Raw genomic sequence first — 72,089 nt, forward strand, 5'->3', positions numbered from 1 at the left:
CAGGGTCAGAATTCCATTTTTTTTACCGCCTGCCTGTTGGCGGGTTGCCCGCCGCTTTAACACCGACCGCCAGGGTCGGAATGACCCCCTATATGTCTAAGGTGTTTGATCTGTAGTGGGACCAATTGAACCTGCATCACCCCCTCAGCTACCTGTGATGGGTTACTGTCAGGTAAACAACACTCTTTTGGCTATAAATTTAATGAAGTGGACTATCTTTGTGGGAAAGTCGCCACCAAGGAAAAAGATCATTGCTTGTCGGCAAGTTCTGATGCCATATTGAATGAACAGTGGTCATAGCCAATATCTGCATTCTGGTAAGAGACTGGGACAGGTACAAAAAAGGCGCAATAATGTTTCTAGATGAAGCCAGCAATGCTTGCACATGTCATGGGGAGCAGAAGTCACCCATATGGGAAGTTGATCTAATGAGACGGATAAGCCAAAGCATAATTCCATTAGCTTTAATTTAAAGTAACATTCATAGCTTTCTGCCAAATAGCACTGATACTGTAACTGTTATAGGAGTTAATCACCATCCAGATGTGGCTTCTTTTCCTGGTTTTTAGGTCTCAGCCTACCAGACACTGTAGCTGTCTGGTCTGCTAAACACATCTTGGGGACTTTCAGAAAGTTGACCTAGGAGTGCATACCGTTTGTTGATTACCATTGGCTTTTTGGTTTGTAACTCATTCTTTCTGGCTTTCCATTTGCTCACTTTATTTGCTTTAGGCTCTCCAGGTTCAGTTCATCCCTCCCATTGCCTAAACCCTGTTCACGGTATTCTTCCACAAACTCGCTTTCTGCTAACAGGCCTTCAAATCTTGTTCTTATCTCGTCACATTTTCTGTGCATTCAAAGACCGAGGTCAAATGTCAGATGCTGTCTTCCAAGGGTGCTTGTTTACTTTTCTTTTTCTGATTGCAAAGTGAGAGGATTTATGTGACAGTCTTGGTGGATACTTAGGATAGGAAATAGTTTTTTTTCTAGCATACAACAACATATGTAAGTATTTCAGAATATGCTCAACTTCACTCTATGCCACTGCACTCTACACCACTCTACTCTTAATCACCAAATTCTACGCCAATGCACTCTACACAACTGCACTCTATGTCACTACACTCTACACCACACGGTACTCTACACTGCATTACTGTACTCTACCTCTCTGCTCTTTACACCACTCTACACCACTGAACTCTGATAATCTACTCTGTAACACTGCACTCTCTGCTACTAAACTCTAAAACCCTGCACTCTGCATGACTTCACTCTATACTACTAAAATGTAAGCCACTGCATTCTATGGCACTATAATCTACTCTGCACACCTCTATGCTACTGCACTCTATAACACTCAACTCTACTCTGCATCACTGCCCTCTGCATCAGTCAACACTACGCCACTTCACTCTGTCGCTCTAGTCTACATCACTACAAACCATGCCACTGCACTCTACATCACTCCACCCTGTGCCTCTCCATTCTGCGCCACTACTTTCTGCACCACTGCAATCTACTATACACCACTCTAATTTAAGCCACTGTATTCTAAGATGCTGCATTGTAAGCCACTGAATTCAATACCACTGCACTCAGTGTAACTGCTCTCTATGCCACTATACTCTGCAACACTTGACTCCAATGCACTCTACGCCAGTCCACTGTACTCTATGCCACTCCAGTGTATACCACTCTACGTGACTCCACACCATGCCACTCCAATACACAACACTCTCTGCTACTCTACAAAACTACAACACTCTACGTTATTCCACTCAATGACACTCCACACCACTCTCTTCTATGCCACTAACTTTTAGTCATGCTAAACAGCAGCCAAGCTGGTGAAAAATATGACTAAAACACATTTACAAAGCCAATAGTCCTTGCCTAGGCGAGACCTACTGGCTTTACCTATGCTTGTTTCCCTTGTCTCCCTAGAAAGATAGACCCTTCACTTGCTTATGCAAGGTTGATTTAAAACTGTTATAGGGTAAATATAACTCCCATAAGATGTTGTCAAAAATCAATGCTGCTCTCCAGGCATTCTGATGTACACTCATCTGCATCTCATTCCAAATGTATGCCTTTAATGCACCAGCTTCCGCATTTCTCAGCGAAAACGAGCATTTAATCAGCGAGGCTTTCAGTCCAGCCATTGGTCAGTAAGGTCAAACTTCAGCCGAACTTTGGTCTGTGATGCGTTGTTGGGAAGATGAATTAAGAGCAGTTCTTAATTTGTGTTGGTGGTTTGCGGGGCTGGGTACTGGCACTTATTTTTGAGGGCCGGCACTTATTTTTCTACCTCAAGCATTTACTATGAGCAAAAGACAAATATGGGTAAGTTGGAGGAATAGAAAAATGAAAAAGCGTCACAAAGGCAGAAAGCTTATATGTGCAAGAGTGAGCTGAAGGGGCAGGGAGTAGCTGTAAATGAATTAAAGAGGCCCGATATGGCTTCAGGATTACGCTACCTCAGTATTCCGTGCTCACACATTCAATTGCAGCAGCCGTGTGTTTCAGCCGAGAGCTTTGGGCACCGGCACATTTTTATTTACAAATTAAGCACTGAGTCTAAGAGGCAGAACACTTTGCTCTGGGAAACTTTTAGGAAAGGCCCTAATTTGTCTTGAGACAAACCTGTGTGTGTTCGCATGCCTGTCTGTGTATCTGTCTTTCTACTCCCTGTCTTTGTATCTGTGCGCTACTAAAGCCTATTTTTGTCTATTTGTGTATGTGCGTAACTGTATGTGTGTTCATCTTCCCTTATGTCAGTGTTGTCCGTGTGTATGTTCCTCTGCGTCTCCCTGTTTTTTGTGTATAGCTCTTCTGCATGCCTGAATGTCTGTAGGTCGGCTTTGCCATCTGTGTGTCCGTATATGTATGCAACAATGTGTATCCATGTTTATATGGTCTTTTGTGCAACTGTAAGTCAGACTGGAGACCACTTTTCTGTTGGTCTTTGTGTGTGAGAGTATGTGGTAGACTCGTATATATGTGCCTTACTGTCTGTGTGTCTTCATGTTTGCGCATTCGTCTGGATGTTTCCATTTGCCTTTCCTGTGTCTCTCTGTGTGTCCGGCGAACGTGTCTCTGCGTGTGTTCGTTGTGAAGGTGTCATAATGCAATAAAGTGTGCAAAGAAGTCCTCAGAGCATGAAGTCTGAAGGCCCTTGTGTGACATATTTTGTAATTCTGGAGAGGTGGCTAGAACACCTCTGTGATTAGTTTATTGATTATTACACCGGTGTCTGAAGGAATATAGCTTGAAAATAGTGACTTGTGGCACGGAATGCGGGTGCTGTAGGAATACTAGACAGAATGTGGGTGGGAAGGAACTTGTTAGTGGTAGACAGATCGGGTCTGACACCAAACCCAGCTTACATTTCCGCAAGCCATGGAGGTGTGGACATGGCACATTTGCCTGAGACAGTCGTGGAAAGTGTGGGACACTCTTGTTTGATCGACATTGTGAGCGCAGACTTGAAATGAAATAATTATTTTAAGTAATCATACTGATTCACTAACATGAGAAATGCTTCAACTGAAAAAAAAAATGTTAACATGGTAAGTGTGCTTGTTTAAGTGGCTGCCATCAGAGTGAAAGGCCTGCACATATTTTTTAAAATGTGTTAACTTTGTGATGAAAATAAAATATATTCTGTCTCTTTAAGAACATGTGCTTTGAAAAATAATGCTAGAATAAATGCGAGTAATTCTTGAGTTTTCTGCGGTGCCTTTTGGTAGAACAAGGCCAGAGCTGATGTTGAATGTCTGTCACTGTTCCTAGAATGTTACCTTAGTAGAATGATTTCATGCCCACTGTATAACACATTCTTTGTTTGAATCTCAAAGTTGTGTAAAACTTTTATTAATGAAATGTATTTCTTTCAACACTTGTTCTCTGCTGTGTCTCAAGTAAGCAAGGTCATCATGTATCTGTCTGCCAAGCTAAGCTAAAGTGTCAAACGTTTCCATAGAATTACAAGCTTTGTTTGTTTGAATTATGAGTTTGAGGGGAAAGAGCTGAATTGAAAGTTTTAATATTTCTTCCTGACTATCCTCCTAGCTAGCGCATTCTGGAATGTGTTGAACAAAAGACCTTCACAAAACCAGTGCAGAGAAGACTACAGGAAATAATAATTAATATCTTTTGTGCTTATGCAAAAAGGAAGAGACAGAATAATACAAAATATTTACATTAATAGTGGAATATATTCGGATGTGCTGATGTTTTGTGATTGGATGATTTGTGCACATATGCCGTTTTCAGGCAATCACAGAAGTTGAGCAAGTTTCATTTAATGTTTGTGAATCAGACATTGGTGTATATTATTTTCCCTGGTTTCCAGTGGCTTCACTTCTCATTCTTATGATCTGTTACTTTGACATTTCCTGTTTTGCCAGTCAGTCCACTGACATTCTGGTACTTTATTATTTTGAATTATTTTTCTAGGCTCCATGCAAACATGCTGGTGCTTATTTTAGCACTTAGTACTTAGAGCCTATAGTGCTATGCTGTCTGCCTTAAATAACTAATTTGATGGTTCAGATAATTTAGAGTCCACATTTCTGAATTGTCACCCCCTTTCACTGCCCCTGTCCTGATACTGAGGTCCCCCTGATGAGGCTGTTACCGGATTGCTGTTTACCTTAAGGAGACGTAAATGTATGAATTTTGTGTATTTGTATTTGTCTTTTCAATTTGCAGGTTACCAGATGCTACTGTTTAAAAGTCTGCTGATATTTTCGATATTCCCATAGCTAAATGTTTTATAAATTTATGTTACAAAAACTTTTGCATTATGCCCAACATGCTAATGGTAATTTGAGGTTAGTGAGGTGTTTTCTCTATGCTTATGATTTGACATTGTTTTTTTACTGAATCAAGTGTATACTGTCTCTTACACAGATACTCGTGTTATTGATTATTTGTGTTCTAACTATTGAGTGTATTATTTTATTTTCTCTGTTTAAACTAAGATTTTTCAGAGCAATTCGCCAGCCTGTGATGCTACTTTATTTGTACCATTTTGTGTTGAGAATAATCTTTGTGACTTTAGCATTGTTAATAGAGGGAAATACATATGTTAATTGAGACTAAATGGTGTGGTTATTCATGGCCAAAGTGGTCATGGTGCGTCATATATTGATTCTTTGGTGAATATTATTATTGTTTAATGTTGTTGTATTATGTGTCAATAATCAATGTGATAATCAATATAATCCATACAAGTCGAACGGTTCATCGACCTTAAGGCAGTGTCCAATCACTCATTATTATTAAATAATAAGATGAGACAAGGATCTGCACTGCAACAGTTTTTGGTAGCAGGGGGATGGTTATGTCTTTATGGATGATTATTGATTATTATTGATTTTTGATTGAGATTTATTGATTTTTCCAAACTGATGAAAATTATGGAGAAGATGTGTCCCTAAACACCCAAGCTGACTGTCCCTGGGCCTTGGAGTCTGCCTATGTTGATGGGGAATGTCCTCAGTGTTCTGTTGTTAGGTTGGATGAAGTAGATTATGCGCTAGTACAGCTTTAGCTAATTTTGTTGGAGGTGATTGAGTTGTTTGTGCGATTTTAGGGGAGTTGTTGTACTCCAAATGTTGTTGAAGAAGGGGTTTGTGTACTCCAAAGTGTGAGAGTAGAGGAGTTAGTGAACTTCACATGTGTGTGGTGCTTGGTGCTCAAAAATTGTCCACGTGGTTGTTGGTATACGGTCCCTGAGGTAGGTCTTAGACTCCGAAGTATATTAAAAGTGTATTGAGACACTTGTTATTTTGTTGTAATTTGTCTATGTAGTAGGCAAATCGGGTGTGATTGGCAAGTCAGTTTGTGAGTCAAGTTGAGTGTATAGGACCTTACACTCAAGGTCTTTTTTGACTGAGATTTGGTGAGTCCTGTGCATGCCAGGACAGTATCCATTGATCAGTTGAGAGTAAAATTTGCAGGTCACATTTTGGTTGCGGATCTGGGGAACTGAGAAAGAAGAATAGCTGCTAGAGTGCAAAGCCATCAGTGAAAATCTGTAAGGTTCCTGAAGCAATTGTATAACACTTCCTGTAGTAAATAGACAAATTAGTTTTTTTAGGTTTTGCTGAAGTGCTTACAAATAATATTGCATTAGTTTTGAATGATTTTGAGTTTATGAGGACAAGCCGCAAGACTTTGTCAGCCGCTGTGTGTAAGTGTTACATCATTTTGTGCTACATTGTGCTAGGTTGGTTAGTGAGGTGGACAACTGTGAAGTGCAATTGGTTGAGAAGTGAGACAAAGAGGATTGAGGGATTAAAAGTCCCTACCTGATTATTGATTTTTGACATAAATTTGTGAAAATTAAGTTTTTCAAAGCTTTAGAAAGTGCTCTTAGAGGAGATGAATATATTCCAGCTAGGGTAGGAGACATCTGTCCACCAGAAGGTATTCCAGCATATATTTTAATTGAAGAGGAAGGTATTGGAGCATGCCTTTGGTTAAAAAATTGGTGCAAAATCATAAGAAAAGAAGGGAGCTTAGCGTTTCCTGAAAATGGGACATTTAATGTGAGAATTTTAGAAAATTTGAGACAAGTGATATATGGTCTAAAATCTCCGCCAAGACCAGCTCAGTTTGAGGCACTAGCAATCTGGGATCTAGAAGCCAGACAACAAAAAGCATTGACATTTAGAGAAAAATGAGAAGAGCAGAGAAGTCACTAGCAGAAGCTAGGTGGTACAATGACCAGAGTCAGTGGAGACTTGATACCTTACATGATATTGGCTTATTTTCTGCAATGTCTAAAGATAGTGAAGAAGATGCAAAGAACATTTTGAAGAAATCTAAAAAGAGTTTTTGTTCATCAGATGAAGAGCAGACATCAAAAGAACCTGAAATGTCTTTGATTAATAATGAGGAATCAGATGATGATGAGTATATTTTACAGATATTGAGAATGGTCCAAATACTAGTTTGAATCCTTCTGCACCAACACAGGTTAACAAGACACAGAGTTCAATACAGAGTAGTCTTAACATGATTGAGAGTTCTACACAGGTTAATCCTAGCATGACACAAAGCTCAGTGCAGACTAGTCCTTTAGTACAAATACCAATGCAGAATAGTCTAAATCAGTCACCAGAGTCTGTACAGTTGCCACAACCTGGTGTTCCTAGGATTTATCCAAATGTTCCAATTGTGGAGGCAACAACAAATCGTATAGTGCCAACAGGACAGGTGTATCAGAAACCAGTGTTGATTCAGTCAGAACCAACCCCGTTTTTACTATGTCAAATGCAGAACATAGGTGTAATGCAGTCTCAGAATGTAAATGCCAGAATAAGTCCAGATGCAGTGTCTGTACCTGTCACCTTTGGTCTACCCATACCGTTGTATGCCCAGGGTAACAATGGTACAAATGGACCGGGAATTCTGAATCAAAATTTAGTGGGTGGAAGAATCAGTGATAGTACCAAAATAGGTTACACCTGTGACACAGATTGTTGATGGAATGAGGTCATTGATAGACTTGAATCCTTTCAGAGGTTCTCTTAATAATTCTCCGAATATTGGAGCAGGGTCACCTATTGGTGCTTCGAAGTCGATGACACCTTAACCCCTGATTCTAACTGTAGAACAGCTACATAGTATTCAACCTAATAAAATCTTATTACAAGGGTTGAAAGCTCAACAATTTACCCAGGGGTTAGAAAAGTGGACTACCTCACAAGATGTTTCTAGTGGAGGATATTATATCAACTACACTAGGCTTTCATTGGAAGTGAGTGAACTTGTTGAGGAAACCATGGGTGTAAATAGGTTAGAGACCTACACTGAAGATGAATTGAGATACTTGTGCCCGATGATTACAAAAGAAGCAGGTGAGATACATCAACAGTTAGCTGATGTAGCAGACAAACATAGGATAGATTTATCAAAAATGGAACATTTGAAAAGAAGTTATAGGTTGGATTTTGAGGCAACAGAATTTGAACACGTGAGATCTGCAGGAATGAAAACACACCTTAGAAAGTTGCTTCAAGGTATCCAGATATGGAGAGCATTAAACAAATGGGAAGGCAGATGGGTGAAGAAAAGAGACAAGCTGAAAAGGGTCCTGATAATTCTTCTACAGAAGCATTGCAGGATAGAGAAGCAGTAAAATATTTACCAATGAGAGAAATTCCAGGAGGGAATTTTGTACATGTCCCTTGGAGCAGAAGTGACATTTTGTGATTTACAAATGATTACCCCAGGTTGAGGGAGAAACCAGTGAAATGGTATCAGCAAACAGGTTTGTGAAACTTGCAAAATGTCTGTGGGAAGATTTGAACACTCTTTTAAATATAGTTGTTCCAGCAGATTTATGGATTGAGTGCAAGAGGAGTGTAGATTGGCTAACAAGTGAACCACCAAGAGACCCAGCAACAGGTGCACCATCAACTGAAGTATTGAAATATTACTATAAAATCATTGCATTCCACCTAAAACATTGATTGGCAAAGAATAGATAGGACTGCAAAGGAAGCGAAAGAATCAATTCATGCATACTATGAGAGATTATTAAAAGCATTTAAACATTACAGTGGTACAGAAACAATTGAGCCAAAAGACATGATTCATTTTGGGTTCACATTTGTTGAGGGACTCAGACCAGAGATTAGTCAGATGATTAAGAGTAATTTGATTTGCTGGCAAGCTAAACCGATTGATGAGGTGCTGCAATATACGAAATACTGTAGTGATGAGATTGAGTTGAAATTGAAAAAGTTGAAGGAGAAAGCGATGGTGATGCAGATTAAGGCTGCACAGGTAGGGATTCAGGGAGGTTTCCAGCCTCAGCAGCAACAGGGAAATGGCATGTGTCAGAATGGAGGCAGAAGTAGAGGTTGTTTTGGAATGGGAAGTGTTAATCGGGGTTTGCATTTGAATGCAGTAATGATTCAAGGAGAGCAGCAACGAAAGAGAATGTTACCTTGTCATGCTTGCTGGGGAATGGACATTGGAAACGGAAGTGTCCTATGGTAAATCAGGAGGTATGATTCAGCAAGCAAATTATGTCAATTAATTTCAAAATGTGAAAGGACCAAGAATGAGAGGTCAAATTCAAAATTTACAGAATAGTGTAAACCCAATGCAAGATTTTCAACCCATGTAGCCCATCCAAAATGTACAGCCTGTACAAATGCAAATGCCCCAAATACAGCAGATGCAGCCGCAGGTACAGATGGTGCCTGCATAACAAATACAAATGCCTAGGCAACAGATTCAAATACCTCAAGCACCTATGGATCAGCAACAGGTGATGCTTTCTCAGATGGTCACAGGTCCAAGTGTGAATCAGAGTAACATTCCAGTACACAGTACACCAATTTCCATTACATAGTGAGGATGGAATAAATAAATGGATGTCTGAGAGTTCAGATGAAGATGAATGTGTAATGGCAGCTTCTTTAGAAGAGAATCAGAAAGGTCCTTATGTTAAAGGAAAGGTGAATGGTCACAGAGTTTCATTCTTGGTTGACACTGGAGCTACACGCTCAACAGTGAGATCTGTAGAAGTTCTAGATTTGCCCTTGTCAAGGAAAACAGTTCAGATTGTGGGGATTGCTAATCAATATTTGACAAACCCAATTACAGAACCAGTTAGTTTTGGTTAAAATTGGCAATTGTAAAGGTTTGCATAAATTTGTGGTTTGTGATTGAAGTCCTGTGTTTTTAATGGAAAGGAATCTATTGTGCAACATGAGATGTTGCATTACCTGTTCAGATGAGGGAATTGAAATTCAAACAAACAGTGATGACGAAGAAGACCCAACACTTACTGTTAACAATAAGTCAGTGTCTGAAGAGCTTTCTTTGATCAGTTTTGATGAGCCAGTGAAGGAGGAAGCTCCTCTGATTAGTTTCTTTCCAGTATTTGCAGTGAAAGATCTTCCTGCTGATTTACAGAAAAGTGTTAAGACTGAAGTTTGGGCTCTTTCAGGAAAAGATATTGGGTTGATAAAAGGAGTAGAGCCAGTTAGAGTTGTAGTGAAGCTCAATGTAGTTTTTCCTCAGACTCCACAATATCCAATGGCAAAAGATGCAATTGAGGGAGTGAGTCCATTGATAGGAGAGTTTGTGGAGAAAGGGATTCTGAAAGAAGTGTTGAGCAGCCCATGTAATCCACCAATAATGGGACTGCGCAAGCCTTGTGAGAAAATTCAACTTGTGCAAGATTTGAGAAAAATAAATGACATAGTGGTTAAGTGTTGCCCAGTTGTGCTAAATCCAGCTGTGATTATGTTTCAGATTCCACGTGATGCTGAATGGTTCACAGTGGTAGGCTTATGTCAAACATTATTTTCTGTCCCTTTTCATAAGGACAGCAGATATCTCTTTTGTTTCAAATTCTTGAATAAAGTCTACTGCTGGTATAGAATTCCACAAGGGTTCTCAGAGTCACCATCCATTTTCAATCAAGCCTCACTCAGAGCGAGAGTATAGTAATGGGTCACGCCCTTACTATAATGGTTTCCCATTCAATTGAGATTTTGCTAACCAGGTCTAAGACACCGTATCTGACCAGCTCAATGCTGATCAGATATGAAACAACAATCTTGGGATCTCCAAATGTAAACATTAAGAGATGTACAGTGCTTAACCCAGCAACTTTACTTCCAAATGGGGAAGCAAACATTGGTAAATTGGATGATACTGAACATGAGTGTCTGGAAATTACAGAATCCAGAGCAAGATATTAGAGATACTTGTCTGGAAGAAAATGACCAAATTATCTTTGTTGGTGGGTACTGCCTGAGAGCTTCCAAATGAGGAAGCAAACAGTGGTAAATTGGATGATACTGAACATGATTGTCTGGAAATTACAGAGTTATGCACAAATCCCAGAACAGATATTAGAGATACTCTTCTGGAAGAAAATGACCAAATTATCTTTGTTGGTGGTTCCTGCCTGAGAGATAATGTGGACACATTAAGAGCAGTATATGCAATAGGTACTCTCATTGGCATACTGGAAGCTTCATGGCTTCAAGGAGTGTTTTCTGCACAAGTAGCAGAACTAGTGGCTCTTACTAGAGCATGCCACATTTCAACTCAATTGAAAGTGACTATTTACACAGACAGTCATTATGGATTCAGCATTGTGCATGACTTTGGCCAATTGTGGTCACAGAGAGGTTTTCTAACTTCTTCTGGCTCACCAGTAAGAAATGGTGAAAGAATTTATGATTTGTTAAAAGCAATTCAAAGGCCTGAAAAGATTGCGGTGTGAAATGCAGTGCACATCAGAGATCACAACATTACCTGTCATTGGGAAATGCATATGCGGATCAAGTTGCAAACTTCTATGCATTGAACAGCATATCCTTCAAAGGAGAATGGGAATTGTTACCTGAAGATGATTAAATCTATGCAAATTATGGGATGCGGGTCATTGATAATTTGGAAGAATTAAAAACTCTTCAAGACAATGTTGAGAAAGATGAACGTAGAGATTGGGTTAAGATGAAGTGTGCTCAAAAGAGATGATGACATTTGGATATCAGGAGAAGGAAAGGTAGTGTTGCCAAATAGCTTACTGACTCAGATGGCCAAATACTATCATGGACAAGCTCATGTGGGGAGAGAGGCCATGGTTAGGTTATTTAAACAGTATTGGTTCAATCCAAAATTTAGACAGGTTGTCGGAGCAGTTTGCCACAGATGTGTTATCTGCTAGCAGATGAATGTGGGCAAAGGAACAGTTGTCAGCATGGGACATATAGACATGGCTGGAGGACCATTTAGCAGAATGCAGATGGATTTCATTGAGATGCCTGCATGTGGTGGTTTAAAATATGTGTTAGTGATTGTGTGCATTTTCAGTCATTGGATTGAGGCTTACCCTACAAGAAGAAAGGAGAGTTTCAGTGTAGAAAAGTTACTGCTTAGAGAGTTAATTCCACAATTTGTTTTTCTGGTCTCTTGAGAATCAGATAGAGGAAGTCACTTCAACAATGAGATGATTAAGTTGCTATGTTCAGCTTTAAACACTGAGTAGAAGCTTCATTGTAGCTACCGCCTAGACGCCTCAGGATTTGTAGAACAAATGAATGGTACTTTAAACTCAAGATTGCAGAAGCGGCCTGTCCTTTAGGGCCCTCATGAAGAGTGTCTGTTAGGCTAAACAAAGGTCAACCTAACAGACACTCTTCATTTTCAGCTCAGACAGCCAGGAGGGAGACATGCGTAATTTGTGCAGGCTCCTGGCTGCCTGAGCTGAACTTTGCTGAGCTGAGGAGGTCACAGCTCCTACGGGCGTGACCTCCTCAGCTCAGCAAAGGTGCCTCGAGGCCCTCCCCTGGGTGACGAGGAAAGCGTCACCTATTGAATTTGACCGGGGCACTTCAGGTTTAAGCCCTGAGTGGGGTGGGGTCAGCAGTCTCACTGACCCCATCCCACTCTGTGACGAGGCTGGGACTGCTGCCTTCCCTCATTGGCTGACCTAAGGTCAGCCAATGAGGGAAGGCAGCAGTCCCAACCCTCCTGGGTCCTCGAGGCTGAAGGTAAATGTGTGTGTGTGTGATGTTTTAAAACGAATGTTTGGTGTGTGCATGCATGATTGAATGTTATGAGTGTTATTGATGGATGTACATGTGTGTGTGAAAGAAGGAGTGTGTGTGATCTTTTAAAATGAATGTTTGGGGCGTGCGTGCATGTTTGAATGTTATGAGTGTTAATTGATGTGCGTACATGTGTGAAAGAATGAGTGCGTTTGTGATGTTTTAAAATTAATGTTTGGTGCGTGCATGTTTGAATGTTATGAGTGTTGTTAATGGATGTGCGTGCGTGTGTGTGTGTGTGAAAGAATGAGTGTGTGTGAACTTTTAAAATGAATGTTTGCTGCGTGTGTGCATGTTTGAATGTTATGAGTGTTGTTAATGGATGTGCGTGCGTGCGTGTCTGTGTGTGAAAGAATGAGTGTGTGTGTGCTTCGCGCCAGCCCCCTCCCTCCTAAAGCTACCGGCCGCCACTGAAAGATTGGCAAAATTGTAGGTGCATGCACAAATCTGAAATGGCCAGATGCTTTCCCGTTGGTTCTAATGTCAATGAGAAGTACTCCTGACAAAAAAACAGGACTGTCGCCCCATGAAATCCTCATGGTAAGGGGCATGAGATTGCCAGCTGTACCTGCAAATGCGCTTGTAAATTGTACAGATGCTATGGTATTGGACTACTTTAAAGGCCTAGCTGATGTGGTTTGCTCTTTTTCTCACCAGGTGGAAGCTACAACACTGCATCAGTCACAAGAGCAAGGTCACAACCTGGAAGCAGGTGACTGGGTTGTGATCTGGAAGCATGTAAAAAAGTCATGTTTGGAGCCTCGTGGAAGGGTTCCTACCAGGTGATATTAATTATGTATACAGCTGTGAAGTGTGCAGGACTTCCAAACTGGATTCACGCAAGCCACACTAGGAAGGTGAATAGTCCAAGAGCAGAAGAATACCTGTTGAGATTACCACCACCAGAAAATATTCCAGGATGAGGCAGGAGAACAAATGATCTGGAGACAGTGCCTGAACAGGCTCAAGTTGACTTGCCCACTCCTGTGTCAGATGAAGTGAAAGGAATCCTGGAAGCTGAGGATGAAAGGTCATCCATGTCCTCAAATGAAACAGTAAAAGAACCAGTCCAGAGAGAGCGAGAAAGGGAACCTGTCCAGAGAACACCTGCTCAGAGGAGGGTGTCCTCAGGAGCAGATGGTCTGACAAACCAGACTGAACAAGTGAATGTCCCCAGGGGGAACGGAGTGATCTAAGCCAAACAGATTTGACTCCTTCTGAACTGGTTGCAGGAACATGGAAGGAGAAGAATTCGAGTCCAATACTGAAAAAAGCATTAACAAGAAAATCTCTGAAAGGGGACAGCTGGCCAGAAACAAGTTCAAAGTCAAAGAAGACAAATGTGGTGCAACCAATTCAGGAAGAAGTCGATAACACCAGAAGTAAAGATCTGAGTGATGGTGAATCAAGTGATGTTCGTAAATCAAAAAGAAAGAGAGTTGCCAATCGAAGATACTCTGGTACTGAATGGGCATGTGAAACTACTAATAAATGACAAGACATTCCAGGTCTATATTTTGGCACATGAAGAAAACTGATGGAGATTTACTGAGAAAAAAAATTGAAAATATGAAAACTAAATGGAAGAGACTTTGTTGAGAAGAAATAATTTTTGAGAGACATTAATAACCTGATTTTGACAACGCTGCTAAACGCATTTTGACAACTTCAACGATTTTTGACAAAAGGGTCCTGTGTGAATGAAGCTGTGAACATTATTGAAAACAATAGAAAAAAAAATAAGGAGGGATTGAAATTGAAGACTTGAACATTTTTGAAATTTTTGTTTTTTGTTTTTTTAGTTTAGATTTTTGCTGCATAGCCATATTTTGTTTTGTTTTGTTTTTGTTTTTACTTTCTGATTCTTTACAGACCATGGGTAATCACAACCAGCAGAACACTAAAAATAGATGTTGGAAATACATGGGTATTGGTTTGGTGATTGTTTGTACAATTGTATGTTTGATATTGATTGTTGGTGTGATTGTCTTTGATAAGAATGGAACCAACCATACCACAGCTTTAGAAATAACATTTTCAGAATTCGTGCCTACTCTTTCAACAATAGATAGATTTAAAATAGATGAGGAATATTTGCATTCACATGGAGAACTTTCTTCTAATGGCTTCTATCACTTATTGAGTGAGTATGTTGATATAATGGATGTGAGAGAGTGTTATGTTTGGATGCAGATTCCAGCCTCTGTTGAGGAGGGAATTGCCTATATTAGCTTACTAATGGCATAAATTGTAACCATTCTATAACCAGGAGAATATTCAGTATTTCTATTCTAATATAGATGTAGTGTTTTCTTTTGTACCTGTCATTAGGGAGCTCAAGGAGATAGCTAAGGATAATAACATAGAAATATTGAAGGGTTTCTTTGAACCTACATTAATGTTTGGAACTGCTTTTGCACACAGGAACAATTTAACCTGTTTGCTTTCATCTTTAGAAAATAGATTTTTAGATTACACAGATGATAGCAGAAGGGCGATCAAGGCTAAAATAGACAAGGGATTTGTTTCACGTAGTCCTGGGATTGACTATGCATACACTGACATTACTAAACAAGGGAGACTAACTTCAGATGCACAACATGTAGGAAAGCTTTTAATTTACCGACCACCAGATAAAATATTTGTGGGAACGAGAGAATGTAGACATGTGTTTTTGTTTGAGAATAAGTGGACATTTATGTTAAATGGTCAAGACCCACCTGTGCTTGGAGTCTATTACATTTGTGGGAAAAATGCATATTACCGTCTTCCTAGAGGATGGAACGGTACATGTTTTTTGGGAATAGTCAATCAATCAATCAATCAGGGATTTGCAAAGCGCACTACTCACCCGTGAGGGTCTCAAGGCACTGAGGAGAGGAGGGGGGAGAGGTGGGGGAAGGTGCTGCTACTGCTCCAACAGCCAGGTCTTGAGAAGTTTCCTGAAGGTAAGGAGGTCATTGGTCTGGCGCAGGTGGGTGGGAAGAGCGTTCCACGTTGTGGCGGCCAGGTGCGAGAATGGTGTGCTGCCGGTTGTAGTTCTGCTGACGCGTGGGACGGTTGCGAGGGCGAGGTCGGTGGAGCGGAGATGCCGGATCGGGGTGTAGAAGTAGAGTCGCCTGTTGAGGTATTCTGGTCCTGTGTTGTGCAGTGCTTTGTGAGAGTGGTTGAGGAGTATGAAGGTGGGAGCCAGTGCAGGTTTTTCAGGTTGTCTGTGATGTGGCAGTGGCAGGGGATGTCAAGGATGAGGCGCGCGGAGGCGTTCTGGATGTGTTGCAGCCTCTTTTGGAGTTTGGCTGTGGTTCCTGCGTAAAGGGCATTGCTGTAGTCCAGTTTGCTGCTTACGAGTGCTTGGGTGACTGTTCTCCTGGTTTCTGTGGGTATCCATTTGTAGATCTTTAGGGGCATGTGGTGGGTGTTGAAGCAGGAGGAGGAAATTGGAGGAGGCGTTGACTTGCTGGGTCATGGATAGTGAGTGGTCCAAGATGAATCCTAGGTTGCATGCATGGTCGGTGGGAGCTGGAGCAGTTCAGAGAGTGGTAGGCCACCAGGAGTCATCCCATGTGGAGGGGGTGGAGCCAAAGATGAGGACTTCCGTCTTTTCAGAATTGAGTTTGAGACAGCTGCTCTTCATCCATTTGGCAATAGTCTTCATTCCTTCATGGAGGTAGGTCTTGGCGGAGTCCTTGGTGAGGGAGAAGATCAGCTGGGTGTCGTCGGCGTAGATGATGTTCAGGTTGTGGGATCAGGCGATGTTAGGGAGCAGGGTCATGTAGACGTCGAAGAGGGTCAGGCTGAGGGACGAACCCTGCGGTACGCTGCAGATGATTTCAGTGGCCTCCGAGCTCAATGGGGTGAGGCGGACTTTCTGGGTTCTGCCGGTGAGATAGAAGGTGACCCAGTCCAGGGCTCTGTCATGGACTCCAGCATTGCTGAGGCGTGAGCATAGGGTGTGGTGGCAGACGGTATCGAACGCGGCCGAGAGGTCCAGGAGGCTGGGGGCTGCAGTTTTGCCGCTGTCCAGTATGGTTCTGATGTCGTCGGTGGCGGCGATGAGGGCGGTTTCGGTGCTGTGGTTGCTGCGGAATCTGGAATCTGTATTGGAAAGGGTCCAGGGTGAGGTTCTCTTCTAGGAAGCGGGTTAGTTGTCTGTTGACAGCCTTCTGGATGACCTTTGCCAGGAAAGGGAGCAGGGAGATAGGCTGGAAGTTCTTGAGTTCCTTTGGGTCCGCCTTGGGTTTTATGAGGAGGGTGTTGATCTTAGCGTGTTTCCAGCTATTCGGGAAGGTGGCGGACTCAAAGGAGCTGTTGATGATCTTCCGGGGTGCGATGACTGAGCTTGCTTTGTTGAGGATGTGGTAAGGGCAGGGGTCAGATGGAGAGCTGGAGTAGATGGTGTTCATGATTTTGATGGTGTCGTTGTCATTGATGGAGGTCCAGGAGCGCAGGAGGTTGGTCAGAGGTGAATCTGTGGTGTTGGTGGTTGCCAGGGGTTCTGGGTGCTGAAGCTGTCATGGATGTCTGCAATCTTGCAGTGGAAGTAGGAGGCCAGGGAGTCGCAAAGGTCTTGGGATGGCGGCATGTCGTTGACGATGGAGCTGGGGTTGGAGAGTTCCTTCATGACGTTGAAGAGCTCCTTGTGGCTGTGTGCGTTGTTGTTGATTCGGTCTTTGAAGGCAGTTCTTTTGGCAGCTCGGATGAGTTGGTGGTGTCTGCAGATGGCGTTTTTGAAGGCTTTGTGGTTGTCCAGAGTCTGATCTTGTCGCCACTTTCTTTTGAGTTTTCAGCAGCTTTGCTTAGATTCGTGGAGGTCGGCGGTAAACCAGAAGGCCTTTCTGTCGGTGCGTCTATTGGAGGGATTCTTGATTGGGGAGAGAGTATTGGCACAGGTGTTGATCCATTGCCTGAAGTTGCGGGCAGCTGCATCAGTGTTGGTGGTGTCGATGGGTGGGTTCTGGGAGAGGGTCGCAATAAGTTGGTCTTCGGTGACCTTATTCCCACTGTGGTGGGGTATCTGTTGTGGGTGGTGGTGTGTTGTGGGTTTCTTGAAGGAGACGTAGATGCAGCGGTGGTCTGTCCAGTGGATTCAGTGGTGTGGCTGAAAGAGACTGATTACTGGCGAAGAAAACAGGGTCGAGTGTGTTGGTGTCATGACGAGCTGTTTGAGGCTGAGGTTGGAGAGATTGTCAAGCAGGGTGGCGGTGTTGTTGGTGTTCTTGAGGTGGAAGGTTAAGTCTCCGAGGAGTATGTAGTCAGTGGATGCAGGAGCATGCATGCTGATGATGTCGGTAATGGAGTCGCTGAACTGCTGTCATGACCCGGGGTACCTGTAGACGAGGGTCTCTCGGAGGGTGGTGTTTGGGTCAGTGTGGATTTGGAAGTGCAGGAGTTTGGAGGTTTTGAGGGTGTCTTTGGTGTTGGTCGTGATCCTGAGGTGTTCTTGTGGATGATGGCAATGCCGCCTCCTGGTTTGTTGGAGCGGCCCTGCGGGTGATCTTGTAACCGTCCGGGATGGTTATGGCGATGTCAGGCAGAGAGGAGGGGTTCATCCAGGTCTCGGTCAGGAAGGTGACGTCTGGGGAGGCTGAGTCGAGTAGATTCCCTAGCTCTACTGCATGCTTGTGGATGGAGCGGGTGTTCAGGAGGATACATCTGGGATGGTTGGGTCCTGTCTTGGTGGGTGGGTCATTGGCCTGGAGGCTGGTGAAGGCGCAGTTCCAGCAGGAGAAGGGTTCGCAGGGAGGCTTGAAGGCAGGCGGGAGAGCGGACGGTGTTGAGGGCGCGGAGGGTGGCGGCATCGTAGTGAAGATGTGTGTGGCGACGGTGGGGAGGACGGGAGCCTGGGGTTCCTGTGCTGGGCGCAGTCCAGGTGCAGACGGGCACAGAACGGCTTGCCTTTGGCACGCCTTTGTGATGCCAGCAGCACGGCTGCTGCGCACGGCCATGCAGCGGCTGCCATTATGTAGGGAGGTGGGGGGCGAGGAGAGGACAGCTGGGAGGGGGAAGGAGACAAAAAACTGTGTGAAAAAGGGGGCGGAGCCAAAAAGAGGCAGAGCCGAAAAGGGGGGGGGGGGGGGCTGCGGCAGGGGAAGAGAGAGAGGGGTAGAGTGAAAGTGAGAGAGAGAGAGATAGCGGAGTGAGAGAGAAATGAGGAAATGGAGCACTAAGGGACAGTAGTGGAGCAGAGAGCAAAGCAAAGTAAAGCAAAAGGAGGAGAGAGGCAGAAAGTAGCCTAGTAGGAAAGCAGAGCTCTCCCACTAGACACCATGGATGAGGCGCAGGCAGAAGCCTGCGGTGGAGGAGGGCCTCGAACTCCTGACAGGGGTCAGGAGTTCAGTGGAGCCAGGGAAAGGACTCTACTTAGAGGGTGGAACCACGGGAGGCAGAGCAATGCACTGACCAGGTCGGAATAGTCTTCCCGAAAATGTATCAACTTAATGATTTGAGTAAATTTCCTAAAATGACTGAACTACAACGAAAAAGACAAACACAAGAATCAGTTTCTAGCAGTGTTAGAGACATATTTGAAGCAATAATTGCTTCAGTGGGAGTTGTTCTGAATTCTATTAAAACTCGACAGTTGTCTACAGTTGTGGATAACATGCTGACAAGACATTCATGCGCTATTATCCTTTTGGTTCCAGAAATGGCTGCTATAGGAGCTATGTCTCTTCAGAACCGTCTTGCGTTAGACATTCTTTTAGCAAAGGAAGAGGGAGGTTGTAAATTGGTAGGTCCGTGTCACTGCTGTACATTCATACCAGACTACAGAGGAGAGATTAGAGGTTTGATTAACAATTTAACAAAAGATGAAACTAAATTAAAAGAACTAACAGAGCTCACTATTTGGAAAAAAGCTGGCAAAGGGTTGACTGCTGTGGGAAACTGGAGTGGCAACCTAGGGAAAGGATTGGTAATGAAAAAATACAAGGAGTTTCAATTATTGTGATTGGTCTCATTTGTATTTGGGGAATATGCCAATTGTACAAAGTGATCAAAAGAAGAAGATTTGAAAAGAAACAGAGGAGGGTAGAGTTTCAATTTGAATGATTATATGGGAAAAAAATCAAAGAAGAAAAGAATTTATAAAAATGTGAGTGAAACAACATTTTTGAAAACAGTACAGTGAAATAAATAAATGTATTTGGGATGTAAGTGTGATGACATATATAGTCATCAGAGGAGGGATGGTGAGTAAAGACTTGAAATGAGATAATTATTTTATGCAATCATACTGATACACTAACATGAGAAATACTTCAAATGAAAAAAAATAAATGTTAACATGGTAAGCGTGCTTGTTTAAGTGGCCGCCATCACAGTGAAAGGCCTGCACATATTTTTTTTAATGTGTTAATTCAGTGATGAAAAATAAAATATATTCTGTCTCTTTAAGAACATGTGCTTTGAAAAATAATGCTAGAATAAATGTGAGTAATTCTTGAGCTTTCTGTGCAGAACAAAGCCAGAGCTGATGTTGAATGTCTGCTAATGTTCCTAAAATGTTACGTTAGTAGAATGATTTCATGCCCACTGTATAACACATTCTTTGTTTGAATCTCAAAGTTGTGTAAAACGTTTATTAATGAAATGTATTTCTTTCAACACTTGTTCTCTGCTGTGTCTCAAGTAAGCAAGGTCATCACGTGTATTTATCTGTCTGCCAAGCCGAGCTAGAGTGTCAAACATTTCCGTAGAATTACAAGCTTCGTTTGTTTGAATTATGAGTTTAATCTGTGTTTAGTACTAGTGGAATGTATTTCTTTCGAGGGGAAAGAGCTGCATTGAAAGTTTTAATATTTCTTCCTGACTATCGTCTGGCAGCGAGTGCATTCTGGAAAGTGTTGAACAAAAGACCTTAACAAAACCAGTGCAGAGAAGCCAATCTGGGAGCCCAGGGGGGGCAGAAACCACTAGACACCAGGGATTTTTATTTTTTTGCGAAACTTTCACGCAAGGGGAGTGACTTCTTAGGCAAGGGTCGTTCCCCTGGGGGGCAAATTTATTTTAGGCCATTTCTGCCCCCCTTGGGGGCAGAGCTGCCTATTTTTATTAGGCTGATCTGCCTCCAAGGGGGGCAGAATCCACTAGGCATTTTCTTTTTTGCGCCAATTTCACACAAGGGGAACGACCCCTTATGCAAGGGTCGCTCCCCTTGGGGGGGAAATTTATTTTAGGTCATTTCTGCTCCCCTTGGGGGCAGATCGGCCTATTTCTATTAGGCCGATCTGCCCCCGGGGGGCAGAAACCACTTAGGCACCAGGGATTGGTGTGTGTGTTTTGTTTGGGGGGGCAGCCCCTTGGGCAAGGGTCGCTCCCCATGGGGCACACAACTGTTGGCCATATCTGCCCTCCATGGGGGCAGAACGGCTTATTTTTGGAAGGCCCATCTGCCCCCAAAAGGGGCAAAAAGCCCACCAGAGACCAGGGAAGATTTTTTTTCAAAATAAGAGTGTGGGGGTATGGCCATACCCCCACTACAAATAAATGGGGCCAAAGTTTTTCTGCCCACCAGTGGGCAGATGGGGCAATTACCCCCGATCCACACCCCGGGGGGCATGAAGTCAACTAAATGCCAGGGAAAAAAAAAAAAAATAGTAGGGTGGTGGCTTCCAACCAGTATGGGCATGGTTATGCCCCCACCCCAACTGAAGGGGTAACAGTCTTTCAGCTCTCCCCCGCACACTAAAACATCTCATCCCACGGCAAGCAAGTGGACATTTGATTATTTGGGGTTTTGGTTTTACATTTGGGCCATGAGAGCTTGGCTAACTCTCAAATTCGTCCCACTTGGAATGGTGAGGGCTGCACTTTTTGGACTTTGGGACGCTGCCATGTAGAAAAATCCACAAGACCTAGACACATCTGAAAACTAAACATCTAGGTGATTCCAGGGTGGTGTGCTTCACAGGCACCCGCACCATTTTTTTACCCACAATGCCCTGCAAACCTCCAACTTTGCTGGAAATCACACATTTTTCCAACTTCCGGAATCTGCAGGAATCCACAAAATTCCTACCACCCAGCATTGTCTCATCTATACTGATAAAAATTCTGATGCACTTGTCAGCCTAAAAATGTTTTTTTCTCAAACTGCCCTTTTGGACACGCTTTGGTTCCCACTCAATTTCGACATGTTTTTGGCTCTTCCCTGTCACAAGCACTTGGCCCACCTACACAAGTGAGGTACCTTTTTTATCGGGAGACTTGGGGGAACGCTGGGTGGAAGGAAATTTGTGGCTCCTCTCAGATTCCAGAACTTTCTGGCACCGAAATATGAGGAAAAAGTGCTTTTTTGGCCAAATTGTGAGGTTTGCAAAGGATTCTGTGTAATAGAACCTGGTGAGAGCTCCACAAGTCACCCCATCCTGGATTCCCCTAGGTGTCTAGTTTTCAAAAAGGCACAGGTTTGGTAGGTTTTCCCAGGTGCCAGCAGAGCTAGAGGCCAAAATCCACAGCTAGGCACTTTGCAAAAAACAGGTCTGTTTTCTATGGGGAAATATGATGTGTCCACGTTGTATTTTGGGGCATATCCTGTCACGGGCGCTAGGCCTACCCACACAAGTAAGGTACCATTTTTATCGGGAGACTTGGGGGAACGCTGGGTGGAAGGAAATTTATGGCTCCTCTCAGATTCCAGAACTTTCTGTCACCGAAATGTGAGGAAAAAGTGTTTTTGGGGCCAAATTTTTAGCTTTGCAAAGGATTCTGGGTAACAGAACCTGGTCAGAGCCCCACAAGTCACCTCATCTTGGATTCCCCTAGGTGTCTAGTTTTATAAAATGCACAGGTTTGGTAGGTTTTCCTAGGTGCCGGGTGAGCTAGAGGCCAAAATCCACAGCTAGGCACTTTGCAAAAAACAGGTCTGTTTTCTTTGGGAAAATGTGGTGTCCACGTTGTGTTTTGGGGCATATCCTGTCACGGGCGCTAGGCCTACCCACACAAGTGAGGTACCATTTTTATCGGGAGACTTGGGGGAACGCTGGGTGGAAGGAAATTTATGGCTCCTCTCAGATTCCAGAACTTTCTGTCACCGAAATGTGAGGAAAAAGTGTTTTCTTGGCCAAATATTGAGGTTTGCAAAGGATTCTGGGTAACAGAACCTGGTCAGAGCCCCACAAGTCACCCCATATTGGACTTCCCTAGGTGTCTTGTTTTAAAAAATGCACAGGTTTGGTAGGTTTTCCTAGGTGCCGGCTGAGCTAGAGGCCAAAATCCACAGCTAGGCACTTTGCAAAAAACAGGTCTGTTTTCTTTGGGAAAATGTGATGTGTCCACGTTGGGTTTTAGGGCATATCCTGTCGCGGGCGCTAGGCTTACCCACACAAGTAAGGTACCATTTTTATTGGGATACTTGGGGGAACGCTGGGTGGAAGGAAATTTGTGGCTCCTCTCAGATTCCAGAACTTTTTTTCACCGAAATGACAGGAAAAAGTGTTTTTTTTGGCCAAATTTTGAGGTTTGCAAAGGATTCTGGGTAACAGATCCTGGTCAGAGCCCCCCAAATAACCCCATCTTGGATTTCCCTAGCTGTCTAGTTTTCAAAAATGCACAGGTGACTTATATGTTTAGCTATCTGGGATCCAGCATTGGTTTCACACCCATTGCAGTCACTAACTGGAAGGAGGCTGAAAGCACAAAAAATAGTAAAGATGGGGTATGTCTCAGTAAAATGCCAAAATTGTGTTGAAAAATGGGGTTTTGTGATTCAAGTCTGCCTGTTCCTGAAAGCTGGGAAGATGGTGATTTTAGCACTGCAAACCCTTTGTTGATGCCATTTTCAGGGGAAAAACCACAAGCCTTCTTCTGCAACCCTTTTTTCCACTTTTTTGAAAAAAAACGAAATTTTCCCTGTATTTTGGCTAACTTCTTGGTCTCCTTCAGGGAACCCACAAAGTCTGGGTACCTCTAGAATCCCTAGGATGTTGGAAAAAAGGATGCAAATTTGGGGTGGGTAGCTTATGTGGAGAAAAAGTTATGAGGGCCTGTTGGACCTGGCTTTTTGACAGGGTCATCCCCAAACTTTTTGCCTCCTTCCTCCTATTTTTTCTGACCTGTTGTTGTTGGCTTTTGACCTCTGGGCACTTTACCACTGCTAACCAGTGCTAAAGTGCATATGGTCTCTGTGTAAACTGTACTATTGATTGGTTTATCCATGATTGGCTATTTAATTTACTTATAAGTCCCTAGTAGGGTGCACTATATGTGCCTAGGGCCTGTAGATTAAATGCTACTAGTGTGCCTGCAGCACTGGTTGTGCTACCCACTTCAGTAGCCCCTTAACCTTGTCTCAGGCCTGCCATTGCAAGGCCTGTGTGTGCAGTTTCACTGCCACTTCGACTTGGCATTTAAAAGTACTTGCCAAGCCTAGAACTCCCCTTTTTCTACATATAAGTCACCCCTAATGTGTGCCCTAGGTAACCCCTAGAGCAGGGTGCTGTGTGGGTAAAAGGCAGGACATGTACCTGTGTAGTTATATGTCCTGGTAGTATAAAACTCCTAAGTTCGTGTTTACACTACTGTGAGGCCTGCTTCCTTCATAGGCTAACATTGGGGCTGCCCTCATACATTGTTGAAGTGGCAGCTGCTGATCTGAAAGGAAGGTCATATTTAGTATGGCCAGAACGGTAATACAAAATCCTGCTGACTGGTGAAGTCGGGTTTAATATTACTATTCTAGAAATGCCACTTTTAGAAAGTGAGCATTTCTTTGCACTTAAATCTTTCTGTGCCTTTCAATCCACGTCTGGCTAGGTTTAGTTGACAGCTCCTTGTGCATTGACTCAGACACACCCCAAACACAGGGTACTCAGCCTCACTTGCATACATCTGTATTTTGAATGGGTCTTCCTGGGCTGGGAGGGTGGAGGGCCTGCCCTCACACAAAGGACTGCCACACCCCCTACTGGGACCCTGGCAGACAGGATTGAACTGAAAGGGGACCTGGTGCATTTCTTAGCCACTCTTTGAAGTCACCCCCACTTCAAAGGCACAATTTAGTATAAAACAGGGCCTCTGCCCTACCTCATCAGACACTTGCTGGAGAAGAAACCTGAACCAGAACCTGCATCCTGCCAAGAAGAACTGCCTGGCTGCCTAAAGGACTCACCTGACTGCTTTCTACAAAGGACTGCTGCCTTGCTGTTGTCCTGCTGCCTTGCTGAACTCTTGTCTGGCTGTAAAAGTGCTCTCCAAGGTCTTAGATAGAGCTTGCCTCCTGTTCCCTGAAGTCTCAGGACCAAAAAGACTTCTCTTTTTCATTTGGACTCTTCGTGCGCCGAAAATTTCGACGCACAGCTTGCTACGCAGCGAGAAAATCGCTGCACACTGACGCTGATCAACACAATGTCTTCGAGGCAACCGGAACTTCGACGCACGGCCTCGCAAGGACAATGCCGCCTGACTTCCAGAGGGGAAATCGACGCGACGCCTGCCGTGAGAACGAAACTTCGACGCATAGCCTCGCGGAACGACGCGCAGCCGGAAAACAAGCCGAAGAATCCACGCACAGACCCCGAGACATTTGGTAATCCAGCGACCCACAGAAAGAGACTGTCCGCGCGGAGGAAAACGACACCCGGCTTCCCCGCGTGAAAAATAACGACGCAAGTCCGTGTGTGCAGGGGAGAAATCGACGCACACTTTTTCAACGTATCTCTTCTTCTGCGGCCCTTTGCGGTGATTTTCCACTTTAAACTAGGTACTTTGTGCTTGATAGAGACTTTGTTTGCTTTTTAAAGACTTAAGACACTTTATATCACTTTTCAGTGATATCTTTACAACTTCATATTGCATCTTTGATCGTTTTGACCTGCTAATACCCAGATAAATATTATATATTTTTCTAAACACTGTGTGGTGTATTTTTGTGGTGCTATATTATGGTATTGTATGATTTATTGCACAAATGCTTTACACATTGCCTTCTAAGTTAAGCCTGACTGCTCATGCCAAGCTACCAGAGGGTGGGCACAGGCTGATTTTGGATTGTGTGTGACTTACCCTGACTAGAGTGAGGGTTCTTGCTTGGACAGAGGGTAACCTGACTGCCAACCAAAAACCCCATTTCTAACAGGGCCTAAGCGCAAACTGCCCCAAATAGCCAAAAAAAGGCTTGGCACAGGAGGGGAAAAGGCCTGGCAGCGAAGGGGTGAATTTGCAGGGTAGCAGCTGCTACTGTTTAAAATTCTGCTGCTATTTTTTGTTACTAAAGCTTTTGCATGATGCCCAACATGCTAATGCTAATTTGAGGTTAGTGAGGTGTTTTCTCTATTATTATGACTTGACATTGTTTATTTACTGAATCAAATGTATACTATCTCTCTTAAACAAATACTCATGTTATTGATTTGTGTTCTAACTATTGCGTGTATTATTTTATTTTCTCTGTTTAAACTATGATTTTTCAGAGCAATTTGCCAGCCTGTGATGCTACTTTATTTCTGCCGTTTGGTGTTGAGAATAATGTTTGTGACTTTAGCATTGTTAATATAGTGAAATGAATATTTTAATTAAGACTAAAAGGTGTGGTTATTCATGGCCAGATGGGTCATGGTGCGTCATATATTGATTCTTTGGTGAATATTATCATTGTTTAATGTTGTTGTTTTATGTGTCAATAATCAATGTGTCAATCAATGTGATAATTTAATCCATACAAGTCAAAAGGTTCATCAACCTTAAAGCAGCATCCAATCACTCACTATTATTAAATAATAAGATGAGACAAGGACCTGCGCTGCAACAACATTACTGAGAATATGACGGATTTCACATGATCATCTCAAGCAGTACACAAACCATATTATACAATACTGGATCAGGTATAATAAAATGTCACCTTCTCATAATATGTGACGGAAGTTGCAGGTTGTGGGCACCAAAACTAATCTTTTATAGGGACCAAGATTTAGTTTTTCATTATCAGACTTTGACGTAGAGCAAACCAGAAGAAGGCAGAAAAGGGGGAAAGGACGAGGAAGGGAGAAAATATTAAAACAGTGAGGTAAGGAAAACACGAGGAAGGAAAAGAGCCTGGAAGAGCAAGATAAGGAGATAGGAACAGGAAGTGTATGGTAGTAAAAGAAAGAGACAAGACCTGGAATCAAGGCTAGAAAGTCTTGGTATTCTGTCATGGCTGCACCTTTATGCCTCTGCATGTAATTTTTATTGAGACGATGAGATGTGTAATTGGACCCATACTTAAGGAGGAGACCTTCCGTTAATACAAGAATGGTTGATTGCTCAGGTGTGGGGTTGTGGGAAGCATGTCAGGGGAGATAATTAATGTATATGTGGGCATGCTGTTTTAGATTTTTATTCTTATGATGTTAGGAAGATTTAAACAAGCTGTCAACTAAGTCATATAAATGATAGCTGGAGTTACAGTTGTAATATCCCTTACACACAAGAGGGAGCTTCCCAGGCCAGAAAAAAGAAAAGAACAACAATGGTCCATGTGAAGTGCAGTGATTCACTACGACACAATGGGGCGATCCAGAAAAGCACTTTTAAGAAATGTATGTACTCTTACACGCCCTTGTGAATCAGCCCGAAATGTACAACTCCCTATGAGTAAAAGTGAAAAAGAATGCACCTATTTCTTTTTCTACTTAACAGTATTATAAATATTTCATGAATATTCCAATTTTAGATGTTTTGGGACCTATTAATAATTTATCGAGCCCTACAGTTTAAATAGATATAAGTGTTGTGGGGCTGGGAAGGAAGTAGGGTATGAGTTGAAATTACTTTTGATTCTTGTGAAAAACACAAAACCATTTAAATAATCCTATATTTGTATTTGTAAGACCTAGATAGAATACATGCAGGCAATCCGCAGAAATTGATTATTTATACCAAGTGTTAGTAGACAGTGAAAAGACACCCTGCCAACTTGCTGCATTTACACTAGGTCTGTGCAAAATTGTAACTATGCAGGGGTAAATGGAGTCATTTTGTTAATCTCGCGCAACTCTTGTGACATGAAATTAATGAAAATTACATGATTCCGCCCGTTCTTGTAATTTTCCTTAATTTCAGGCAAAAAACCTCTCCAAGAGCACAGGAACATAGCGCGAGCAGCTGCTGGCTGATGCCGTTCCTGTTCTGCTGCATTTAGTGCATCCTGTGGTCCACTTTGGATGCAGGATTGCATTGTGTGTTAAGAAAATATTGCTAAATGCAGGGTTACACTCCTTGCGTAATTCTGCGTAATCTATCATTTTGCGTAGTTACACTATAGCAAATTACGCAAGATATGCCCATCTCTGATTTAAAATTAACTATTCCCATGTAACTCACAAAACAGAGTAAATGTTGCAGCCTAGTCCTAACCACAATCAACATTGTATGAACCATGTATTTTGAACAGGACACCTTTTTATTATAAATATTACATTAACCTTGCTCCTCTCCTGACAACCAATCCAATCCACCCTTCCCTTTTCAGTCCAATGCCTGCAACCTTGATTTCTTGGTTGACTCCACCTGGCAACCTTCAATAAACTAGACCATTCTTACTCTCCTGGCTCCCACAGCTCCTGCAGCACCCACGTCCTTCTCTTTCCCACCTCGGACACCAAATCTTGCAACTTCTGCCTCTGTGAATGAGAAATAAAGATCAGCAGTGTCGTTTTTCATACTGGGTCGCCTCCCTAAAATTATGTTTCGTGTCCAATTATGTTATGTGTCCTGCATAGCAAAACGAGTACCTTTAGCAGCAGCAGCACCCTTTCATTGCTTGCTAAGAGCCTTTTACCTAGCACTATTAGCACATTTTCATTACTGCAACTCACTTTCATGTCGAAGGTGGAAAGCTGGTGGCAAAACAGCTTAAAAAGTAGTGAACTCTTTGCACCGGTATTTGTCAGTGTTAAATTTGTAAAAAATATATAAGTGTCAATTCCCAGTTTTTTTTCAGGAGGCTGAGCATATAAAGGATGGACGATGGGGTTTGAGCCTTGCGTTCCTCTCACAAGAGCTGTTCTCCCAGCTCTGCATTAGGCTTGCCAGAGAGTAGCAAGCAAAACATCCTAGAATAACACCTGCAGCCCTTCTTTTATTTCCAGTATGGTTTGTGGAAATAGAATAAGCGCTTGTAATACAACAAATAAGTAAAATATAGCAGAACTACCTGTCCTATTTGCATGGGCCATTATGGAAAAAGGGATTGCTCAGATGTTGGACATCTTGCTATTGTGGGCCCATCAAAATTGCAGGTCTCACGATTGTGACGCAAACGTGGGTGGGCCAAGGCCAGCCTTAAATAGTGGGCGAGATTTAGGCTCTGTCTTTTTGCCACTGCATCTCACCAGGGGAATCGCCCGAAGCCATCCTGCCATGCAGGATCCTTTCTCTTGACCTTCCAGATGCCGTATTGCACTGCAGTGCGTGATCCTTGTTTGTACCATAGGTCCATCCTGGGCATCAATTTCTTGGCCAAAATAGGGGCCTGCAGCTCTTTTTTGAGCATTCCCTGCCTTGATGCCTTGATCCCACTCCCAGCCCTCTTTGTTTAACTGCGCGGGGTCCCCATGGTGCTCAGAGTGCAGCTCGTCCAAGGCATGCAGGATTGATGGGGTTGGTCAGCACATTTATTTATGTTTGGTCCTGTTTTACTGTTACACCTGCCCTTTGTATACATACAGCCCACTGCTAGGAGGGATGATCAGCGCATTTATCAGAAGAACTTGGCCCGCAACAGTTTGTGATCTATTGCTCTTCTGTCCAGCCTTGACCCCCCTTTGCCCTGGTGTTGCAGTTGTTTGGCTGGTGCTGCATGATGGCACAGGTGTTTGTCTTCCCCACCCATTGAGGCAATTTCCTAGCTGAAATGTAACCATTCCCTGAGTTACTGCCCCCACCCCACACCACCATTCAGAGGACAAAAAGGCTAAAGAGCAGCTAATGGAGTAATTTTTGCTACATCTGCATACTGTTTTTTATTGCAATTCTTTTGATTTTTTCTCTCGTGGATTGTTTAGTGCTGTTATCATGCCTCCTAAGCCACCCAAGAGGGCCAACAAGCACTGGGAGGGACAGGGATAGGATGAGCTGCTGGTGATACTCCGCCCTGCACCATTAGAGGGAAATGAGGTGGGAGCACCAGCTGTACCGGCTCCTGTGGTGGCATCAGAAAAACCTAGGAGGTCTGAGCTTCCAGCACAGTACAAAGCGGGGATAACTGTATAGGAATAGGTAGGAGATTCTAGTATCCCACACCCCGGTTCATGGGGAGACAGCATATGCTTCTGGTGTGGTGCAACGGGACCTGGTATCTAAGTTTGCCAGTGTGCTGCCCTGGCTCTTCAAGATAGGCGGTGTTGGAAAGTGTTTTATTAGTAGGAGCATGCAGGTACCTACAGCTAGTAATAATGCCACAATCACAAATAGGGTCCAGTGAAGGTCTCAACAAATTAACCCTTAGTCAACCCTTGGTAGATTGGCTCACGAGCAGTCAGGCTTAATTTAGGAGACAGATGTGTACAGCATTTATTATAAACAAAACTGCAAATAAGTAAGACACAACACACAATAAAAATCCAACACCAATTTATAAAAATAGAGAATATTTCTATCCTTAAAATGTCATCAAAATGACAAAAATTCAATGTTGGGAACCGGAGATATTAACTTTTAAAGATTAAATGAAAAAAATGTGCTTTCTAGTGACAAAAAGTGAAAAGCACCAACCACTGCTATCTGGTTGCACCTCACCATGTCAAAGTCAAAGTTTGAGGCTGCCGTGATGGAACCCAGGTCCAATACACTGAGCGGTAGGCCTTGGTGAAAATTTTACTCTCGCACTTAGTCACTTTTTTGGTTCTTTTTTTCCTTGTCATTGAGCGAGGTTCCTCGTCAGGGCAGGTTTCAAGTTGTTGTAGTCGGCTTGGTTCAGCGCAAAGCCTCAGTGAACTCCTAGAAGTCTTGGCTCTAGTTGTTGATTTATTGTAACTATCATTTTGACACGTAGAATGACTGTTCTAGCTCACTCCTGTCAAAAATTAGACTATATTAAAGATGAATAAAGCCTTCCCATGTTAGCTTAAGAAGTTAGCAATGAGGAAAAACAACATTGGCAGTTTTCCCTCACCAGGGCATACGAAACATCTTTTATAATGTCTCTGCTTATTATTACAATGCACCTTACCCTCTGGGCACTTAGTAAGACCTTAGGGGTGACTTATATGTAAAAAGAAGGTTGTTTAAGACTTTGGAAGTACTTTTAATTCAAAAGTCGAATTTGGGCATAGTTTTAATTTAAAAGCAGCCTGCAATGCACGGCTGGCTTTTACAATGACAGCAGGCAACACAGGAGTTCACACTTAAGTGCATTAAATATACTGGGCCTCTAAACTTCCATTTACTAGGGTTTCAATTTGACTGTGCCTTTTACTTTGATATAATTTGCTGCTCTGACTCTTGTATGCACTTTCAGACCTTCAGTGCGTTCCTTGAGTGGGGTTTAAAGAAAGTGACTTGCCCCACGTGGGTTCTGCAGTATCTTTATAATTTTCTCATTAGGGGACCCAGGGGCTCACCTCACTGTGCAGAGGTATTAGAGGATTTTATTGACCTGCTGGGGTGGTTCAGGGTCCCTGTTGCCCAGAGCAAGACTAGCGGCCCAGCTACAGTGATTACTTTCTAAGCCATTGAGTGAGATACTATGGCAGGTGTGTGCAAGCTCCCAGGGGACAAAGTGGCCTAGCTTAGGTGCTCTCTGAGAGTGTGCTTGGTGGCCAGGAAGATTATGCTTTATCAGTTGCACATCTTGATCGGTCAGCTGAACTTTGTCCTTCGCATTATCCCTACGGATTGGCCGTTTTCCAGGTCCATTGCAAAGGTCATTGATGGCTTGAAGCAGAAGTACTATCGGACGTTGTTGTCTCAGGAGGTTAAGCAGTACTTGGGAATTTAGGGTTCCCTCCTCCTGCACTTTATCTGAACTGTAGCATGGCTATCCCTGCCGCCAGTGAGCCCAGACTTTCACAGGTGCAGGGGGAGCTTTTGTTTTGGTGCCATACATGGTGACAAATGGTGCTGCCAAAAATAGTCAGTTGAGTGGTGCTAGGAAGGATTGGAGAAATTTGGTGTTTTGGGATCTGTTCCTGATAGTTGTTGCCTTGACAGTCCGGCCTGTCAAGTTCAGCAATCGCTCTGGAGTGTTTTGGTCTGACAAGATGGTGGTAGTGGAGGCGATAAATCAGCGGAAGGCAAGCTACCACATGATCTTAAGATTCATAAGGAGCTCATCTTGTTGTGCCTACTGAATAACGTTACTTTTAGGGCTAAGAATGTCCCAGGGATACTCAATAACACTGCTCATGCTTTGTCTCACCTAAAGTTGCAGGAGTTCAGGCGTTACCATCCGGAGCCAGCAACACATGCTACACCTTTCTCAGATCATCTCTGGAGACTTTGTGACCATTCAACCAGACACGCAGGCATCCAGCTTAACTACTAAGTCGAGGACAGCCTACAAGGTAGTGTTTCAGTGATATCTGATTTTTTAAAGTCAGGGAGGTAGCAGCGTTATATTGGAGTGATCCTCCTTGGTGGCGTTTTTGGCTAAGCTAAATAGGGACGGATGATTAGTGGTTTACACGAGGAGGTGTTTGGCGGCCCTCTCTTTCTTTGCAAAGCTGGGTGGGACAGGGGCAAATGGGCTGGCAAAGGATGAGGGCGGGGAGGAGTGAAAATACACAAGAACACCAATCGATGTGCAGAGACTAGATGAGGTGGATTCAAAGTTGCCTGAGGCCTGCCATTCACAATATGAGGTACAGTTGTTTAAAGCGGCCTCTTGCCTAGCTTTTTATGGCACATTCCAAGGGGGTAATTGGTTGTACAGTCTAAGAAGGACATTCATGGGGGTATAAAATTAGAGTAGATAAGCTGGCCTAGGGGGTCGTTGGTGGCGACCTTGCTGTCTTTTAAAACAGACCAGTTGGGCAGAGGTGAGCATATAGTTCTGCAGAGGGTGCTGAGCTCCCACTGCTGCCCCTCCAGTCTCTGGTATATTATCTAGTGCTATTGCAACATGGTCTAGCCACAGCGCTGTTCCTGCACACTGACGCATCCCCTCCATCCAGATATCAGTTCTCTAGGGTGCTGAGTACTGCACTAGCAGCAACTGGAAGTGACCCATCGTCTTTCAGCTCACACTTGTTCGGCATAGTGGCTGCTACTTATGCGAGTGGGGTTCGTCTTGACAGACAGCAAGTGCAAAAGATTGGGTGATGGCGTTCTGAGTGCTTTAGGCAATATGTGCAGTTGCATTTGCTCTGACCTCAAATATTTGCTTCTCTAACTTCCAAGTGAGGTGTGGTTGTTCGGTCATTCTTTCATCAGGAGGGCTCTGAAGGCATGCTGGTATGGTGATCCTGCGGCACATGCTAAGGCTACCCTTTTCAACATGAGGTGGTTTGGTCAAGGGGGCTCAGGGTAAGAGGCCTACGGTCGGTGGTGGGCAAGCTGGTTCTAAAGGGGCTTCTGGCTCCGGTGCTGATGGATTTTACATCGGAGGGGCAATGATTTGGCACACATTGGATGTAGAGACCATTTTGAGGCTATTATGGGTGAAGTCATGTTGCTTGCCAAGTGTTTTCCAGAAGCCTTCATTTACGGTCTCATATAGTTCCCAGCGAATCTTGGTGTGGGGGCATTCCGTGTGGGGGCTGAATGAGTCTGCCAAGCACCTGAACAGACGGCTCTCTATGTTGCTTAGATCCTCTACAATTGGACTGCATCCCTCACAGCTGTATCGGGGAAGAGTTTTTTTTCTTTCAGATGTTTTGAATTTACCTCCTGAGGTCCTTGCCCTGTTTGTGGGTAACCTTTTCACTTTTGTGTGCCAATTTGACTCTGGTAGTGGGGTCCAGATGGTCGATGAACCATGCTGTCCTGTGGCGAGTGAGTTCATAGTTGACATGGATTTTCAGATCAACGTTGCACGTTTCTAAGTAATACACTCACAGGAACGTTGTCAGTGGCACATCAAAAGGATGTGCTTGCAGCATTTGATAGAGAAGCTTCCAGTCGAGGAGTTGGGATGGTCGCTTCTACAGCCCCAGCTCAACTCAAAGCATGCACAATGGCGTATTTGGAACTCTGGCTCTTTGGGGGTTGGAGAGTGTTGTCTGTGCTAGAAGACCAAGACATGGCCTGGTTGCACAGGCTGGCTCTCTGATGGGTGCAGAGGGTGACTGAGGGGAGAGCAGGCCTTCCACAATGAGTTAAGATCCGCTACCTCATAGAGGCTTCATTTAAGAGAGGCTCAGGAATTTTTCACACAAGGGTGAAAACCCTGGTATGGGAAGGGGTGATCTCGAAACAGGTCAACCATGGACTCACAGAAACTAGTTGCTGGGGTAGTAGAAGGGTTAGGTGACTCAATGTATAGCTAACTCTGTTAAAACATATGCAAGAATGTAAAGTAACATTTTTAGATTGTGCTGCGATTTAAATGTTTTCTTAAGTTTGTATAAAGAGTGTAAATAAAATACGGCCTGAGATATTTGCAATCCCTAACAGAAGAAACATGGGTCTCAGTCTGTCTTATCATGGACAGGAACAACAGGAGAGAAGTAAGGCATGGGAATGCATTTGGGCTCATTGGCTATATGAGAAGGGACTCAATGTGTCCCTTCACATAGGCCCCAGGGTATACCCTGAAAGGGTTGGCCGTAGGATATGTTCGGTAAGACGAGTGCGGGCACCAGTTTCTGTTTGGCGAGCCAGGCACTTCCCCAGAATAAGGGGGTGTAGCCCGTTGCATTGTGTTATTGTGGGCCAGGGATATCAAGGGTGTTGTGATTGCAGTCGATGGTGTGCGGGCCAGGGCACAGCTTTACAAAGTGGGCAAAATTGAGTCTTGGTCTTTACACAACTGCATTTTGCCTCAGGAACCGTCCAACTCCACTCTGCAGTGTGGGATCCTTTTTCTTCCCCACCCATCCGGGCCTCTTCCTTGTATTTTATGGAGAGAGGGGATGTGAATAATTTAATCTTTGCCTTGCAGAGGACGATTATACTCATGGGTGTTGTGACTCTCTTTGCTAACCGTGACCTTTTGCCTTCCAGGTTTGTTCAAGTAACGCAACTGCCTTTTGTCCTATCGGGGCAGGGTGAGTACATGGTTGGCAGGGGTTTTCAGGTCACCCTTGCAAGTCACTAAAAAATACACTCACAAGAACACTGTCAGTGAGACCTCAAAGGGGTTTGCTTGCAGCATTCATTGCAGCATGCGCGGTGGCACTTTGGGGAAAATAGCCCTTTGGGGGGTTGGAGGCTGCCACCCATGCCAGGGGACCAAGGCATTGCCCGGTTGCACAGGCTAGGTCTCTGATGGGTGCCCGAGGTGTAAGCACCATGGGGCTAGCAAGCCTTCCACATTGAGTTAAGACCCGCTATCTCACAGGAGCATCATTTAAGAGAGGCTCAGGGATTTTGAACACAAGAGTGAAAACTCTGGGATAAGCAAGGGTGATCTGGGGACAGGTCATCCATGAGTTCACAGACACGTTCCTGGGGTGGTAGAAGGATTAGGTGTATAGTGGCCTGAGGTGTTTGCAATCTCTAACCAGAACAAAGTTGGGTCTCAGGTCGTCTCATTGGGTGCAAGAATGGCAGGAAGGGGAAGAGCATGGGGATGCATTTGGTCTCATTGACTATACAGGAAGGGACTCAATTTGTCCCCTCACTTCCCTCATATATTACCAGCTCACCAAATACCCTGCCATTACATACTGAAAATGTTTTCCTATCACTTCTAGGTAGATCGGGCAAGCTTACTTTTCCCTCAGAGTTCATTTCTATACTGCTAACAAACAAAGCTGCATACTTGTCTTCTATAGTGCCTAGAGAGCCCCCTGCTCAACCGTTGAATACTGGAGAAATCTCAATGCTTTCTCACACTCTACTGTCTATCTGATAAAAAAAAGTTGTCCAAGTCTTCTGTCACCTACATTGCTTTTGCAGCTTAAGTGAATGCCCAGTGTAAAACAAAAAAAAAGTACTGGCATGCTTAAACGCACAATAAGCTAAGAATTGTAATGGCATTGTTATAGACACCTAAATCTGCTGTTCAGACTGAAGCCTAAGCACATTTAAGGCCCTAGAAGTAGCTGGAAAACCAACTTGATATCGCACTTTATCATTTTGGTGCCCCTGCCAATATATCTCACAATCTCCCTAGCCTTATTGAGTCTGGCATAACCCATCGTACTATTGCCACCACAAGCATATAGGGCCGTATTTATACTCTGGTTGCGCCGAATTTGCGTCGTTTTTTTCGACGCAAATTCGACGCTAAACTAACGCCAACTAACGCCATATTTATACTATGGCGTTAGAGGCGTCTAGCGCCAAAGTTCCCGGAATGTGCGTCATTTTTTAGCGTGAACCCCTTCCTTGCGTTAATGATATGCAAGGGAGGCGTTCCCGTCTTAAAAAATGACTCCCAGGCCTTTACGTGGTATTTATACTCCCGGGCAAAAGAGACGCCCGGGAGTGGGCGTGGCTAAAAACGGCGCATTTGCGCCGCTTTTTAACGCCTGGGTCAGGCATGGCGTTAAGGGACAAGTGGGCTCAAAATGAGCCCAGAGTGCCCTCCCCTGCCCCCAGGGACCCCCCCTGCCACCCTTGCCCACCCCAGGAGGACACCCAAGGCTGGAGGGACCCACCCCAGGGACATTCAGGTAAGTTCAGGTAAGTATTATTTTTATTTTTTTTAAATAATTTTTTTTGGCATAGGGGGGCCTGATTTGTGCCCCCCTACATGCCACTATGCCCAATGACCATGCCCAGGGGACAGAAGTCCCCTGGGCATGGCCATTGGGCAAGTGGGCATGACTCCTATCTTTACAATGATAGGAGTCATGTTGATGGGGGATGGGCATCGTTAAAAAATGGCGCAAGTCGGGTTAAGACGATTTTTTTGCCTCAACCTGACTTGCCCCATTTTAAGACGCCCTAACGTCATTTTTGCCCAACGCCGGCGCTGCCTGGTCTACGTGGTCTGCTTGCGCCGGCTAACGCCATTCCATAAATACGGCGCCCGCATGGCGCTTCAGAATGGCGTTAGACGGCGCAAATTTTTTTGACGCAAAACTGCGTTAGCGCAGTTTAGCGGCAAAAAGTATAAATATGGGCCATAATTTGCTATCCTCTTCCAGACAAGGGGGGCAAGCGATTTTGTAATTCACACATACGGCTATTTGCTTAATTTCCTTCCCATTTTGTCTCCCCCCTCACTTGTTGTCCGTGCTTTATCGGTTCCCTTACTCATCGCTCCTCCTGTAGTCTTCTTTCCCTTCCTCTTTTTCAGTTTCCAGGTGTTTCGAGAGGTGACACCGCACAATATCTTGATGGCGCGTGCCGGCTGTAAAGGCGCGCGCTGGGTGAGAAAGCTGTTAGACGCACGTGCCAAAGGGGAAAAATGAAATAACACTTTCGCTGCTGCGAGCATTCTCCAAATATTTCCTTTGTCTTTCTTTACAATCATCAGGGAAATGTTGAAAGGCTGTCGATGGAGGGAACTTCCAGGGCGGGAACAATTCGCCCTGCTTTTGGCTTTCAGGAGAAAGTTTAGAACGCGTGTACTTACATTTTGTTTCCTCTTATTTTGCTGTATCTTTTTTGTCCAATATTCCTAGCATTGAGTGCACAAAGCTGTCACCACATAGCAAAGCTCTTTTAATATACAGATGTAAAGGCTCCACCGAAGAGCAAGGTTTACTCCCCACACACCCTCGAGGACACCCCTAATCATACCGGTTCTTGGGTTGAGCCAGCTTGGAATGGGAAATCGGAAACTCAGGCAGCTCAGCAGAGGGAGTTGTGTGACAGATCAGTACCTCTGAAAGGTAAGTAGGATGGATCGGAAGTCGAACTCAGCCACTGTAAATACATAAGAAACAGTAAAGCTGAGATATTTGCTTTACCAGTGTGTTTTAGCCATGTTGTTTAACAGCATGGCTGCTGTTCAGCATGACTAACAGTTAATGGCATAGAGGAGAGTGCCTTGAAGTGTTGTAGAGTGGCAGAAAATGTTATCTATTGGAATGGCACAGTGTGGAGTTGCGTATAGTGGCATACAAAGGAGCAGCATAGAGAGGACAAGAGTAGAGTGCATTGACATACAGTGTTACAGAATATAGGGGCATGGAACAGTTGCATTGAGTGCACTGGCACTAAAATCAGCGGTGATCAATGCAGCAGTGTAAATTAGAGTGGTGCATAGTAGAGTGCACTGGTGCAGAGTGGAGTGGCGTAGAGTGGGGTAGTGCAGATTAAAGCCAGAATGGCATAGAGTGCAGTGGTGTAGAGTGCAGTAGCATAGAGTGATGCAGAGTGGAGTGGCATAGAGTTGAGTGATGCAGAGGGCAGTGGTGCAGAGTAGAGTCGAGTGACATATAGTGCAGTGGCACAGAGGGGTGCAGAGTATAGTGCCATAGAGGACAGTGGCATAGAGTTGAGTAGTGCAGAGTAGAGAGGTGGAGAGTGCAGTGTTTTAGAGTAGCATGTCAGAGTGCAGTGGTGTAGAGTAGAGTGATGCAGAATAGAGTACAATGGCGTAGAGTTCAGTGGTGCAGAGTAGATTAGAGTGAACGTACAGTAGATAGGTGCAGGGTCATAGAGTTGACTGTTACAGAGTAGAGTGCATTGGCGTAGAGTGTACTGCCATAGAGTGCAATGTTGTAGAGTGGCGCAGAGTACAGTGGCATAGAGTGAAGTTGTGCAGGGCAGATTGGTGTGGCCTAGACTGGAGTGGTGTAGAGTGCAGTGGCAAAGAGTGCATTGGCATAGAGTAGAGTGGTGCAGGGGAGAATAGAGAGGCGTAGCATAAAGTGGCATAGAGTGCTGTGGAGGAGAGTAGAATGATGCAGAGTGCACTGGCATAGAGTGGTATATAATGTGGAGTGGTGCAGAGTAGAGTGCAGTGGTGTAGAGTGGTGCAGAGTAGAGTGGAACGGCGCAGAGTTGGGTATTCATGGTGAGGTAGCACTCTACTATTACAGACAGCACATTTTCAATTGAATTGGCCATTACATTTGCACAGACATACAGTTTTACTAATAAAACTATACAGTGCATGGATGAAAATGTGTGAAAATTGCATCACCTAGTTTAGTGATTCATTTTGATCATATTACAGTATTTCTTTCCAAAACACTTCAGAAATAACAAAACAAAATGTGCTTCATTTGTGCACACGAGTCCATGCCTGTTGGAGCTCATCCGAGGCTGGGATGGGCCACCCCCCCTAAGATCGGCTGCTTCTACTCAAAGTTCTGTGGGGTCTAGAAAATCAGATCAGCAGAATGTTGTGTTGGCTGTCTCCCTCACATATCTATAAATGTCTGCTGATCTGTTTGTTCAGTTTCTTTACCAACATTGATGCATTACTATTTCACTGGGTTCTAGGGTACAACACTTGTATATTAGACCTGGTAAATCAATAGGAAGAATTCCCCAGGCCCTGTGCGCAAATAGGCGTGTACATGTATTGTCTCCCCACTAATGTAATATCAGCCTCTGATCTAGATTCACCACCCACACCTAAACGCACCAGAAAGCCTCGGACGCACCCATTGGGTATTGACTTAAATAAAAGGAAAGCCAAGACTGAAAAAAACAGAGAAATAAATAAACCATATGGCAGATCGGCTTCAACTAATGACAGTACAAGGAAAATTCTGCAAAAACCAATTGAATGTACTTTAGAACTCCTCGCAAATATCCATGACATGGTTACAGCTTTGAAATTGTCAGCTAAATTGTCACTGGACTCTTTGACCAACTGACTAAGTCAGGTAGAGAGTAACGTTGCGAACGGTCTAGACCTATTACAGAACTTGCCGGCAGGGACAGTTAATACAACCGCACAAACCAATGGTATAAGCTACTTAAACATAACCCCCACAGGCGACATAAAAGCTTTGTCAACACCCAGCCCTGTAAGGCAACCTCAGGCTGAGATGGCCACCAAAGAGGTATGCCCAGGCAGGGCACTTCGCCCACCATTGTAAACAAGAGCCTGAGTAATCCTGGAAGGGAAAATACAACCCATTCACTATCAAACACATTAATTTCGCCAACTGATTCCCTATATCTCCCTCCCGCCGCAACACCTTATGTAGTCATCTTGGCCAGTGTTCCCACTCTACCTGACCACAACAGGGAAAAATTGACCGCATTGAGTAACAAGTCCCTAAATTGGAATGGAACCAGACTAGAAACTGGTATGGTTGGTTCCCTCTTTGAAAACATAAAGATGGTGAGGAGAGTCAAATGGGTTGGCAGGAGTCAGAAATCATTACCGGGAGATTGTGTGGTGCTTTCTTTCAAAACCCCAAGCTTGGTAGAAAGAATTCTGTTGAAGGTTGGTTCGGGGCAAGTATCCTTATACGACATTTTGCTGTTAGGTTACTTCTATCAAGCAAATGCAGGGTGAGATCTACCCAGACCGCAGTCACACCTATTAACTGGGGAAACAATTGAGATTAACAGTATTACGCCCACCCATAATAGATACCAAGCTCTGTCATCCTTAGAAGGTTTGGATTGACTGAGTATTGACAGTCCAGGGATTTGTGAAAAGGATATAATTGGGACAAACACGCATGATAGGTCAACAGGATACGTGAAGAGTTGGCAGAGGGTGAAGTTGGTCATCCTTCTATTGTATCCACCGTCCCCGCACATGATGATGTAAAGACGGTTACTTTTAACATACATGAAGCAAGATCAGTAACAACTGAATCAGGTTTTTTATTTTGGAATGTGGCAGGACTCCGTAGTAAGATTAATAACACAGAGTGGGTGGATTTTATAGGAGGTTTTGCCGTCTGTATTTACTGGAGACTTGGCTCCTGAACCTTATACATATAAATGGGTAGAGACCAGCCATCGCTTCTAGATATGGGAGGCCAAAGTGGGGGTGTGGGGAGGGCTATGCATATATATTTCAAACAAGCTTCCACTAATTAAAAGAAATATGATAACTTGTAACCCACACTATCAAATAATAATTGTTAGTAACGTACGAAAATCGATCCAGCTAGTAATCATTAACTTTTTTAACAATGCTTCTGTGTGTCAGGCTTCTAGTATCATAAGGTGGCTTATGGCAGCCACTAGGAGAGAGACGATTATTTTATGGGGTGGTGATTGTAATATTAATTTATGTAAGGCATCTTCTGAAAAAGTTTGTGGTTTAACTGAAAAGGGCAACTGGGTTCAATCCCACTTTACACATAACCAATATGGCAATGCTGAGAATGAATTAATGCATAGATTTGATCTGTCATTTCTTAATGAAATTTGTGGCAATAACCTGCAATTTAAACCCACTTTTAATGGCAGAGGTGCTTTAACTGTAATAGATTTTGTTCAAATCTCTAACCATTTCTCCCATAGTGTGTGTAACCATCAAACACATGACATAGCGATCAGTGACCATTATCCACAGAGCATACAGCTCTCTTTGGGCCAGATGTAGCAAAGCATTTGCGCCTCGCAAACGACGAAAAACGCCGTTTGCGAGGCGCAAAAGCCTCACCGGTATGCAGAAATGCATTTTGCGAGTCGGATCCAACTCGCAAAATGCATTTCCGACTCGCAAATAGGAAGGGGTGTTCCCTTCCTATTTGCGACTCGCAATGCAATTCAATTCCATTTGCGACCGCGAAAGCGGTCGCAAATGGAATCGCAGTTACCATCCACTTGAAGTGGATGGTAACCCAGTCGCAAACGGGATGGGGTCCCTATGGGACCCCTTCCCCTTTGTGACTGGAAAAAAACAAACATTCAGAGCAGGCAGTGGTCCAATGGACCACTACCTGCCCTGAAAAAATCAGAAACTAAAGGTTTCGGTTTTTTTTTCAAAGTGCAGCTCGTTTTCCTTTAAGGAAAACGGGCTGCACTTAGAAAAAAAAAAACTGCTTTATTAAAAAGCAGTCACGGACATGACTCCAGCAGGCCACCATCCCTGTGAGTGCCCATACTCGCAATGGGGTCGCAAACTGCGACGGTCTTTGCGACCCCATTGCGAGTTGCAGAAGGTGTCTGAGACACCTTTCTGCATACCAAATTTCGACTTGCAATTTGCGAGTCGCAGGGACTCGCAAATTGCAAGTCGCAATTTGGATTTTTGCTACATCTGGCCCTTTATTTCCAGGTAAACTGTGCCAGAAGGAAATGGCTGAGCTGGTTAATAACATCGAACTGGCATCACAAAACGGGTATTCTTTACGCTGGTCCCAGATTGAGCCACAAGGCTTCTTGTAGCAGTTAATTAGAGATCATACTGAAGAATTTTATGGTATGTCTTGAGGATGATGTAGATCCACTGAAATGCATTAGCACCTTTACCGCTTTTACACGAGGGACAAAAAAGGGTCTTAGTTTTACCAGGGGAAGGCCTGGGCATCCCAAAAATAAAGGATGGTTTTACTTGGCATGCATGAAGGCCCATAAAAGGCTTAAGAAGGCCTTAGGTAAACCACTTAGATGTAAGAATGAGGTTCGCACACTTAGGCAAGAGTACAAGACTGCAGTAAAAAAAGAAAAGAACATTTAAAAGAAGGATCCTGGGAATTACTGCATGAAGCGAGCCCTAAAAATGATAATACAGCATTTTGGAAGGTAGTTAACACACCACTGCTAGGGGAGATGAAATCTCCTAGAATGGAGATTGCCATAACGGAAGGAAAGTGGATTGACTACTTTCCGGGCATATATACCTCTCTCTAGTAAATCGGAATAGATTGTCAGGCTCCCCCAGTGGGAGTAACCAACCATATAGATAATTTTTCTATTATCACACCACGTTTCAGCTTGGAGGAAGTTGTTGGGGCCATTAATGCAAGTAAAGGCGGGAAAGCCCTGAGGCCCGGATGGTGTCGCAGTGGATGTGTATAAGGCCAACATCCCATTATGGGGCCCTTTGCTGACTTTGGGTTTGAGGACATGTTGCACCTCAGGGTTTATTTCACCCTGGGCAGAGTCCATCATTGTACCCATATTTAAAAAGTGACCGCCTTAACCCCACTTGCTATAGACCCATCTCGTTCCTTGACTCACTAGCTAAAATAGCCAGACAGATTATCCTGAATAGATTACAGGGTTGGGTGGAAACGAGTAACATCTCGTTGGATCTGCAATACGGCTTTCGCCCTGAGATAGGGACGGTGGAACAGGATCTGAACTTGAGTATCATCATTGGGAAGTGCTCTAAGAATAAGAACCATAACTTATATTTGGCCTTCGTAGACTTGTCATCAGCATTTGATTGTGCTGTTCATGCAAACTATGGAGTATTTTGGAAGACCTGGGGGTAGACCCGACAATTCACTTCATAAGGGAATTGTACTCTGGACAAAGAGCCAAGGTCAGATACGGGGCACATGGGGAGTGTACTGGATCATTTAGTGTACAAAGAGGGGTATGACAAGGCTGTGTACTAGCACCCTTCTTATTCTCTTTATACATAAATAAGCTAGAGACAGAGCTGGTAAACTAGTGTAAGGATCTCCCCCAAATTGGGCACCACGCGATCCCGGCTCTCCTTTATGCAGACAATGCCGTTCTTATGGAATGGACCCAAATGACCTTACAGCGACTTATAAGCTTTGTTAGCCACATGCTGAATTTAGGTCTTAAAGTTAATCGATCTAAATCGTGTGGTAGTAAGACAACTAGGGCCCATATTTATACTTTTTGACGCAAAACTGCGCCGGCGCAGTTTTGCGTCAAAAATATTACAGCCGGCTAATGCCATTTTGGTGCGCCGTGCGGGAGTCAAATTTATACGTTGACGCCCGGCTGCGCAAACCACAGGTGTAAGTCATTTTTTTATGCACACCTCAGCGTCAAGTCGTAAAGCAAAACGACGTTAACGCGGCGGAAATGACTGTGGGTCGATTTACGACACCGCACACCGGATATGCAGCGTTTTTTGACGTAGTAGCGTCAAAATTCCCCTCGAATAAAGACATTTCAGCAGAGGAGAGCCAAAATGGATCCCAGATGCCTGTACAGACCCCAGGAAGATGACAACAGACCAGGAACCAGCCAGGAGGACCCACACAGGAACCAGGACACTATTAAGAAGAAAAGAAAGTGTCGCTTCAGTGCAGAGGAACAGGAAATTCTGGTTAAAGAGGCGACGGAACACCAGCACCAACTGTTTGTCACCTCAAAGTTGCCAATCAGTAGGAGAGAGGCAATATGCCAACAAATTGCTGACAAGACAGTGTGGCAGAAGTACGCAGAACAGTCATCGAGTGCAAGAAACGCTGGCATGACTGCAAGCGCAGGACCAAGGAAAAGATGGCCAGGAACAGAAAGGCAGCACTGCAGACTGGAGGTGGGAGTCCAGCACACCAGGAGGCCCAGGACCACATGGAGGAGATGGTCGCAGCCGTCATCCCTGAGGAGATCGTCACAGGGATTCAAGGACAGCGCAGACTACCAGGAGACAACACACATGCAGGGTAAGTCGCATGGGGAATTATAATGCACTAATGTCAACTGTAAGCAGGGGAGGGGATACGGACCACAAAATGCATGGAAGTCATCATATACATGGAGTGGCATGGGTAAAGGGGTATGGCATGGGGGCATGGCCTGCACAGAGAGAAGCTGCGGCACACCATAACACTACACCAACAACAGTCCCATGGGGGCATGCTGCCATGCCAACGATGGAGCAAAGGTAAAGCCACGCCAGGAGGGAAGGGCACAATGTCAAACTGACATCCTGGCACACGTCAGCCACTATACCCCCTACATTAACTAGGGCCCAATTAACAACCTCTAGTCATACCGACAACTGGAACGTAACAGTGACACCAGTTGCCACTACCACCTCCGCTCTGTGTGCAGCTCAAGTAGCCAATGGCAGTAACTTCCCCATGGATCATACACACCTAAATTATAGGGTTGAGGATGACAACTCCAATAATCCCCTGAAACAAGACAAAGGCTCCAGTCCTGTCAAATGTCAATGCCCATAGTTGTCGCAAACATCAGCCAATGTCATCAACATTAGGAGCTACACAGCACTAAGGTCACACCCATGCTGCATATGTAAGAGTCCATCCTGTGCCTGGGTCACAATGTAACATCCCAAATGGCATACTGCTCAGACGACAGCATTGAGGGGGAGGACACATGTAACTGGTCACTGACATACACCTGCACAGTCAGAGGAGGAAATAGGACACTGCTACGACTATCAGGGCAATCCAATGTACCACACATTCCCTAACATCAGCTGTACACATTACCAATGCCAACATCCATATCGTGCCATAACAATGCTATGCATAGGATATGCTACATGTCAACTACATATAAGTGGATGTGAAAGATCAGAGACTGGGGCAGGTCCACATTGTTAAGTGTGCTGCTAGTGCCATCAGAGCAACCACAGCCAGTGAAAGGTCTCACCATGAGAATGGATGTAGACGGAGGGTTGAGTAGGACAAGAAGGTGGCAATTCATTATTTGGCCTAAACCAACACCTAGAGGAGATGATGCAGACAAGTCTAATAACTTACCACAATACATGTGACATGCAGGTGGGGCATAGGCCTGGGAGAATGTCCATCTGAAAGACTGGAGCAATGAACACGAACCAAGATCACAATGTGAAATCATCACAAGGCAGGCATGTCACATCACAAATGCCACAACACACACACACTAATTCTACCCCATTTCATTGCAGAGGACGATGGATCTCCTGCGGATACGCCTGTTCTGGAATACCCTGATGACATGGTTGACGAGCTGACAAACATTCCCCAGCAGACCATCCAAGATGTCCTTGGAACCCTCCAGACCCCACCCACAGTCACAAGGAGGCGCACAGAACAAGCAGCCATCACAGAGGATCCACCTACCACCCCAATTGTAAGACCTGCCAGCTCCAATACAGCTGAGGACTCAGACGACACAGGCACCAGCTTTGAGAGGACTGTAGTTTGGGTACAGTGGGAGCTGGCCAATGAGGTGTGGGTGGGGATGCAAACTATGACAGCCAGCCTAGAGGGGGTGCGTTCGTGCATGATGTCATCTGCAGATCAGGCAGCAGCTATGCAAGCACTAACATCCATCCTGAAAGGACTACAAGAAACTGTCAAGGAATTCACCACTGCAGTAAGGGAGTTGCCACAACACCTCGCACCCCAAACCTTCCACTGCATGCACGAATGCAATCATGACCCCTTCAGGGCCGACCTGGCTGCCTACCATATTGATGTGGCTGCTATTCTTAAGAATCAGCAGATCCTCCTTGCTGCAGTACTGCCCTTAAGACATTCACAGGTAGCAGTGACCGGGATGTCTGACTTCACGTCTTCTAACACTGTGGTGTGTGTTGCCCCTTCACAACCACCACCACCAAGGACAGAGGAGGCAACACACACATCAGAAGAAGAAGACATGGAACAGATCACATTCACACGGAAAAGTACCCGGAAGCACTAGTCCCTGCCAAATGGCCAACTATTACCAAGGTCCAGCGTTTTGTAACATGCCAGTCTTACAATGACTGTACTCAATGACTGTTCTGCAAACCACTATATATCTTGTCAGCCTTCCCAGTGATTGTCTCTCTCTTACTCATTGGCAAATCCTGTCCCTCAGCACTGTCTGACACATCACCCCAGCATGTCAAAAGCATTTTCCTTTGCCTCTTGTGTAGGATCACAATGGAAGATGTCACTATAATGGACTCACAATCATGGACATTGTACATATAGCACTACAGCACTTTTCAATAAATAGCGCTTACACAAAAAAAAATTCTCTGTGTAATGTGACACATCAACTGTGCAGTAGATAACTGAAATGTGCCTCCTGTCAAATAACGTAGCTTGTCAATACAACTGTCCTGAAATTATGTAGTCAGATAAATTTGCACAGTGGCCAGGATTGCATCATACTCTGCCCTTCCTGAGGGTAATATCTGATGAAGTGAGAAAACATACACCATCATGCTGTGTTGGATAGACTAATGCTTCCTCTAGGGATAACTAAGTCATAAAATAGTGGCAGCAAAATGTTGTCACCATGCAATACTATCACATATAACAGTGCACACAAATCTAAGCAAACACTCCAAAAACTGCATGAATGAAGGTGTCTGAGTTTACATCCAAATAGGTAATCATGCTGAACAGTGTCACAAATGATCTATGTGAGTCACGAAGACAATACTACAAGAGTGCTTACGACAACTCACCTTATAAGGGTGTCCTTGAACATCACACTGCAGTCAGACCTCAAACTGTTCCCCCAATACCAAATCTGGAAGCACTGTTTGTGACTTAGAAAACATACCTATTGACAAAAACAGGTTGGGATCCATATTAACTGTGATTGGTGGTTGCAATGAATGTTGGAATCTTTGCAAGGTAGCTCTGGGGTAGCTGCCAATCTTACAGCTCAGTTGGGATTTGTTCGTAGCATAGGACACAAATTTAGTAGTACAAAATTCATGTACACTAATGCCAAGGCCATGATCTACAAGCATTTAACACATACTGTAAAGGGTTCACTATATATTTATTAAATGGTAATCACAGAAGAGGAAACTGAGGGAAAAGTCTTAACTACCCTAATCTACCCTGACTACTCATTACCCACAACTGTCCCTAACTAACCTAACCTAAACTTACTTATCACATGTAACAAAACGTTCTAAACATCAACCCCCCACCCTCCTTATGAGACGAGACACATGGAGGACAACAGATACTAACCTAAACACATACTATACTATCCTAAACAAATATATATATATATATATTTTTTTTTAAACATACAAGAACCCCAACATAGCCCAACACACACTTAAAGTAAAAATAGAAAGATTCAGGACCCCCCACCCACTAACACTAACTAAACTAACAGCCTATACTAACCTAACATTAAGTCCCCTAAGCCCACTAAGTATGAGAACAAGGAAAGAGGAGGGAGGGGAGGGAATCATGTCCATATAACAAAGTCTAGAGGTTGGCACTCCGGAGGGTCTGCTTTATGGTCCGCACACGCCTGTTCATATGGCGAACATCCCAGCTCAGATTACTAATTTTCCTTAGCACACAGGTCATCTTATGTTCCATTGCCTGGAAATCTGCAGGGTCAACTGTAGCAGCAGGGGCAGTCTGGGTACCGGCGGAGGAGGTTTGTGGGCGTGTAGAGCCAATGCCTGTGGGCTGCCCTGAAGATGTTGCACTGCTGGGGCCTGGAACAACTGGAGACGTTGGGACAACAGTCCCAGCTGTGGGTGGTGCCACCTGAGTGGAACTGGTGGTTGGGCTGTTGGTGGGCAAAGTAGGGCCACCCTGTGGGAAAGCCCTCCATGCTCCGGAGGCCCGTTCATTCCGGTATCTACGGGCCATCCTCCTGAACCCCGACTCTACCAGCAGGATATGTTGGTATCTCATGGCCCGCCTCTGGAACTCACGGACCTGGATGGGTGTCATGTTTGCAGCTGTGAAGACAAAGGCAAACAATTTACATTAGGAACTGCATTGTCTGAAATGGCACAAGAAGTAAATCAGACAATACATCTACTGTAGTTGTAACAGCTCATATCACCATACAGATCATTGAATGTCCCTGAGGAAGTACATGGCAGGCCAGCCTACAAAGGTCATATCACACATAGCACATTCAAAACGTACAAAATGGGTAACAACTGGCATTAACTTGCCATCTGAGTTCTGCCAGTTGTCAGCTAACAATCATGCTGCACATCCTCCGCTAATGCCTGGGCTACAGATGTCAGTGTATGGAATTAAAAACTAAAGCCGCATGGTCTGCAAGTTGTAATTGGACTTGCTAGCATAGTACTCATGTGCCATACCTGAGTGTGTATACTAGGTTCCGAACAAACAATCACTTATTCACATGTGTGTGTAACATACTGGTAGCATCAGTCCTAGGTACCCTATTCACAAACCCATGCCTGTGTTTGAGGGGGTGTGGAGAAACAACAAACAATTCCAAACAACATGGACACCTAGGAGTGCATAGAAAGCTCAACACGTGTTTGGCTCTACACACACACCACAGGTAAGGTCTATCAACAATTAGGAGTCTGCAAACCCTTGACCAATCATACCGCCACACATGTCACGAAATGCAGACCTTGGTCCACATCATATACTTCCAGTAAGGCATGACTTACAACAGACACAGAGTTGCAAGAACACCCATGATTAGCATGCACACCTAGGCCATTGCACTCAAGTTCCACATACTTGTAGCACTACATGTGGAAGTACATGCTGCTAGGAAGTTCTACCTACAGTTCAGTAAGTACTTTGGTGAATAGGGAAGCAGAAGTCTGCGATTTGCAGTACCAATCTGGGAGAATGTGGGTCTGACAGGCTGACTAAATCTGAGATGAGTTCCAGTGCGACTCTTGTTGATACAAGTGTTATCCACATGACTCACCCCAGTTCTCATTGCGGGGCCTACAGGAATGACCTACAATCCATAGATAATACAATAGGATAAGCATTGGCCAACTCAAACATTTTTAGAAACTGAAATCCCACTCATGGTACAAGACAAATGATTGGCCAGCGCATCACACCTTGCTATGTGTTAAACACACAGGAGTCCATCACACATCACCAGCAAACACAACACATAACAGACATATCAACACTTACTGGAGTGGTCGGGGTCCTCAAATGTAGCCACCTCTCCCACAGTGTAGGGTGCCGGTCCACCTGTAGGGCATGGAAGGAAGAAATGTGCTCACAATCTGTGCACTGACCAACAATGTCAAAAACAAAAACAATGTGTAAGCTGACATAAGTAATGAAAGCCGTTCAGACATGATGATACTGCATCTGATATATCACGACCAACATGTACATAGCATGGGTCTACTGTGACAGTTACACACATATCTATACACATGCAGTGGCCCTAACTATCATGTGGTGGCAAACATGCTCCTTCATTACTGAGCAGAAATAATAATGGTGTGTAATCGTCTCATCATGTGCATCCAAGAGAGACATCCAAAGCCTGGCTACTTGAGGACCAGTCAAACAGCGTATGTGACCATCACACGTTTATTACACATAGGTACAATGTACAGAGGGACAGGGACTTTTGTAAGCCCTCATGTTGTTGCAGTTTCTTCATTTGATTTGGCCCAGCAATGGTGATTAGCACCAAACATGGAGATATGAAGCCAAGTGCATACCTTTGGACTGCCATCCCTAATTGGAATGTGGCACAACAAACTCCAAATACCAGTCTAAGATTTTAGCTGAGGGCACCTTACACCTTTTCCAGATGTTTTCAAATCCAGATCTGACCTGTATCCAAAAAGATGAAGGACCACAATAATCCCTAACATCCATAGGACTTTCATCAACGCTTTCCTTACACACTCAGCAGACTCACCAGAGACAAATGTCTGGGCCACATTGCTATCATCAATTGACGTGAAGCCAGCACTCATTTTCTGCATCATGTAGTGTTTCTAAAGTCAGTCTAGCTATTGCGTCAACAAAGTTTTCCAATATTTTAGTACATCTATACTTCACTGGCAAATGTGACCTATATAGACATGATTGGCTCCTATTTTGTTTTGTTGTCTGACACAAAGGCGCCACCAAATTACATTATGCAAAAGTATCCTGTAAGTTTGCAGAGCACGTGCTTCCTGACAGCTAGCAATTGTGATCCTTCACATAGTGCATCAATTACCCTGTATATTTCCACAGCATTACACACAGTCACCAACTTAGCTGGCAGATATTGTACAAATCATCTGATGTCACTACAGAGCATTTAATCGTGCAGATTTACATGATTTGTACTCACCAACAGGGCCACCAATCACTATTCCCAGGTGGTCCAGCAGATCTTGCTCCCTGGTGATGAGGTCAGCCCAGCAGTCTTTCAGCTGGTGGTCATTCCTCTGGCTCCCATACATGCGCTGCAAGTGATGCAGCACCTTTCCCCACCGGATTCTTCGCGCCTCAGTGTGATACCCCTGTATCACCCTGCCTCGATCATGAGTGGGAGGAAATGGCACACCAGCCATATAAACACCCCCAACTCCTCCTCACCCATTCTGCCAAGACGTGGCCTACCCAACATCTCGGCACTGAAAAGGGGAATAGGGGAGAAAGAAGAAGAAAGGAGAAAAGGGGGAAAGTAGGAGTACAAAAAAAAAAAGTAAACTTAACAACTGAAAGAGCCCAACTACCCCCAAACTAGCACTATCCACAACAGACTCCCACAAACAAAAAATACACTACAATACTGGACAATTGTAAACAAAACACACTCAGACAGTATACAACAACAATATTTATTTCACAAAGTAACAAGTAAGGTAGCACACAGGACACCAAAGCACAAAATCACTGGACAACACTCTGAACACAGCCACACAGTCTAGAAGATTCACAGACTGCAAAGTGAAAGTGAAAGTACACCTACTGTACATAATCTGTAAACAGGATATCCTATTACATCACATCCTGCATAAAATGGCCGCTGTTTTTAATGTAATGTGTCATATTTTTTCACGCATACAGAATGTGCGTCATATTTTTCGACGCACAGGAGTGAAAATTAGGCTGCATCCAAATAATAGTAAAAAGTCTTTACAATTATTTGGATGCGGCCTAATTTTCACTCCTGTGCATCGAAAAATATGACGCGCAATCTGTATTGGTGGAAAAAAAATGACGCCTAACGCTAAAAACATAAAAATTTCAGTGCATGAACTGGTTTTGGGGATTTTTTCAATTTTTATGTTATGTTACATTTGGGACACAACTGAGATAGGCTGATTGCACCCACTTTGGTGTTGATGGCGTATGTTCACACGTGAGACAGCATACTGCAGCGGATCATGACCCAATACTTCCTTAGCAGGATTTTGACAGTTGGCTGACGCACTAGATGGCCATATGTGTGGCCTACATATATGTATTGCACAATTTGGGCATGTTTGGCATCAGGAGAGGATAGCAAGGTGACGTACATAAGTACAATACCTCAATTCCTATGGCTCAATGTGTGTGCAGTGGCAACTAATGTAGTTGTTGACCCAGTGTGTGTGCATCACAAGATGCATTATTGAAATTATGCTTGTATGAATGTGAAGTCAATGTGTCCATACCTTAGATGCAAATCATTGTGGAAATGATAGAGGACATGTGTTAGTCATACATGTAGCAACATCCGTTGTGTGCACTTCCAAGATTTTGGGTAACGTAGACACCACAAATGACAAAGCATGCACCAGATAGATGGCAGACGCTTGTTCATGTCAATGGTCCACAATTTCACCATCCTATGTCCTAGATTTTTGGTAACTGCTTCCTAGGCACTTGTTGGTGAATCCCACAGTGAGTCAGGCACATGCATTGATGAAGTGGGTACCATGTAATTGGCCCAGACAGCCAAAGGTGAACCACAAATGTATTATGACGCCACAGTTGAGGTCATATAACTGTGCCAAAACTCTCCAGTGGCTGTGGTGGACCTGCATACGAGGCAGCACGTGTCCACATATTTCCAGTGATCAATTGCACAGAGGTGTCTTGTTCATGTGTGTGGTCCAATGTTGCTCCTGTATATTTTTAGGGGTGTATGTTGTCACAGTTACATCCAGGTCTCATCATGAGTCAGTGGCAGCTATTCATGTATCTACTGAGTATCCTTCGGAGATCAATGTGCGTAAAGTCAATGAGGACATGAGAACCTACATGGGGATGATCCCACCCTGTCACTGAAGACGTGTAATGAGACTGTCAACAGGGCAACCTTGGTGTGCTGAGTGAGCTCATGTCTCAGGTGCCATGTTCCGGCAGGTGTCATTACAACATTTGTACACAGGTTGGCCTCTGAAATTCCCACTGCATCTGTGAACATCATAGCCTCTGTGCTGATTATTTTCGCAGCTATTCACCACACACGGCCCATCAATATGTTGTGAGCAATGTAATACAGCGTGTGAACTGTCAGGGTCCTAACATCTGTGGACTTTTCATGGACATTATCAGAGGTTGCTGGTTCTGCTGGAGGCCTAGTACCCAATCCCTGCATATAGCCCTGGGACACTGTGACACTTTGTCGTTCATGCATAAATGAGACCCAGACAAGGTATGGGCCATGATTTTGGTATTCAAAGACAATTTAACAAATATGGTACAATAATAAGGCAGATGATGCTATACAATGTATTTGGGTATGCATCGATGAAGCACATGACAAAATACCCTCTGAGGAATGATAGGTTTGGTAAAGCAAGTGTGGTACATATGTAATCACAGGGAATCTTTAGGGTGACGCACAGACAGATGCCAGTCAGGCTGACAGGATGCAGGGTCAATCAGGATCCAGCAATTTCACAAGTTACATAACCAGTGGTCTGACTAAGACTGTTTGGAGGAAGAACTAGACAGTTGACATGTAAAACTGTGTATGTCCTGTGTTTTTGAAGGTGACACATGAACCCAAGGGCTGTGTTACACGGCTTTATTTATAGCAATGCTTAACGGTGTATTTGACAAAATGGCAACTTCTATGCTGTTCCAGGCATCAGTAGGGGCAGTGCATTTTGAAATGGGTGGTGTGCATGGAGGTGATCACAGGTGTGGGCTGCATCAGTTTCTCACAAGTCCTGTAGGTGAGATTTGCATTCAATTGGCCAACAGTACCTTTCACACAGGAAGCAATCTACAGGTGATAACAGGGCTTAGAAACTACAAGCCAGTGTATTAATTGACCTGACGTCCATAAAGTCAGATGTACTATGACAATGGTATACCATAGGAAAGGGTGTAGCACACTGGATTACTATTGTTAGTCTGTGTGTGTAGAGGAGGGAATATCGGGGTACACATATTACTATTCCAGCGACCTCTTCAGACAGGTGGGTTGTGACCAGGTGCATGGGTGTGTCAGGAGTTAGGAAATGGGCTGACATGTACATGGAATGTCATATGCGCAATGCTTGTCGTATGTGTGGCACTTGTGCTGTCTATGTTTTGCTTATATGGAACTCTAGTCACAGATAGTCCTTGCAAAGATTGGATGCAGCTGGACTTACTGCTGTCAAGGGTCTGGTCAAACATTCCTGTTACTGATTCAAAAGCACATCAACTGCCTCATGTATGAGGCTTGTTTTCCCCTTATTGAGTGATGGTGTCTTAGTTGTGTGCCATATGCTGCGATGAACCATGTTTCCAACATGTATGTGTGAAATAGGTGTGGTCCTCTGCTATTGCCCTTCAAAGGTGAAATGTACAGGATATATGTCATTTACAGTGTGTGGTTATGTGACCGCTGTATGATACGCATCACAATTGCTCTGGGATTTTCTGTGTCCTGATCGGTATATCAGCAATGCTCCATGAGGCAACACTCTTATTCTGATAGTTAGAGATAAAGGTGAGCAAAAATGATTAGCCAGACCATGATATGGTGATTATTATCTGTGTTTATTTACATTAGTTCATAAAGTGGTGATGGTGATTATATTTAAAAGAAATTGTTCTGTCAACACCAGGACAGTGCCGCTCCACGGGCGACTAGAATGCAAAAACTCAACACTCTCAAGATAATGTAATTTATGCATTGTGATGATATGTTATTGTTTAACCTTTTGCATTGCAGAATTCAATCCTGAAGAATCATTCTTAAGGTGCTTATAAATATTGTCCATTTGCAATGTATTGCTGCAGGCTTTCAGAGTGAGTCAGGGTGTGGTCCCTTTCCAGGGCCTTCTAGAAGCTTTCCCTGCAGCATGCCTGGGTGTGGTTGTGGGCTGGGCCGAGACTCTATAAAAGGGAGCCAGCCCAACTCCATGTGCTCACTATTCAGAGGTCCCGGTGCAGAGCAGCAGCAACTTCCTGAGCTCCTGGCCTACTTTGATTTCCCAGGCCTCGCCCTATCACTCGCTGGGTGATTCTTGATCAGGGCGGTAAGACGGAAGTTGGGCTGGGCCCCCGACTCCGTTTCAATGACGCTCGAATTCTTGGACCTAATTTTTCTTGCTAAATAATTTGCCCTTGCGTGTGTGAATGTGCGTTTGAACTTTTCATTACATTTGCATGCTGGCATCTGAATCGGCAAAACGCGTAATACTTTTCTTGTGCTTAATTCGTGTTGTTCATTGTACGCTACCATTTCTTGGCAGATACATGGTGGCATTTGAATCGGCAAGACGCGCAATTATTTTCCTTGTGCTTAATTCGTGTTGTTCATTGTACGCTACCATTTCTTGGCAGATACATGGTGGCCTTCGAATCGGCAAAACGCGCGATTCCTTCCTCGTGTTTCATTTATGTTATTCATTGTGCGCTACCATTCCTTGACAGTTACATGGTGGTTTGCGAATCGGCAAGACGCGCAATTTTTTCCTCGTGCTTAATTCATGTTATTCATTGTGCGCTACCATTCTAAGGCATTTACTCAGAAGTATTCGAGTTGACAAGTCACATGAATTATTCCTTGAATCTATGTTGTTATATTCATGGTGCACAATCCTTCTATGGGGGTTTTAATACCTATGTGGAAATCTGCAACATGCGCAATTCATGTTTCAACACTTTGAGAGAACAAAGAAGGTCAAAGTTCTAGATGAAATGTCGTGTGTTCCTGATATGCATTCTTAACATAAGAATTATATGATAGTTCAGAACTTATTCATATTGTTTCCTGATACTCATGCTAAAGAAAGTATTTGAATCTGAAAGTTATATTTAACCCCTCTTATTTTCTTCCATGGGTATTCAGTCATCAAAAATGTCTAGTCATTATAAGATTTATTCTCATAGTCATAGCATAGTACTGATTTCATGAGAGATAATTTTGATGCGTGTGTGCTTTAATCTTTTGCTTCCTACAGGTCTCTTTCCCAGCTGTTCCCTTCCTAATCCCCTTTTCCCCACTTGGATTCTCTTAGACTCTGTGACAAATCTAATCAGAGTATTGGAGCTGTCTTGTGGTTATAGTGTTGGGGACGTGCACAGACCCGAGGATCTGGTGACTCTGACAGAATAGTGAGCCCACAAATTATCATCCTCCCGGTTTGTGTATGTTCTCAGCATGGCCACACTGGACGAGCTAGTCAAGGCTATCACCCAGCTTATGGGGTGTCAGAATCCCCATGGCGGCGCAGCAAGCTGCGCCGCCATGGCGGATTCCCATGGGCAGCGGAAAGTCGGCGGTACACCGCCGGCTTTCCGCTTCTGGCCGCGGCTGTACCGCCGCGGTCAGAATGCCCGGCGGAGCACCGCCAGCCTGTTGGCGGTGCTACCGCCAACCTCCGCCATGGCGGTATTTACCGCCAGGGTCAGAATGACCCCCTTAGTGTCATATTTAGCCAGTTTTAATCAGCTGGTCGCTGAGAGATCTTGGCCAGAAGAAATACAAGCGGCCTTGTTTTACAAGGGACTCAAAGAGGAACTAAAAGATATCTTAGCGCAAATCGACCCGCAAACCTACAGACTGTCAAGAATTAATTAACCTTGTCTTGAGGCTTGATCATCGTTTTACTGAACGAAAAGGAACGCGTAAAAAGACAGAAAAATATTCCTGGCGTGTTCACGATAACAGAGACTCAAGAACTTCGAAAGAAAGAACGTCTGAACCGATGGAGATCGGAACCATCAGGAGACCCTTGACCAAAGATGAAAAGGACCTACGCAGAAACAATGGACAATGTCTCTATTGTGGGCGGAAATGTCACTTCGTCAAAGACTGTTCAATCAAACCAAAGAACAAGCGAGGTCCAATTCAGAAGGTTGCAGCTAATGCATCAGTCGAGTCGGAAAACTAAAACACCCAGGACGCAGAGAAGGGTTGCTCTTGGGTGTCACCGTGGACCCTTCACAATCAAGACATCTCAAATTGGGAATAAGAGTTCAGGTTAAGAAAAAGACCTATTTCAAGAAGGCTCTAGTCGATTCTGGGGCTACCGGAAACTTTGTTGACGCCCAATTGGTTCGTGCATGGGGGATCCCATGTATTGAAAAGAAGACCCCAGAAATCATCCAGGCTGTCGATGGAAAATTCTTGACCGGGGGTCCGGTAACTCTTCAGACTGTCCCCTTGTTGGTGATTTGTGAAGACAAAAATCAAAGAAAGAAACATAAAGAGAAACTTATCCTTGACATGATCCATGCTCCCCAATACGGGGTTATTCTTGGCTTGCCATGGTTAACTCATCATAATCCAGAGATTAATTGGGCAGAACGAAAGATTGTGTTCTCATCTGCACTGTGTAAAGAAGGATGTTTTCAAAGGACTCAAGAATCAGAAGTTCGCAACTCTTACATAGCTACTGCCGCAGAAAAAGAAGTTCAGTTGCCCAAACAGTATTCATCTTATAAAGATGTATTTGATGAAAAAGAAGCAGAAAACTTACCTCCTCATAGATCCTATGCCTGTCAAATTGATCTAGTCCCAGGTGCGATACTTCCCAACTGTCGTGTGTATGCCCTGTCAGAACATGAGAATCAACATTTGCGAAAATATTTGGATCAATTCTTGGAGAATGGTTTAATTCTCCCCTCTAAGTCTCCTGTAACTTCTCCTTTGTTTTATGTTCCAAAGGCGAATAGAAAACTTCGAACTTGTACCGACTATAGGGGTTTGAACAAAATCACTATCAAGAGCAAATATCCTTTGCCCCTAATTCCGGTCTTGCTGGAACAAGTAAAGAAAGCAAAAATCTACACGAAGCTGGACCTTCGAGGTGCTTATCATTTGGTCAGAATGAGAGAGGGTGACGAACGGAAAACAGCGTTCAAAACAAGATATGGCCTTTTTGAATACACCGTCATGCCTTTTGGTCTGTGCAATGCTCCAGCAGCATTTCAATTTTTCTTGAATGATGTTCTCAGAGAGTACCTCGATATATTTGCCATAGTCTACATTGATGACATTTTGATCTACTCAGACAATGAAAATGAACATGTCCAACATGTCAAGAAAATTCTGGCAGCCCTTTGTAAGCACCATTTATACTGCAAACTAACCAAGTGTGAGTCTCATGTTACCACAGTTGAGTTTTTAGGGATTATCCTTACCCCTCAAGGTATGGTAATGGCAGAAAAGAAAGTAAAAGCTGTATCTGATTGGCCCACCCCAAAGTCTGTTCGTGATGTACAATGTTTCCTGGGATTTGCAAATTTTTACCGGAGATTCATAAATCATTTCTCCCAGACAGTGGCTCCAATTACTAAGTTATTAAGAAAGAAAGAAAAATGTGTATGGTCCCCAGAAAGCTTTGAAAGAAGCTTTCTCCACTGCCCCAATCTTGACTCATCCAGATGCGGATCGACCTTTCATAGTGGAAGCTGATGCTTCAGATGTGGCAATAGGAGCAGTCTTGTCACAACGAAACAAAGACACTGGTCAGCTTCATCCTGTAGCTTACATGTCTCGGAAGTTGAACGAAGCCGAACAGAATTATGTAATTGCTGAAAAAGAGCTTCTGGCGATTCGTGAAGCCTTTAAAGAATGGCGACATCATTTGTTGGGTGCCAAATACACTGTCACAGTATATACTGATCATCGCAATCTTCAATACATGAGTTCCGCCAGACTTCTGACTCCTCGGCAATTACGCTGGATGCTGTTTTTTACCGAGTTTGATTTTGTGGTAACTTTCCGGCCTGGTAAAGATAATCGCAAAGCTAACGCCTTGTCCCACCAAGAGTCTACCACATTGCCTACAGTTCAAACCTCCAGAGCTATCGTTGCTCCTGACAAGGTCCTATGTATCATAAAGACTGAAGATTTCTTTGAAGACATCCGCAATTCATTTACTGTTGAAAAATGGCAGACGTGGGCCCAAGAAGATCCCAAAAGGTCAATCAAGCAAGGACTACTCTTTCATGATGCTCGTTTGTTCGTGCCAACTACCAAACTTCGCAAGATAGTGTTTCATTGGTTGCATGTTAAACCTACGGCAGGTCACCCAGGTAATCCTAAAATTCTTGAACTAATCCAACTTTATTTTTGGTGGCCTACCCTAACAAAAGATGTGAAAACAATGGTAAACAACTGCGAAGTCTGTGCTCGCACCAAACAAGTCACTCAAAACCGAAAGGGTTGTTACACCCACTCCCAACTCCAAGCCGTCCGTGGGAGTACATTTCTTTAGACTTTATTACTGGTCTGCCAGTGGTTCAACAGCATTCAGTAATTCTGGTGGTAGTAGATAGTCTCACGAAATATGGACATTTCATTGCCTGTAAGAAATTGCCCACCTCTAGTGAATTGGCAACTATCTTACTAAATAGAGTGGTTCGTTATCATGGACTGCCAAAAGTGATCCTCTCCGATCGAGGGTCGCAATTTGCCTCCAACTTCTGGAAGACATGGTGTAAAACACTCCAAGTGACATCTACACTATCTACTAGCCACCATCGTCAAACAGATGGTCAAATGGAAAGACTAAATCAGACTTTGAAGCAATACCTACGTGCTTATGCTGAAAAAGCACTTCATACTTGGACATCAATGCTCTGGGTAGCTGAGTTAGCCTACAACAACTCCTTCCACACTTCTACTGGTGTTACACCCTTCTTTGGTTTGTTTGGCTATCATCCTGACACCTTGCCCATCACAATTCCTCAAGAGAGTTCTCTTACTCCAGCTGTATCAGAAACCGTTCAACATTTGCATCAAACCCAGAAATTGATTCAACAGCATTTAGAAAAAGCCAAACAAAAAACATTATGACAAGAAACATTGTGAAGGACCGCAGTATCAACCAGGTGACAAAGTGTGGTTTTCCACAAAACATATAAACTTCAAGAAGAAGCACATGTTCAACCCCAAATTCATAGGTCCTTACACTGTTCTTCAGCAAATCAATCCTGTGACCTATAAACTGCAATTGCCAACATCATTACGGATTCATCCAGTGTTCCATACTTCCCTCTTAAAAAAGGCAGTCCAAAAGGTCCGCCCTCATCCAGCTCCTGTTCTAGTACAGGGGGAAGAAGAATACGAAGTCAAGAAAGTGTTCGATTCTAAACTAAGAGAGCGTAACCTATGGTACTTAATCTCATGGAAAGGTTATGGCCCTGAAAGTAATTCATGGGTTTCCGCATCTGATGTTCATGCTCCAGTACTTGTGAAACGCTTTCATCGTCTCAATCCAGGCAAACCAGGCCCTAGAGCGCGCATGGGAGAGGGGAGTACTGTCAACACCAGGACAGTGCGCGCTCTAAGGGCGACTAGAATGCAAAAACTCAACACTCTCAAGATAATGTAATTTATGCATTGTGATGATATGTTATTGTTTAACCTTTTGCATTGCAGAATTCAATCCTGAAGAATCATTCTTTAGGTGCTTATAAATATTGTCCATTTGCAATGTATTGCTGCAGGCTTTCAGAGTGAGTCAGGGTGTGGTCCTTTGCCAGGGCCTTCTAGAAGCTTTCCCTGCAGCATGCCTGGGTGTGGTTGTGGGCTGGGCCAAGACTCTATTAAAGGGAGCCAGCCCAACTCCACGTGCTCACTATTCAGAGGTCCCGGTGCAGAGCAGCAGCAACTTCCTGAGCTCCTGTTCCGGTGGCCTACTTTGATTTCCAAGGCCTCGCCCTATCACTCGCTGGGTGATTCTTGATCAGGGCGGTAAGACGAAGGTTGGGCTGGGCCCCCGACTCCGTATCAATGACGCTCAAAGTCTTGGGCCTAATTTTTCTTGCTAAATAATTTGCCCTTGCGTGTGTGAATGTGCATTTGAAATTTTCATTACATATGCATGCTGGCATCTGAATCGGCAAAACGCACGATTCTTTCCTTGTGCTTAATTCGTGTTGTTCATTGTACGCCACCATTTCTTGGCAGATACGTGGTGCCCTTCGAATCGGTAAAACGCGCAATTCTTTCTTTGTGCTTAATTCGTGTTGTTCATTGTACGCTACCATTTCTTGGCAAATACATGGTGGCCTTCGAATCGGCAAAACACGCAATTCTTACTTTGTGCTTAATTCGTGTTGTTCATTGTACGCTACCATTTTTTGGCAGATACATGGTGGCCTTCGAATCGGCAAACGCACGATTCTTTCCTAGTGTTTAATTCATGATATTCATTGTGCGCTACCATTCCTTAGCAGTTTCATGGTGGCATTCGAATTGGCAAGAAGCGCAATTCTTCCCTTGAATTCTAATTCATGATATTCATTGTGCGCTACCATTCCTTGGCAGTTTCATGGTGGTATTCGAATCGGCAAGACGCGCGATTCTTTTCCTTGTGTTCTAATTCATGATATTCATTGTGCGCTGCCATTCCTTGGCAGTTACATGGTGGCACTCGAATCGGCAAGACGCGCAATTTCATTTCCTCGTGTTCTAATTCATGATATTCATTGTGCGCTGCCATTCCTTGGCAGTTACATGGTGGCACTCGAATCGGCAAGACGCGCGATTCCTTCCTCGTGTTTCGTTTATGTTATTCATTGTGCGCTACCATTCCTTGACAGTTACATGGTGGTTTGCGAATCGGCAAGATGCGCAATTTTTTCCTCATGCTTAATTCATGTTATTCATTGTGTGTTACCATTCTAAGGCATTTACTCGGAAGTATTCGAGTTGACAAGTCGCATGATTTATTCCTTGAATCTATGTTGTTATATTCATGGTGAACAATCCTTCTATGGGGGTTTTAATACCTATGTGGAAATCTGCAATGTGCGCAATTCATGTTTCAACACTTTGAGAGAACAAAGAAGGTCAAAGTTCTAGATGAAATGTCGTGTGTTCCTGATATGCATTCTTAACATAAGAATTATATGATAGTTCAGAACTTATTCATATTGTTTCCTGATACTCATGCTAAAGAAAGTATTTGAATCTGAAAGTTATATTTAACCCCTCTTGTTTTCTTCCATAGGTATTCAGTCATCAAAAAGGTCTAGTCATAAGATTTATTCTAAGGTTGTTCATGTATTCAGAATGATGATGCTTAGAGACATAGCATAGTACTGATTTCATGAGAGATTATTTTGATGCTTGTGTGCTTTAACCTTTTGCTTCCTACAGGTCCCCTTCCAAGCTGTTCCCTTCCTAATCCCCTTTTCCCCACTTGGACTCTCTTAGACTCTGTGACAAATCTAATCAGAGTATTGGAACTGTCTTGTGGTGGAAGTGTTGGGAACGTGCACAGACCCCGAGGACCTGGTGACTCTGACATGTTCACGATATGTTGGCGCCTAAGCAATCCAGCGGCCGTGTTTTGTTGTTCCCCCTCATGTTGCAGGCCAGCATCCTCCTCTTCCTCCTCTTCAGGCATGTGTGGCTCTGGTTCCAGGCAGGGAATGTTCCTTCTTATGAAAATGTTGTGCAGGATGGCACATGTTAGAATGATTTTACAGACAATTTCAGGGGAATATAGGAGCCTACCACCAGTGATGTTGAGGCACCTGAATCTCGACGTGAGGATGCCGAAGGTCCTCTTGACTATGGTGCCTGTCCTCCTATGTACGTCATTGAAGGCACGCTCTGCTGCAGTACTTGGGTTGCCAATAGGTGTCATAATCCATGGCTGGATCCCATACCCCTGATCCGCTGAAAGAGAAAATGAATGGGATCATGTTGATGTAGCTTTCCCCATTTATATCAGCTTGCATGGCAGTAGTTGTCTTGTGTTGTCTGTGACTTGTTTGTGTTATTGTGTTGCATCCTAGGCTTGTAGGATGTACCATCTGCATTGTGTTGTTTCCTTTGCTGAACGAGTGTTTGGCTACTGACCGGTTGTCAGCAGTATGTTTTGGGATTTGCAGTACAGTGTGCCCTCCCTAGCATTGTGACTTGTGATACAGGTGTCCCTGTGTCTTCACTGGGGGTGAGATGATAGTTCCATACACAGGTTAAAATTGACAGTGTTGTTAACACGTTCATATCAATGTACCCTGGACATCACATACCTTTAGACTTATGCAATGGCTTAATGTAAACATAATTGAGACGCTTACAATTTGCAAGGTGACATTTAGGCAACACACTCCAAACTTTGTGATCATTGACGTCTTAACATTGGGCTGTACAGTAATTTCAGATGTGTGACAGGTTCAATGGTGACCTATGAAACATGGCTAGCAATGTCACAACCTCAGTGTGTTTCTGTCGACATGTTGCTGTTGTGGTGTATGTGTTGTGTGTCCTAGAGTGTTGCTGTGCAGTGTGTATATAAGAAGGTTTTTGTACTTACCAACAAGTAGTCCATTGCCATACCATCCTTCCTGGAAGTGTTGATTGATGGTGCTGTGACGGAAGATGAATGAGTCATGTACACTCCCAGGATATTTTGCCACGATGTTGGTGATCAATCCTTGGTGAGCGACGATGGCCTGCACATTGATGGAATGTGTGTGCTTCCTGTTGCGGTAGAGGTGTTCAGTTGCAGCAGGTGGCACAAGGTGTACATGTGTGCAGTCGATTGCACCAAGGAAGTGTGGGAAGCCACTAATGAGGTAGAACCCCTGTTTTGTTTCCTGCTGCTTCTGCAGTGTGTTAGGGAAGCAGATGTGGCAGGGTGTGAGTCCAATGATGGCATCCAGTACTTTGGGCAAAAAGGCAGAGAATGATTGCTGTGATATTCCGGCAACCAGGGCACCAGTTGTTTGAAAAGAGCCACTTGCCAGCATGTGAAGTACGGCATCGCCCGAGACATCTTGTTTGGGGTCAAAGGCAACAAGTTTTTATGTTTACTTTGTCCTTGGGACAAGTAGGCCCAACCCTCTGCAGCACAGACTTTTTGGCTGCCTGTTTACAGAGAGTGGAACTCTCTGCAGTTGAGGTAATGTGTTTCCAAAAGATAATGCTGTTCGAACTTGTATTTATGGTTCATTATTTGAAAGCCTTTATTATTAGGGTGAGTGCTGTAAATAAATGTTTTGAGGTCACACTTCACTACTGACGTTGGTTCCAGTACAAAAAAACGTGTATACACATGTTTGAACGGTTTGGGCTATGAGGCTAAGTATAATGCTCCCAGAATGCTCTCTGATAAGATGCAAATGAAGTGTCATTTAGTAAAATGTTTTGATGCGTGCTAGTATTTACCAAAAATATTTCTTATGGAAAATCAGTGTAACCATTTTCAACACGATTATGGGAAGCATGAAAATAAACAAACACTGACAAAGCCAACTGATCTAACATATTTTTATAAGTCTTTTAGTTTCATCAATGCGTGTCTTGTTTTGACATGGCTTTTGTAACACTTTATTGTTGTGGGAGCTACCAGGCCCTCAATATTGTAACATACACTGGCAAAAAAAAAAAACGTTTTTGAACTCTAAAAGCACACGTTGCCACCAGTGGCATAACAAAGGCCCCGCAGCTGCCCTTCAGCACAGCACCTGCCCTGAGTGAGTCTGGAGAGGGGGCTCCTCCATGTTCTTTGCAAAGGGGCACCCTCCAGTTTCATTACGTCACTGATTGCCACTGTAGTTCCTGACACTGAACAAAACTGCTTTGTGTGCCAATATGCTCCTTGTGGAAGAGCAGAATGCGATCACTCAAAGTAAAGCCAGCCGAAAGAGAGAGAAATAGAAGTTTAATAAAAACAAAATGTCTTTGTTAACACCAGACCTAATTAGGGACCAAGACCCACATGTAGGTAGCTTTTTGCATGTCGCAAACAGCGACTTTCGCTGTTTGCGACGTGCAAAAAGCACATTGCGGTGCACAAACCCAGTTACCGAATTGCAAAACGGGTTTGCGACTCGCAATTAGGAAGGGGTGTTCCCTTCCTAATTGTGACTCGCAGTGCAATGTAGGATTGTTTTGCGAACGCGGGCGCAAACCAATCGCAGTTTGCACCCATTTCAAATGGGTGCTATCACTTTCGCAAAAGGGAAGGGGTCCCCATGGGACCCCTTCCCCATTGTGAATGTCACTGTAAAAAAAAATTCAGAGCAGGCAGTGGTCCTGCTCTGAAAAAATGAAACGAAAACGTTTCATTTTTTGTTTTTGTAATGCATCTCGTTTTCGTTTAAGGAAAACTGGCTGCATTACAACAAAAAAAAAAAAAAACTGCTTTATTGAAAAGCAGTCACAGACATGGTGGTCTGCTGTCTCCAGTACGCCACCATCCCCGTGAGGGGCGCCATTCGCAAGGGGGTCGCAAATTGCGACCCACCTCATGATTATTCATGAGGTGGGCATTTGCGAAGCCCTTGCGAATCACAGATGGTGTCAGGGACACCATCCTACATTCGGATTTGCGACTCGCAAATTGCGAGTCACAAATCTGAACCTACCTACATGTGGCCCCAAATTCTTAAAGAAAGTCACAAAAGTGCACCCATGGTATATGTCGTACCCCTATAAAATATTTGTGAACTGTATTTTAGCATGGGTAAATACGCATGTGTAGATTTGCTCATGTGAAAATCCATTGAGCATTTGCAAGTTAATTTTCCCTCCAGCCACTTTCTTCCCAACCCTGGAAGAAGTTCTAATTCTGCCATTGTCAGGAGTAAATGTCCAACCTTTCTAATTATTGGAAAATATTAGAGAGAAGCTGGTGAAAATCTTTAAAACATGCAGGTTAGTAGGTTTGCGGACTCAAAGGCATTCCAGCCCTGGAACTATTGCTTACTGCTTCCTCCAGCCCCAGTATGCAGATCTGCAGAAAGGTGGCAAAATAAGGAAATTGCTACAGTATGGATTGAAACTGCAAGTATTCAAGCCCTACTGTGGGAGTAGCCCTGGCATAATCAGAGAGGCTAATATCAGAGCTCTTACATAATGAGATTGCTGCCATAATTTGGCGCCACACTACATGGCACCAAAGGGACAAGTAGATCTTTTTACAGGACAAGTAGATTTGAGAAGCAACCTGTCCCCTGGACAAGTAGATATTTTAATAAATTCCACACCCCTGAAGGTGGGTTCCAACTGTGGCTCTATGTTGCACAGCAGCTGCTGAATGGCCTGCCAGTTCAACCTGTACCTCTGGATGATGTCATGTTCCCTGAGGCCATGAAGGGTTGTTCTGGGGCGGAATATTCTCTCCTGCCTTATGCGCTGCCTTTGGGGTCCATGCTGGTGTTGTTGTAGCTAGTGTTGTTGTTGCTGGGCTCTGCGTCTGCGTGCACGCTGGATGAGAAGCACCTCCATGTCTCCCTTTTGCTGCTCTGCTGTTGCTTCTGTGTGTTCTGATTAAATACAGGTGTGTTTGCCCCATTTTAACGCCTGCCCTGACCCAGGCGTTAAATTTTGATGCAAATCGGGCTGTGCGTCATTTTCCAGCTGCGCCTCCCGTCCGTGCGTCATTTTTGCCCGAAAGCATAAATATGACGCGCGGCCGCTTAAGTCATTTTTGGGACGGGAACGCCTACCTTGCATATGATTAACGCAAGGCGGGTTGCCGCATCCAAAAAATGACGCACACGTCGGAATTTTGACATCCGCGGGCTTGGGCGTCAAAGTTTAGATATGGGGCAAGGTTTTCGCTGAATGTGCGTCTAAATGTTTGACGCCCATTCGGCGCAGACGGAGTATAAATATGCCCCTAAGTGCCTCGACATAACAACAAAGGTGAAAAAACTGATACCACAGCAACATTCTCATACTTGAGAATTTTGTTTGACAAAGAAGGCACTTGGTTACAGTGTGCTAATGCCAGAAAATTACATCTCACAAAGGCTAACATGGCTGTGAAGAACTTTTCCAAGCTGCTGGGGACGATTTCTCCCGCAAAAAAATCTATAGGGAAAATGCGTCCCTACTGCCAATATGGGGCCGGTGTCTGGGGATACACCAAGTGCAACGTGCCGCAAATAGTGAAAAATGACTTCTTGAAATTTATTTTATCTGTACCAAAAGGCATCTCATCATTTGTTTGTCACACAGAAACAGGAGTTACTTTTTTTAACAGATTTTATAATGTTACAGCCAGTTTTTTATGGCATAAAGGCCCTCATTCCTACTCTGGCGGGCCATATGGCCGCTCCGCGGTCGAAAGACCGCTGGGGCCATTCCGACCTTCCCGCTGGGCCGGCGGGCGCTAACATTGTTAGCGCCCGCCGGCCCAGCGGGAAGGCGGCCTGCAACACTGAAGCCGGCTCCGAATGGAGCCGGCGGTGTTGCAGGTGTGCGACGGGTGCAGTCGCACCCGTCGCGCTTTTCACTGTCTGCTAAGCAGACAGTGAAAAGCATGCTGGGGCCCTGTTAGGGGGCCCCTGCACTGCCCATGCCAGTGGCATGGGCAGTGCAGGGGCCTCCAGGGGCCCCAGGACACCGTTCCCGCCATCCTCTTCCTGTCGGTGAAAACCGCCAGAAACAGGCTGGCGGGAAGGGGGTCGGAATTCCCATGGGGGCGCTGCTTGCAGCGCCGCCATGGAGGATTAGCCCAGCCGGGGGAAATCCGGCGGGAAACCGCCGGACCCGGTTTTCCGACCGTGGCTTTACTGCCGTGGTCGGAATGGGCTTTGAAGCACCGCCAGCCTGTTGGCGGTGCTTCAGTCATCCGCGAAGGGTCAGAATGACCCCCAAAGTTTGGACAACGGAGAACGTGGGGTTAAATCAGGCTATCTTCAGAGATTGTTTAGATTCAAGATTTTCTTTAAGAATTCCCTGGCTGATGTATATTAAGACTTTTTTTAACAACTTGGGTCACTCGGATTACTATGAGATGCCAGAATTACTGGCTGCAATAAGTAGAAAAGATATGCATACTGAGTGCCTCACTCTCTTAGCAGATCTTAGGTGGTCCTTGGAAGTGCGAAAACCCAGTGTCTTAAGGAATCAACTTATGTTGACTATGGATGGCATGCAGCCCTACTTACAACATGTAATAAAAACCAGGCATCAGTTTGTTGTTACTTGCCTAAGATTGGACACGTACCATCACCTCGTTTGCTTTCCTGCTATGAACAATTGGAGTGTGACACTAACAAACTGTCCCTGTGATTCTGTTTCATCCCAAAGTACAAGGCATGTTGTCTAATTTTGTAAACTTCATGTCAGACCGAGGAAGCAATTTGTAACGCCATTATTAAGATCTTCCCATTTACGTCAATGTCGCCCAGCTTTTTTATACTCACAAACTCTCCCGACTATTGAAATATGCTGCAGCCTTTCAAATTTTCTATGTCCTGTATTTACCTCTATAAAGAGACTAAGGGCCACACGTACAAAGCATTTTTCAAGTCGCAAACGGCGAATCGGGCCGTTTGCGACTTGAAAAATGCTATTTGGGATGTACAGACCCATTTTTGCAATTCAGTTATTTATTTACCAAATCGCAAAAAGGGTTTGCGAGTCGCAATTAGGAAGGGGTGTTCCCTTCCTAATTGCGAGTTGCAGTCCTATGTATGATTGTTTTGTGACCGCGAATGCAGTTAGAAAACAATCGCAGTTAGCACCAGTTTGAAACTGGTGCTAACCCATTCGCAAACGGGAAGGAGTCCCCAATATTTTTTCAGAGCAGGCAGTAGTTTTTGGTTTTGAAATGTGTCTCGTTTCCTTTAACAGAAATTGGCTGCATTTAAAAAAAAATGCTTTATTTAAAAGCGGTCACAGACATAGTGGTCTCCTGTCTCCAGCAGGCCACCATCCCTGTGAGGGCGGCCATTCCCAATGGGGTCGCAAATTGCGACCTACCTTATGAATATTCATGAGGTAGGTCATTTGCGACCCCATTGGGAATCGCAAACAGTGTGAATGACACTGTTGCACATCAGGTTTTGCCACTCGCAAATTGCAAGTCGCTCTGATTTTTCATCAAAAGAATCAAATAAAGCTTTTTATTACTATTATTATTATTATTATTATTATTATTACATGAAGTTCCTAGCGAATACTCCATAACTAATACATTTAATTTCCTAGCAAATTCTCCAAGGGAGTCATGGTTGACCAACCGTTAGACCCCTTGTGGCATCAACTGATCCATATGAATTGGACACAGGACAAAACCCTGCTGATCCCTCAATAAGTTGTCCTTTACAAGGCACACTCACCTGCCCACTCCAGACGGAGGGAGCTTGGGTCACATGACAGTTGGTCCTCCAAACAACCATGCCAGAGCCAACCCAATACAGGATTCCCACAGCACTTATTGGGAAATGAGGCTTGACAACCTGGCCATACTGTGGTCTCCTGGCACAGCCATTTTCCCACTAAGTATTCCCAGGACTGGGTAATGGAGTTCCCTGGCCAGCTATGGACAAACGCTCTGGCGGATGTCCTCAGCTTTCCACTAAAGACTGTATTATTCCTGCTCTGGCTTGAGGTAAGGGGTTAAAAACTGATTCCATCCTGAATTCACCTGTACTTATATTCTTGATTCCAAGGTAGTCTCCTTGTTTTGTGGCCTAACATGGCTCCTCTGCCAGAAATGATGATCAAAAAGGCATCTCACCCAGTGTGACTTAATACAAGGACAGGAAGGTGGGAAAAATAAGAGATCTGGTGCCAAAGGAGCAGTGGGCACATCAGCTGTAATCAGGGATGGCCAGAAGTGAAGGGGTGATCAGGTTGCCTTGTCCATTATTTAACTTGTGATGCAGCCCCTGATGCTCACCCAGGCAACCCTACTGATCCCATGGCAACTGATGGCTGCTGACCACAGGAGATCACAAAATTAAAAACATGGCTGCCACTGGCCACTACCCTGACCCGTCCAATCTGGCCTGCACCTGTCTGTGGAGCCTGCACACTTTGGGCCCGATTTATACATTTTTAGCGCTGCATTAGCGTCATTTTTTGACGCAAAAGTGGCGCAAACTTACAAAATTCAATTATATTTTGTAAGTTTGCGCTGTTTTTGCAACAAAAAACGACGCTAATGCAGCGCTAAAAAAGTACATATCAGGCCCTTAGTGCCTTAGCCCCTTGTCCACTTTCTCAGCTTGGTAGCCAAGCTGTTATATGACGGCTCAATACATCAGAGAAAGGCTCTTCCTTTAAGCATTTGTTAACACTGGCAGAAAAACATGGCAGAATCAAGTTAAAGTTATGCTAGTGAGAAAGTATTATTTTACATTACATATCTTAAAAAAGCATGTAGGCAATGAGATGCCACCCTTTGCAGCACCAAACTTGCTTCAAATGTATGACAGAGCTTTAAAAGTAACTAAATATTGAGCTACTAACGAACTGCTTGGTAATCAAACAGGCCCAAATCATGAAAATAGAGGCCAGTGTTGACTCCATTCTCATATACAAGGAAAACAGTTGGATTTACAAGATGAACTTAGTGCAAAATTCTTACATTTGAATACACTTGTGCATAAATGAGGTGCCCTCCTGAATAATACTGCCCCCCATCTCATTTTTATGATTGATGTGTCTGTCGGAATTCAGGATTGTTGCTATAGAATTCTTCAAAGTACCTACCCTCAGTCTAATCTACTGTTTTTAAAGGATCAACTAGACTTTAGGAGTGAGTACACCATTGCAAGCATATTTGTGTAATGAAAATCTTTCTGATTTCAGAAAAGAAAAAACAGCTCTCAGAGATGAAATTAGCCCCAGATTTAAACTTTTTATTTGTTACAAATAAAAATGAAACCAGAAATGGTTTGGATGAATTGGATTGCACTGTCACCAGGGTTGATTTTAAACATTTTCTTTCTTCATGTGAAACTGAAACCAGAAAGGTTTTCGGTTGAACTGTATACCCCTTTCTCCTAGAGCTGACTTATGCCCCAAGCTGTGGGCTCCTTGTATTTCCTAAACCAGCAGTGCTTTCTGTAGAGGCCTGTGTAAACAAAAAAAACACTTAGTTAAATAAAATGAAATGTTTTACAGCCTTAAATTCACTGCAAACACACAGTTGCATTTCCTCTCCTCCCTCTTCAACCAGCACATGCATTGAGAAGGCTGTTTTTCAGTGAAATAGAATGCAGCTCTCTCTCATAACTCTGATTAGCTGTTGCCAACCATCAGTGTCAAGGTGTGTTTCACAAAACTGAAAATGTGTTGGTATGACTGAGGGATGAGGGATGAGGAATGAGGAGTAGGGATGATGGATGAGGAGCAGGGGTGATGGATGAGGTATTAGAAGCAGGAATGATGGAAGATGGATAAGAAGTATGGATGAGAAGCAGGGATGAGGGGTGAGAAGTAGGAATGATGGAAGAGAAGTAGGGATTATGAAAAAGAAGTGTGGTTGAGAAGTAGGGATGATGGAAGAGAAGTAGGAATGAGAAGCAAGGATGAGGGATGAGAAGTAGGGATGATGGAAGAGACGCAGGGATGATGGCAGGAGCCACTCTCCATATATATACATATGTGTATATATCCACTGGATAGTTAGGACCACGTTCCACGTTTTGATAGGAAAATAGATTGTATGTTTTGCTTATAACTTAAGTGCCGTTTGGTGAATCTTCAAAAAACTGTCAAAAAATGTCTCATCCACTTAAGCTCCTTCCTATAAAGTTTCAGAGTGATCCATCAAACAAGGGCAAAAAAATGGGGGGTGCCCACAACTTGTTTTCCCCATGCAATTTTCCATAGGACAATTACACATAGTCAGAGTCAAAACAGCTGAACAGAATTACAACAAATTTGGCAACTATAGAGTTTCAACAACACCTTGCCACAAGGTATACTTTATCTCCATATATCAAGATGCTGAATTTGCTGCCTCTCCCATCTCATGGACATTCATGCAAGTGTGCAGAAGTATATCAGAAAATTGTTACCACAAAGGTTAAATAATCTTGGGATCATCATTCACCTTGTTTTGTATGTGGGAAAAATGTTGGCCTCCTGCTCAAAACCTTACTTGAGCAGTAGTATCTGGGTGGAACTCTGCTCTTTATTAGGCTCATTAAATTAAATGTCGTGTTTCCCAGTTTTCTGTCTTCTAAGTCAAAATCTAAAGAGTAATTGAAAGCTATAAAGTTATGTTTTTTTTAGATATCACCTATCTGACAGCAAAATATGTATTTCAGGCTTACCAAGACCTTACAAGGTCCTACAGCCTTGTGATTGCTTACCAATGGTTGGCCTTATTTTGACTCTTGTTTGCTTGCTTCTTATTTGACAATTTTCCTTGTCCCAGCTTAGACATCCTGTGTTTGTCTTCTGCCACACACTGCATGATTTACTATTGCTTTGATTGGCTCACTTATATCCTTTCACTGCTCACTTTTATGTATCTTTTGTTTTCTTTTTGCTTAAGCACTCAATGAGAATGCACAAGTTTTCCAGCTCTCTCCCTCATGTGCTCCCAAATTAGAAGCCTGTCCCAGCACTCCCTGTTGCTCCTTCTTGTGCTCCCCAACCAAAAGCGCCTGCCACTGCCCCGTGCAGCTTTTCACTGTCTGCATAGTGCGACAGGTGCAACTGCACCCGTCGCACGGCCGCAACACCGCCGGCTCCATTTGGAGCCGGCTCCTGTGTTGCGGTCGTAATGACCCCCTCTGTGTTTTAAAACTTGATGATTCAGGAAAATGTGAAGAAGAAAACATTGTCATGGAAAATCTGTCAAGAGAA

The sequence above is a fragment of the Pleurodeles waltl genome, chromosome 10 (genome assembly GCF_031143425.1).
Source record: "Pleurodeles waltl isolate 20211129_DDA chromosome 10, aPleWal1.hap1.20221129, whole genome shotgun sequence".
Lineage (NCBI taxonomy): Eukaryota > Metazoa > Chordata > Amphibia > Caudata > Salamandridae > Pleurodeles > Pleurodeles waltl.